General features: G+C 40.8%; 1 protein-coding gene across 1 annotated transcript; it reads left to right on the top strand.

Annotated features, from left to right (window-relative positions):
• The first annotated feature begins 13,578 nt into the window (after nt 1-13,578).
• HMGN3 (high mobility group nucleosomal binding domain 3) lies at nt 13,579-64,106 on the top strand. The gene is given in 7 exon segments (XM_081941325.1): nt 13,579-13,982; nt 52,201-52,251; nt 58,835-58,864; nt 60,465-60,512; nt 62,030-62,143; nt 62,253-62,310; nt 62,313-64,106. Coding segments are annotated over 7 exon segments (399 nt in total). The 5' UTR covers nt 13,579-13,967; the 3' UTR covers nt 62,396-64,106.
• Nucleotides 64,107-68,126: the final 4,020 nt, after the last annotated feature.

Below are 68,126 nucleotides of genomic sequence, written 5' to 3'. Positions count from 1 at the left end.
GGAGGCTCCGGTATAACGATTTTAACTAAATTAACATTTCAAATAATTCTCTGCCTCAGTGGAGAAACTCTGAAGTTCATCTGCCATTCTGTACTCCAGCTTGCATGCTGGAGAAGCAGGCATGTTTCTGCAATCATCAGCTCTTTGCATTGCTGAAAAAAAGTGTGAACAAAATGTGAGGTTTTTTGGAAACACATGGGCAAGCTGCCAAGGTATTAATGAAAGCTCATTCCAAGAAGAGTTGTCAGTCTTTTTATTGTACTGTGTTTCAGTCATCCACCTCCACAAAGGCTACAGCTCATTTTGTTCCAACTCTGCTCCCAAACCTTTGGCTGAAACATCTTAATGTTTTACCCTTACATCCTCTGTTTATTAACCCCAACTCTTAATGGTTTTGTTTGTGCAATATCCATATTTAATGTAGCAGGTTTTTTTTTTAAAAAATCTCATATTAAGCAAAAAGTAAACGTTAGGTCTATATAACTAAATGAATTAAAATATGGTTGGCTAATTTGTGGATCAATGTGTTGTACAAACACAGCCCTTATCAAGGAAAGAACTGTCAAATTCCAGCTGCATTTATACTGCTTAAATTTTCATAGAATGTGGAGAGGAATGGAACAAATAAACCATGTCAGAAGTAGGAAATGTATGCTAACTTTCCTTGTTTTATACCAGATAGTGATTTCCCCACAGTTGGTATTCTGCTTGGTTTTCAGCAGCAACTTACTTACAGTCTGTAATTTTTTTTTGCAAATTCAAATTTCTTACAATATTAAACAACTCTAGGATTAAATTTAATTATTTCTGGTTCATAAAGGGATACGTTCACAGGCCATCTCCATCCCTCCAAAAATAATTGCCATTGATCAATTAAATCCCCACATAAACGCAGCAAGGCTTAAATGAATGCTGCCAGCATTTCTTTAAAAATTTTTATTGAACAGAACACACACACAAAAAGAAATTATACATATTGGTATACATATGTGGTATGTGTGTGCATCTCTTGTTTGTTTATAGAGTTTTACACAATTGTTTCAACAGAGCATGACAACATTTCGTTGTAATTGTTCATTCAAAAGTCTACTATTGTTAATTCATAAGCAACAACTAATATCAGTTCATCGAGTAATTGGTATCATACATTTATCTTTCTAATACTGAAGAACAATATATTGACAACAAGAATGATGTAGAAATTGCATCTATTTCCATTTTCCAGCCACTAGTTTCCATGCAGGTATAGACATCTGAAATTAAAACCTGATCAAAATCGTTAATGTACATAATGATTTCCTGTGGTAAGTTCAACAAGAACAGACATGCCATAGTTTGCAAAATAAAACAGGTATACAGACAGACCATATATAAACACACAAACACACACACACACTGACAGTGTATTACATGCTCAAGACTATGAATTATATTGTAGGAAATGTCTTGTTTCTGATTTGATACTGTTGTTGCTGCTGGAAGTGATACCTCAGATTCCTTTCATGGGAATCTTTGTGAAATAAAATCTGTGACTCATGTCACAAATCAATATAATTATTTGGGAATCAAATTCTAATGTTTAGCAAAATAATATAGTGCCAACAAAAATATGCAAAAACATCAGTGATATTGTTTAATGATTTGGAGGAGTTAAGACTTGCAAGCCATCTGCTAATAGGAAATTAACTAACCATTTAACTGATCAATTACCAGCTGCAACTGCAGATCCAGGAGCATTTTGTATGTGTAATGATGAAACATCCTTTACAGCATGTAGGGTTTAAAAAAATTTTTTTTTTAAAAAAACAAATATTTATTTTAAAATAATGTCATACAACAAAGCTCTACGTCGCCACCATCATCAAGAAAAAGGACAGTGATTATACAACAAGAAATACAATTGTAGTGAATAAAACATAACAAGACATCTCAAACTAACAGGAAAAAGGCCTACGCAATAAGCTCAAATAACTACATAGTTAATTCAATAATTAAGGTGATATGTAAATATAGACCACTTAGCAGCCTGCTATCTCATGTCTAGACACAGTCTAGACTGCTTAGACTTTTCAAAAATAGGTAATACATTCATACTCCTAATCCATTTCTTAAAATCAAGAGAATAACTTTCTTTCCGATTACATAAAACTATCCTAATGTCCATCTCTTTTTTGGAGGGGTGTCCCGTAAACCCGCCAAAAATATTTTCTGATAAATTAATTCCATTAATTCATACCTTCTGCTAAGAGGTATATTTAATTTTTTTAACACTTCAAGCCACTGTTTTTCCAAAACAGGATACTCCAATTTGTCATTCCTCAATTCAAATATATAACTAAAAGTGACTTTTATTTCTCATTTTAATACTTCTTTTAAAGAAGCTAAAATTTCAGGAACCATGGAAGGTGATTTAGATTTACAGTAGATCAAGATTTAGGATACATGTCAAAGGTGTTAAATCCATGCTTCCCAACAGGTCCAGCAAGCAGAATAATCATAATAAATCGTATTGTAAAAAGTAAAAATAAACTATAGATGATATTATTACAGTATCATTAATCCAAAACGAATCCTTGTTTTGTGCAAGCTCTGTAAACATTTGGTCTGCTTCTCAATATAAAATTACGATATGACATGTTTAAAAATATCCTAGTTTATCTTTTTCATTTCACTGCTGTTACATAGTGGAATCTCAATTTATAGCACATGGATACAAAAAAATTGCGTTCAAGAGACTTAATTCTATGGTGAATCATGTCATTTACATAATTACATAATTCATTCAAGTGATGTAAAATTGCCACGATGCATTCTTCCCTCTCTTCAATAAGTCCCTTAAAATGAGGTTTCATTATGCTTATTTTCAGATAATTTTAGGTATCACATCATGTGTTCAAGCAGCAGATGCTGGTGAGCAAGAAATCAAGGCAAAACGTGAGAAGACAAAGCCCTGTGTATTGTACATTTAGACAAAATAATCGGAAATGCCCCGCTGCACTGAACTATTGTGAAAGACATCTTCCCACCCATGGTGTTGAAAGTAGTCATCTATAACTTCCAGCAAATCTCTATTCATGGAAAGAAAGATGAGACATCAACTTGCTGTTCCACTCCAGTAAAATCTCTTGGCATAGCTATGTGCAAATTGCTTATACTGTATTTAAATATTTCTACCATACAACAGGCACCACTATATCAAGGAATGGTGCAGCAAGGGTCCAAATGGTGTCAGAAACATTTGTAGTTTGGTATAAATAAATATATTTTACATTTATTTTGGACAATAGAACATGTTTTGTCCTCCTTTTCATTGTAAAAAAGTTGGTCACCTTAATATTTACAGCAGGCAAGATAGTCAGGAACACAGGAACATCCTGTGATAGGCCTCTGCACAGCCTGTTTTGGGCTGGCAGAGTGCTGGGGGGGGATATTTCCAGACTGGACTGTCGGGCTGGATTTAAGCACCCCATGGACCAGATCCAGCCTGCGGGCCTTGAGTTTGACACCTCAGGTATAGGGTCTCCTGTCTTGAGCAGCGGGTTGGACTAGATGACCTCCAAAGTCCCTTCCAACTTTATTATTGTTAAATCAGACAGCATACTGAGCGCACAGAAGAAACAAGGTGGGGGGAAAGGAAAGTCCCCCTTTATACCCACAGCAACCAATCATAGCCTAGATTGCCTCATGCAGGAGCCCGCACTCTCCAATCGGTCAACTACAACGGTGTATTCTGGCCCACTGTACACTTTGCTAGCTACTACATTTAATTATCCTACTAAATTTAATATCCGAATACACTAACTCTAAACTTCTCCCTTTTTACGAGGTAACTGTTTGAATTTTCTTCAAACTATTACAAATAATTGTGATTTAGCTTCCCTGGATTTGAGTGCTAATTGACTGGCCAAATAAACATTCAGGCATGGAGCTTCCTATGTTTTAATCACACTAACTTTATAATTTAATAACTTGTCTGGATCCAATTCAAACGTTTTATATGTACCTGGACTTCTTTAAAATCTCTATTCATACTAGGACTCTGTTTTCTCAACTCAACTTATGGCGTAATATGATACTAAGCAAAGAAATGTCCTCTGTCTGCCTAAACCACTTATCAAAGTCAATATACTGAAGTGAGATTTGTACCTTCTAGAAATCTTTCTACCAATATACATAGGGAGTCCATGGGTGAGTTTTTAGAAATTTCATTTTATAATTTGGATCTGCTTTTTTTTCTCTCTGAGAAAAGTAATTTTCTCCCTTTTGTTTTGAGTGGGAATTGCTTCTCAACCTAAGGCGACAGTGAAAGGACTTCAAGCGTACAGATTTCCACAAAAGAAGATTTGCTCTGTTTACAGAATAAAGATCAGGCTATTGTCCTCTTAGCCTTCTGCCTCCTCTGTGAGTGTCAACCTAGAAGTCTCCATGTATTTTAATTACAGTACAGAAACCTTGAAAAAGGCGCCCCACTGTCAAAACTCAAGCAGAATGCAGAAATAAAAGTCTGGAACCAAAGATAAGCTTAGTAATATTAAAGCTCTAAAGAGATGATGAAGTACCAGTGAACTATCATCTTTCCCTCCCTCTTAATACGGAGGTGGTATTCAGCTGGTTCTCTCTGGTTCAGGCGATAGTGGTGGCTGTGGAAGGTAGTGGTGGCTGTGGAAGGCTCCGCCGCCCCCCGCCCCCAAAGTAATGCGCAACCTTTTGCACATGCAAACCGGTAGGGAAGGTAAGTGAATCCCACCACTGCTCTAATAGTACTGAAGTGTAAAGAAGGCAGTTTTGGGTTTCATAGAAAACTAAGGCCCCCCCTGCTTCTTGGAAAAATCAACAAGACACAAGGAAGATTAGCTTGGCCTCAGATAATAATTGAACTTCTTCCTCTAGAGCAGAAATGGAGAACTAAGGCCCCTTTATGACTTGTGGACTTCAACTCCCAGAATTCCTGAGCCAGCCATACTGACTCAAGAATTCTGGGAGTTGGTTCCGGTTCCGGCGGCGGCGGCGACGGGCAGCTCTTTGCCCGCTCCGGCTCCCCGGTGGGCTTCCCCACTCCTTGGGGGGCACAGGACACCCCGCAGAGGGGTCCTGCCGGAGGGGCGGCATCGCGGAGGTCTCCTGCAGCGGCGGCAGCCGGCGGGGGCTCTCTCGCGCGCCCAAGGCACCGGGGAGCAAGCTCGGAGGGCGCATCGCGTTTCCACGCCTCGCGCCTCGCTACAAGCCGACTGGAGAATGCTACAATTGAAGGAAGCAGCTGCGGTGCGGTGAGGTTGCCTCTCTCTTCATCCCTTACTTTGCATGAAGATTTGATTCAGCTTTTAAAACTTTAAAACAACTTTCGGAGCATTTTGGAGGTGCGGCTGGAGGGAGGGGGGTTTCCCCCCCCCCCCTTGGACAAGCGGCAAGAAACAATTTTGCTCTCAGCCCCCGGGGAAGGAGGAGGGGGGAGAGCCAACGAATGAAGCCTCACTTAGGCTGAGATGATTTTCTTTTCAATTTAATTTTACATATTACAATGATTTGAGGACTTTTGGAACTTTCTAAAACTTTGTTACGCCTCTGTGCCCAAAACTGGCAGGGCAAGATGGCACACTTCCGTTGTCTTTATGAACTCTGAAACCTGACTCCACCTTTAAAATTCAGGCTTCCGGTCTTTGTCTCCGTGTCTCCCAGAGGAACCTCTTGTGGATTGGTATTTTTTTAACCTTCTAGGGGAAATTTTCTATCTATTGCCAGACTTATTGGAGAGATTCTCTTCTGCCTGGTTATTCTGCTCCCGGATTCACCTGGCTACCCTTCTTTTCTAATTGCTTACTTCATATTTGGACTGAACTTTTAACGTTATAAAGGATGGCATCTAAAAGACCCCCTCCTGGAAAACCTGGCTTTGCCACTTCTGCTCCAACATCCGCAACATCCAGTCCAGCCACACAGTCAAAGATAACAGAACTGATGCACCATAAGACTACAGAGATGGACTTTCAACAAATGCTTCAACAAATTCTACAGGGCCAGGAGGAAATCAAGAAACAGTTAAGGGAAATGAAAGATGAAATTAAAGAAAATCAAGCCCAAATATATAAGAACTCACAAAGACTGAATCTTGTGGAAGGGGGGGTGGAGGAGGTGAGGGGGGGGGTGGAAGCCGTGCAGAAAGGGAACAAAGATCTTGACATCCAACAGATGAAATTAGAATTTGAGAGAATGTCCTATTATCTTAGATTTCAAAATGTTATAGAAGAAGATGGGGAAAATATAAGGGACATCATGACAAACATTCTGGCTGACTATACACACAAAGAAAAACAACAGATGGGGTGGGATATAGATCTGGTTTATAGAGTGAACTCAGCTTATGCTAGAACACACAATTTACCCAGGGAGGTTCACATTAAATTCCTTAGAAAAACCACAAGAGATGAAATTCTGGGTGTACAAAGGGGGCAAGCATTGACATATCATGATATGGAGATAACCATTCTGAAGCAGATCCCTAAGAAGATTAGAGAAAAAAGAAAAAATTATTCGCAATTAGCGAATAAATTATACCAGAAAGGGGTGTGGTTTAGATGGTTGATGCCTGAAGGTATGCTGATATTCTGGGAGGAGACAAGAATCAGAATTAATTCACCCATAGAGGCGCAGGCCTTTATGGAAAAAAATAAAACACTCCTAGAGAAACCACCAGACACTACAACGGACACGCAGGACACGGGAGGGGCCAGAGCTCTGCCAGTGGAGGGAGATGGGGCAATAGCAAGAAGACTCAGATCACAGAAATAAATATGAAAATCATATTATTATAAATTGACCGAAAGTGAAAATGGAATTATATTTGGATTTTATATTGTAATGTTTAATTTGATTGAATTTAATAATAGAACTAATATGCTGATTATAATCAATTATATACTAATGCATTATATATAAATGTACGCTATGGGTATGGAGGGAGGGGGGCCTCACACACTTTGCAACTGCCAAAATTTGTATACCTGTCCATTTACCCTTTTCCCTATAAATTTTGAAAAACCAATAAAATTTTATTACAAAAAAAAAAAAAAAAAAATAAAAGAATTCTGGGAGTTGAAGTCCACAGGTCATAAAAGGGCCATAGTTCCCTTCCCCTGCTCTAGAGAAACTGCTTTCTATTTCTTGCTAGAAAGTACTGTCCTTCTAATATCAGTTGCTAAAGGAAAGCACTTAGTGGGCCTTTGCCACCTGAAGAGAAACCAAAGGACTACTAGGAGCTTCTATCTCCTATCCTTCAGAAGAGTATAGAAGCCAATATTTCAACAGGTTGCCAAAAGGGCATTTTTCTAGGGTGGTCGATCTTGCACATTTGGCAATATTGTCACCAAAAGGAAATAAGCAGTTCTTATATTGCCTCTCTAAGAATAGTAGAAATGATCTTTACAAGTAGGTTGCTACGGAGGGATTTTAATTAATGTACACTTTTCTCTTTTGTGTTTAAACTTTGAGATGCTAGGAGGAAAATGAGTCATCAAAATCAAGAATTTAGAAAGAACGCTGGCAACAAAGCGATGGTATTTGGAAGCTCTAAAGAAATTATGAGTAATGGAAGCTCGAGAATGCTACAGTCATTTCACCCAGTTCAGATATAGACACTCCTGTTATTGAGGGGAAAGGGCCTAGATGTGCATATTTTTGCATGCATGTAGAAGTTAGAATAAAAATCCAGAAAAATATCTAGTAAATTAAAGTACAGTATCTTGATTGACACACTGATATTCCTTTCTTGTTAGCAAGAAACAAAAAGTTCAAAGCACATTTCAGGCATGGGTTTCAATCGATAACGATAAAGCGCTATACTTATCACTGACATCAATCCATATTGGAATCTGAATGAGGTTGGAAACTGACTACATTAGTCTAGACACGACTATGAGACACATTCTAAGGTTTAAATTATCCTAAAGTTTCCTGCAGTTTTTAAATCAGTGTTTCTCAACTTTATCAAGTTTTAAGATCTGTGGACTTCAGCTCCCAGAATTCCACAGAATACTGGTTAGGGAATTATGGAACCTGAAGCCCATGTATCTTAAAATTGTTAAGGTTGAGAGAAACTAGTCTAAATAAATGGTAATCTGGACGCCCCTACATAAGGATTGTAGTCAAAGAAGCATCGCTGAGAAAAGAAAAAAGGAAGTAACAAAGCCAAGATTTAGGGGTTTAGGATTGTCTTTGCTTTTTGTTTCTCTGTTACTTCTGGTACAGATTTTATGCAGCTTTCAACTAGAAATAATGAACAATCTTGCTGTGAATGTTTGGGTATTATAGTAAAGAGAGGAATCCAAGGCCAGATGTGGTTGTAGTCAGAGGTGGGTTGCTCCCGGTTCGACTCAATTTGGCTGAACCAGTAGTGGTATTTTTCCCTGGGTTGTGGAACCGGCAGCGACCCAGGCTTGCCACACACCTTAACCTGTTCCCTCACCGCCGCCATATTGTTTTCTAGTGACTGCGCATGCACAGTTCACTATAAATTGTTCTGCACATGCGCAAAGAACAATTTACATTGAACTGCACACGTGTGCACGGCACACATAAAAAGCGTGCGAAGCGAACCGGTAGTAAAACCAGCAGCAACCCAACCCTGGTTGTAGTGCTACAGAAAACATCCTAGTAATCAATGCCTTGATCAGAGCACCTCTTCTACTGCCATTTTTCAGCAAACAGTTTTTAAGGTGTGAGGCCTAGGATTCTGGACTAGACAGCTAGCAATATTAGCAGCCACTGTTCTGTTTATCCATGGACCCGTTTTTTTTTTTCATAATGTTCAAATAGACTGCAATGTTACAGCAAATTCCAAGTTTTATTATGTACTATGTAGAAAACACATTTCCTTTTCTTGGTTTTGAATATCTCTGTGTTTTGTGTCAGTGGACGGCCTCAAAATCTTATATTGTGAGAGTGGGAAAATATTTTTTTCTATCCACGTCACATATGGCTTACCTCTCTCTTGAGCGATATTGCTCTCTGTGCAATTTTCAAGGAAATGTTCCTTCTACTATTTTAAAAAGTCATTTTACTGTTTATTTTTGATTTCTGCTTTCTCCTTTTTAAGAGAGCTGTCGTTAATTCCACGATTGTTAACAGCCTTGGGTCAGGATTTTTGTCACAGCCATTTTAAAAGTTCACATTCACAATACTTATTGGAAAACTTCTATCCAATGTTTGTTCACCTCTAAAAAGAAGTCTTCAAGTAAATAACATAGGACATAACTTCACAGAAGATATGCCGTTTTGTCAACAAAGTTTATTCTTCAGTTTGCTTGACAATTTTATTTTATGATCTTGTGCTGGAACAGGACACTGAGTGAGGCTTAAGGATTTTTGAAATCCTTAAGATCAGCTGTAGAAACACAATACAATGTGAAGATATTGTCTGTAAAGATTTTAAAAAATCACTCTGGAATAAAATGTAAATGAATAATATTATATGCCTTCCTGGCTTTGGGTGTTCTTTTCTTATTACCATTTTATTCTTTAAAATAACATGAAATCCTATAACCAATGGAAGATATCTACATAATATATTTGTCTTTACTGTTATCTCTAAGCCACTCCTCTGGTTTAGAAATTCATCCATTCTTCTCCATTATTTCTTTATACCTCTGAGGAAACATGACTAAATAGAATGTGGGGGTAATATATGTCGGCAGTCACTTGGTTAAATTTTTAAAATGACTTTTATCAAATATCTCTCCTCCATTTATGAATACGTTCACTTAACTTTATAATATACCTATAGCCAGTCAATACTTGTCTGTGCCTACAGTAAATTGGTTCCTAACCCTGTTTTCAGGTTAAAGAATTTCTAGGCTAGACCCTTGAAACTCCACTCCAACCCATACCTTCTAAATCCCTCTCTGAGGGGAGATAATACAGTATATCACAGAAGTCAGTATCACTTAGGAGTGTACTCACTTTTGTTGCCAGCAGTTTAGACATTAATGGCTTTGTGTTTCCTTATTTTGAGAGGACAGCACATTTACACTGTTATACAAGCTGTATACTCACTACTTTACATTGTAGCCAAGTGTCATTTCTTCAGTGTTGTCACATGAAAAGATATACTTAAATATTTACAAAATGTGAGGGGGTGTACTCACTTCTGTGATACACTGTATTTGTAGCTCGACATATTACGAACATCTCAGAAACCACCAACTGATTATTACAACCATATGGCTTCATAATAGCACACAAACCAACTAAAGCCCTGCCAACTCAGACAAACAAGCTAACAGTAAACAACAGCCTAATCAAGGAACCACCAAGAACTCTCCCACCAACAGTGACAGGTTTACTATGGAAAGAGAGAGCAAACCTCACTCCCTTCTAGCACTGATGATGTTGCCTAGTTGAGCAATGAAACATCTGCAAGAACACAACCAAGCTCAGGGAACACCAAGGATTCCACCACCTCATTTTTCCTAAGTCTCCTACTTTCCAAAACCTGGTGACCTCAAGATTTACTGCAACTACAACTTCTAGAAATCTCCAACATTGGCCATTTTGGGAACTGGACTGAACAATTTTGAATACTGCTAAGTCATTTTCCCATTTTCATTGGCTTCAAACTATTTTTGTTACTGCATTATAGCAGCTAAAATACCTGATACATCTCAAATGCTTATTCTGGCACAGGATGAATTCCTTGAATGATGCTGTTCCCAGGCTGCTAGAATGGTAAAGCCAAGTGTGGGTTTGCATGTCCAGCACTACTTCTCTTTTCAGAGCAATTCTGCAGAATACTGTTTCTCCTTTTTGATTTTCAGTGGGTAGGCTTTCAAAGTTTATTTTGGATCAGATGGTACTGAAAATACACAGAATATCTTGGTAAGAATCTATTTTTTTTCAAGGATGAGGCTGAGAAGGGATTAAGAAAATAAAATTAGAAAAATAGGCAGGACTGACTAGTCCCCAAAGAAGAATCATTTAATAAAACTTCCTGTCTCTTTATTTCACAATTTACACAGCTTGTGTCAAGCCAGGTCCTGCCTGCAGTTTCTCAGAAAATTCAATTAATTCCACTTGATTGGAGGGAGGGAAAATCAACAGCTGTGTATTTTAAAAGTGTCTTCCTTTAAATAGCAGTTTATATATTAGACTTTTCCCACCTGTTTGCTGTTCAAGTGTGATGAACATCAACTTTCATCTTCCTCCCAGGTATGCTATTGGTCTAGAAAAAGTCTGCTTGTCTCTAGTTCCCATCAGTACCAACCAGCATGGAATTTGTAGCCCGACATGTTTGGAGGCTATTTCACTGGGGATCTATTATATATATATATATAGAGAGAGAGAGATATTGAGGTTAACTGAAGTCAAAATTTGGAGACAAACTCCAAAGAGAGATGTTACCTCAATATTGTATTCTTGTCAAGTTACTATAGAATCTGCATTTACCAAAAAAGAAAAAGTAATTGTTGCTTGGTTGTCAACAACAAAAAAAAGGGAATGTTACTTGAGATCCTGAAGTTAATGGGATATTTTTAAACCAATATTAATAATTCATCTCCTCTTTTTCTCAATAGGTCATGTAGCATGCTGGGTGTTGTATAACAAAACATTCTAGTATATTTTTATTTATTTATTTTTAATTTATTTGGTTTGTCAAAAATTTACAAGATAACAGGTATGTATAAAATACATATTTATAATATTTATAAAATTATAGGTTTTATTTGTTATTGGTTGGTTGAACTAAAAAGAGATATAAACAGACCTGATCAGTCAGATGACCTCTCAAAAGGCATCCGAATTTAATGACTTACATTTAAACAGGATTATTTAATCTTGAACAAAATTATTTTGTTAGTGACAGCAAAGATAACTGGGTTGACCATAGTGCTTATAACTAAATGCTATCAACTGTAATAGGACAATACCTTTATTATGGAACAAAAATGGGGTTAAAATCACAAGATCCTTCAAGAGGAATGAACCGAATGTCAACTGGAACAAGCAGAGACACTGCAGCTTTTTGCAGCATCTCCAAAACTGTTAATTGAGACTATCATTTACTGCATCCCATGAAAAAGCATTCAACTCACAAAGTTTATGTGACAATAAATTTGTTACCCATTAAGGTACCTTTGGTACCAGAAGAATCCCATGAAAAGGCAGAGGAAATATTGGCAGCTCCATTGGAAGACAGGAGGAAGTTCTAGTTCCACTATTAATTTCTGTGGTGTTAACTGTTACAGAGCTAGGATAGGAATATATGCAAAGATGAAAAAACTATATCTTCCTTTTTAGGCCTGCAAAGTCTGTAATATAATGAGTTTAACTCCTCCATCAAGTGATGTATTGGAGATAAACTGTATTGATTAATCTCTTACAACACTAATAACTATTATTAGCACCAGATTTATAATAAGATGTTCAAATATTTGCCTATGTATATAATATAAAAGCAGAAACTTTAACATACAAAGCAGGAAAACATATACATGCAAATTGAAAATAGGACTATAATGGTGCCCTGTTTTGCTGCCTATTGTTCAAAATTATTCAAATTATGAAAATTATTCAAGAACTTACACCATTTTCTTGAATTTCTTGATAGCCACGTGGAAGTTGTTTGCCTCTTAAATTCTCAGCCTAGCTTACACCTTTGGGGTTTCCCACCCAAATGCCCACCTGATCCTGCTTAGCTTCAGAGTGCAGATAAGTCAGGTAGATACTGTTTGCTTATAAGCATCTACTTAGAAAAGTCATCTAATTTGTTTATTGGGTAAATCAATAAAAATGGTTCTGATTTATCATAATAATTTTATTTTGCCTAACATAAACAAAGTAATCTATTGCTGCCTATCCTCGAAGTATCTGAAATACATTGACAACAATGAAAACAGCAATTCCTCTTTGCAAACGATACGCAATTTAAAATAGTCATTTAGGACCCCACTATCTCACCTCTATACCAAAGGCACTGATTGTTCCTCTTAATAAAATAAGAGTTAGAAGGGACCTCGGAGTCTTCTTTTCACACACCCCTGCTCAAGCAGGAGACCCTATACCATTTTGGGCAAATGGTGGTCCAATCTTTTTTTAAGACAGAACCAATCCAATGCACGTTGAATGAGATGTCTGCAAGGAATAAATCCATCCTACCGATTTACTGAGAAAACACATTTCATAGAACACAGTACAGGTTATTCACCCTAGCAACATTTTAAAACCAATATTGGTTTATACAACTGAAAATTATATATATTTGTAGCGATCCAAATTTATGACGACACAATTTTGGCTTTGGAAATAAATGAACAAAACAGTCTAGGAAAACACGGAAGATTGCGACATCGTAGCCTACTCGGCCCTAGGTAGTCTTCGTCTCCGGTTGAAGGAAATACAACTTTACGCAAAGCCATCGGGAGGTTCGCAGCTACTCGGAGCGTAGGCGCTTTGATCGACCCGGCCACCTACCTACCTACCCGACGCGCCGCGGCTCTCCCGCTTCCAACCTCGTTCCTTTGGGCAGCATCCGAGAGCTGCCCGCTGGCCAATCACGGGATCCCGCCTCACCCCAGCGCGCCCTGCCTCTACACGGCAAGGACTTCCCCTCCTTCGGTTCTATTCCCAAATCGGGGGCTGGGAGGGGAGAAACCGAATTGGGGAGCCAATCGCGAGCGAAAGCTGCACCTCTCCGTGCCCACCCACCCGCCCGCTCGCCCGCCTTTCCTGCTCGCCCATCAAAGCGGTGGGCGCTGAGCGGCGTCGCCAGGCGGAGGCCGCCCTTGCTTCAGCTGTCGCCCGGGGAGGGGTCAAGCCAGCGGCAAGGCTGCCCTGCCAGCTCTGGTGATCGCGGCCGGCGGGCGGTTTCCCGAAGGCTGCCAAGAGCGATCCGGGGCTGCTGGTGCAGCGACGAGCACCACCCGTGCGGCTGCTGCTTCTTCTTTCGCTTGGGCTTTCAGCCGCCTGCAGAAGGGAACACCATGCCGAAGAGAAAGGTAACGACGGAGCCACGTTCCCCCTTCAAGGTCCACGCTCGGGGAAGGAGAGAAAAATAAGCAAAAAAAAAAAAAAAGACCCCCCCCCGCCAGCTTATTCGCCACCCGCTGACTGCTTTCCAAGTCACGGGCTTGATTTCACTTTGGGAGGCCGCGTCGAGGTCTGTCTCTCACCCCCCCCCCCTCCCTTAACCGCCTGTTGCAGTAATAGGGCGCCAGGTTCTCGCGTTTTGCAGTTTAACGCGGTCGCATTTCCATTCGTACTCTATGCAGTTGCAGCGGTGCGCACGGCTTCGGGCCGCGCGCTGAGAAAGATCCGTCACCCGGGTCGGTGTCAGTCTCCGCAGGCCCTTCTCGTTCCCAGGAACGTCAAGCGCGCTTGGCTCCCCCCCCCCTTGGCCCCCGCTTCCACACACCACACACACCCGGGGCAGGGCAGAGACTGCCGCTCGCCTTTCTTACGCCCCGGAGGGTTTGCAAAAAAACACAACTCCCCTCGAGGAGCTCTCGGGCGAAGTGCGTTGCCTGTGTGTGTGTGTGTGTGTGTTGCGCGCGTATTTACGAAAGGAACGCTCCGAGAGTTCGCTCTCCGCCCCCACCCCAGAACTCTTAGCTCGGGCTCGCGCGCGCCCTGGAGACGGTATGTGTGTTGGGGGGGGGGGGCTGCTAAGGTAACCCGAGAGCGCGAGGGGGCGGAAAGTAAAGGCAGAGGCGAGCCATATTTCACTACCCCGCTCGCTGCTTTCCGTGATGGCAGACCCATCTGTGCCAACTATCGGGTCTCTCAGGACCGGCGGCTGATTAGGCTGGGCCTTTGACCGTCTCAACTGAGGCGGCGGTGACGGTGGAATCTGATGCCAAGGCAGCGGGAAAGAGTTTCTAAAGAGCCTCGAGGGCGCCCGAGGAAGGCATTGTGGGGAGGAGTTTTGCACCTTTGAGACGCGAAGGAGCCGCTGCAACGGTTACTCCACACAGAGAGAGAGAGTTGCGTGAAGCCGTGGTGTCTTTCTTCCTCCTCACCGTTTCCTTTGCCTTTAACGACTGCTGGATTTTTCAGCGACTTCTGCATTCTTGTCTCTCCTCCCGGCTCCGAAGAATAGGGATTTCTACTCTCTTGGTCACATTGGACTGGGATAAAAATGCCTTTTTTTCTGGCTCTGGGTGTGTAAATTGAGAGGCAATCTGGATGTAAATTCTAACTAGCACTCGAAGTTGAAGTCGTCAGAGATTATTCAACCTCGTTATTAGATTCTGAAAAGAATCAGAGGTGTTTTGTGACAGGGTTAACTTAAATGACTCCCTCAAACGTGCTGGGAGCAGTTGAGAAATGTGGGGTGAAGTGTACAAGATTGTAATTAACTCCACTGGATGGATCAGTCACTCCTGGAAAGTCCAACCTACCCCATGGAGGAGTTGTTGCCAGAAAAAAAACTGAGTAGGAAATTGTGTGTATGCTAGCAGAGTTCCTGGAGAAAAGACAGGATATGCATCTAAAAAGATAGGAACCAGGGACTGTAACTGAATTCAGTTCAAATTTAGAGGAGCTTCCATAATCCCTTGTGCTGCAGCTGAGATTATAAATTCCTAAAGGTAAAGATTAGATGGGTTTTGTAATCAGGGATATAAAATTTAGTGTCTTCCAAAGCTTTGGGATTTTAATTCCCATCAGTCCCAGCCAACATGGCCAAAGACAAACCATATGCAAGACCTTGACTTGCTTAACTGTTCTTGGTATCCTCTGTGAAATGTACTGTAGTGCGCTGACTATAACGGAGTCTTCAGAGAAAGAATAAAAATAAATTTATACAGCTACTTATTTATGGATTTTTTAGGTCTTTTAAGAAACTGGGGTGTCTAAAAATACCTAACTTGTACTATTAATTATTTTATCTACATAATGCTTTTCCTTTAATTTTATGTTTACATATTCTCCACTACAGTAATTAATACAACACAAAAATGTTGTCAGGCTAATGCCACTGAAGAAACAGCAAAAGTATTTCATTTCTGCATGATTCTTATGGGAATATATTTGTGTACCATACTGGGTATAAAAGTGAAATAAGTGTCATTTTGACTAGCAATCCAGTATTTTAAGCTTCCCTTAAATAAATAACTACTTTTAAAAATGTAAGCTTTTTATTGAACTTTAAACAGTTGTAGAAGGAATTTTATCTTTTGTCTGAAAATAATGTAGAGTTTCCACATAATTGCCATTGATTTTCTCTTTGGGGAATGAGTTACAATTTTGATTTGTTACTGGTTGTAAGTTCAAGTTAGTTGAAATATTTAATTATTTTAAGGCCTCCAATCATGTGATGTGTATCTCTCCAAAATTAAATGGAGACTTACTTTTGGGTAGATCTGAGTAAAGATTTGGCTTTCGCTATGATATACTTGCATTGGATTTAATGGATTTTTTTTTGTATTATGATTCTTGTCTTTAATTATTATTGTTAATTTATTTTTAATCCCTGATAATCTTGTTTGCTGCTCTCCTGTGCCAGAATCTCATTCATTCTGCATATGTGTATAATGCCTCAGATATCATAGATGAGATATCATACCATAGAAAAATAGAAACAGGTCATTGTTAGAACACATTGGATATGAATAGCTCAAGGATTGATGGATGGGTTTATTGGATTAGAATTCTTAGAAGAAATCTTGATTCATTATATTCGGAATTAAGATTTAGACTTGGAACACAAATACCGGTCTTCCTCCTGGAACAGCGGGAAGGGGGATGGCAACCTTATTGATACTCTTGGATTTTTCATTTGTGTTGAACTCATTAATCACCCAAAAAAATGATGTACTTGGAGAAGCTAGGGACTAAATATACCACTTTATGATGATGATATTGGAAGACATGACTGAGAGAGACATACTTGATTCCTTGGAATTTTTGAAAAATTTCACTTGTTTCATGTGTCTCTATGTAAGTTAAGTCACTGGACAGAATCAGTGGGGTATTGATGACACTAAGATGTACTTCTTACTGGATGTTTGAGAACTTGTGCAGATTTCCAAATTTATAGGATGTGGAAAAATAAATTTAAGCTGAACTTCAACATGATCAATTTACTGCTGATTCTATAAGTTGGATTTCAGGATCTGAGGGACATGGGTAGTTAAGAAATATGAAGAAGGAAAGGAGAAAGAGAAAGAAAGAAAGAAAGAAAGAAGTTCAGTATCAATATTCTTTCTATTCTATTTCTAAGTTCAACTTCCATAGAACCTCAGAGGAAAGAACATTGCAGCTTGATTCTGATCTTTGTTGGTATAAACCAGGCATGTCCAAAGTCCGGCCCGGGAGCCAATTGCAGCCCATTTTCAAATTTCGAGTGGCCTGCAGCTTCTCCCACCAGAGTTATTTGTTTAGTCTTTAATAAAATAGTTCATTTGCATTTAATGTTAATGGTTCAAAGAATGTCAGACTGAATAGTCGGCCCCACACATTTTCATCTTACCAAATCTGGACCTCCTTGCAAACACCCCTGGTATAAACAATCACAGTATATGCGTAACTTTTTAAAGGCCTTTATGCTGTACCAAGATCTAGTCTGCAACTTACTTCCTGACTTGTGGTTCCTTTACTGTTGATAGTTGATCCTAAAAGGCAGAGGCTATCCACCACTTCAATGTCAATTGTACAGTGGTTGCTGTACATATCTATTGTCTTTAGTTATCCTTTTTATATTTAACCCTAGTCTCATTTTACCCCTTTGCTCCTTGACTTTTCATTATCAAAACTTGCAGATCATTTGCATTTTCAGCTAGCAGAGAAATATCATTAGCATAAGGCAGATTGTTGATGTTTCTTCCTCCAATTTTAAAATTACACTTATCTTTTTCCAATGTATACATTCTAAATATGCAAGGCTATATCACTTTTTTGTTAACCTGGAACCAATCTGTTTTATCTGTATTGTGGCTTCTACACTTCTGTATAGGGTTTCGTCTGAGGACAATGCATTGCTGTGAGATTCCTGTTTTTTGGAAATACACTGCTTCATATTTTCAATACATTTATATAATTTGGATTTCTCAATTATCCAGTGTGCATTTTTCTTCCCATGTAGGGAGTTTAGTATACATTGGATGATGTGCTGTTTTGCTAGAAGTGTGGTAATGTGTACATTTTGTTAAGCAATAGCACTTAGACTTATATACCGCTTCACAGTGCTTTGTAGCACTCTCTAAGTGGTTTACAGTCAGCATATTGCCCCCAACATCTGGGTTCTCAGTTTACTGATCTTGGAAGGATGGAAGGCTGAGTTAGCCTTGAGCCACTCATAATCAAACTCCTTAAGTGAGCAGTGAGCTAGACATTTTGTTAAATCTCTTTCTTTAGTAGTGCATTGGTATGTATATTGATCTTTTCCAGTCTGTTAGCCAGCGTGTATTTGCAGGCATAGTTTGGTGAGAAATTTTTATTCTCATAGGCGCTGCTTGGAGTGTCCAAGCATGAGTTAACTTCACTTGCTACCCAAGAACTGAGTTTAAATCTTTAGTGTAGCCACGCCTCCTGCTCCCTTTGGAGGTCAGTTTGAAAAAATTCAGTCCCCCTATAAGGATGTGTTTTAAGATTTCCAGTCCTTGAATAGCAAGCTGGATTTCTCCTAATAGCATTAGTGTAGCCTTTTTGTTGCTTTTTTCCACTGTGGTAGTTTTAGATAGACCTAGGTTTTTGTTTTTGTTTTACCAATGAACAGAGTTCCCTTCGTCTAATTGCTTCCTCACGTGTACACTAGGCTGCTGGGAGCATTACAGTTTTCCTTGTTTCCACGAGGCTCTGGCAGCACCGGGAGGCTTGTTAGCGGCTGCTGGCGAGCCTTGGGGTCAGGTAGGAAAGTCAGGTACCCCTGCAATCCATCAGAAAACTCTTCTTAGCTCCGGAGGCTCTGCTGGGCACTCCGGAACTCCGACGGCAGCCCGGTGTCACTCCAAAACGCACAATAGCCATTTTGGGAGGGAAAAAAAGTGCACGCTTTAAATCCAAGCCACTTTTTTCCTGTTCTTTTTTCTGCAGCCTGGTCCCTTAGCAGATCACCGCCGGGAGGAGTGCTAGTCAAGTGGCCTTGCTCTGGGTCACCAGGCAGGCCTCCCCCTCCCCTGAAGATCTTGACTGGCGGCCACAGGGAGTTTGGCTTTCTGGGCCATTCCTTGTCTCTATTAACAGCGCGGAACTGCAGTGCCCTGAGGGCTGAGAGTTCACCATGGCCAGCAAGAGTGTGGAGAAGGCCGCAAATCAGGCAGGGCCTACCAGCAGCAAGCGCAGCAGGCCCAATCCTGTGACCAAGGGTGCCAGTGCAGCATGTCCCACTAAAGGGAAGCAGCCTAGAACAAAGAGAGGATCCAAGGCAGAGGAGAGGCTGGCTGAGAGGCAATTTCAAAAGGCTCAGGGCAACCAAGGGCCTAAACAGGATCTCCCTCCACCTGCGGAGATTCCTGCTGACCCCCCCCACCATTCTAGATCCTCATCCAGATGAACCCCCATCTATGGTACAGGAGGATGAATTTGGGTTCTCCCCCAATCCCTCTACAGCCTCTCCCAGATCTTTAGCCTCATCCCTAGAGGAGGAGTATTTGAAGGAGGTTGGTTCCCTATTAGAGGAGGAAATCCCTCTTTCTGGACCTGTTGCCAGGGCTTTGGCCCAGGACCAGGATCACATCCATGAGCTGACCACAGCCATGAAGGAGGTGGTTGCAAGAGCCATATCTCAAGGGATTGCTGATGGTATACAGCAATTGGGCCTCTCCCTACCCCTCCCAAGCTGAACCAAAGCCAAAGCAAGAGTTCCTGATCCCCCGCAGCAGGCTGGCTGGGTCTTCCCTCTGGCCTCTTTGGCTGTCAGTGAAGCATCTGACATAGGGGAGGGCGGTCAAGAAACCCCAGATTTGTTGGAGGATGAGAATCTGACCCCCGATGTCCCTGCATTTTCTGGTTTATTCAAGCCCTCCATGTTCCGTGCTATTCTTACCAAGGCTAGGGCCTCTTCTGTCCAGATGGGGCTTCCCGCCCAATCAGATAAGAATTCGACTGATCAGGGCAATCAGAGGGAACTCAGGATCTAGGTGCAGGACTGTTCAAAGAGACCACTCTCCCCCAGGAGCTGGTTCCAGTTCCCCAGTTTTTCCTGGACACTATTCAGCGTCAATGAGCTCAGCCGGGTTCCATGGCAAATCCAAGTGGGGTGGATAAGAAGCTGTATTCTAAGGAGGCCGCCATGGAGGATATCCTAAAGCTTCCTCAGGTGGACGACCCCATAGTGTTCATAACCTCAAATTTGTCTCTCCCAGCCGACCTGCTGGAAGGACTTAAGGCTGAGGACAAGAGAGCGGAGAAAGCCTGTCACAAGACTCACGTGGCCATTGTGTGGGCCATAAAGGCTTCCTCTTCCTACTTTGGTAGGGCGGCACTATTTTGGCTGCGCAAATTGCTGTTCACTTTCCAGGCTAGCAACGTTAGGTCGCGCCAGGATGTCAACAAAATAATCACGGCGGTCGAGTATTCGGCCGACGCTTCGCTTAACACCACCAGATTCTCAGCCAATGCTCTTGCCTCCAATGTGACCTCGTGTCGCCTGCTGTGGCTTCGTCACTGGCAGGCGGACATGAAGGCGAAGTGGAAACTTGCTTCCGCTCCCTTCAAGGGAAGCAAGTTCTTTGGGGAAGCCCTGGACTCCTTTTTAATTGAGTCCAAGGATAAGTGCAAGGTCTTGCCGGCTGTTACAAAGAAGCCGGAATGGAAAGGGCAACAGTTCTTTTGTAGGCAACCCTTTCGTAATGCAGACGCGGGGGTTGCTCTAGACCTTACACCCAGTCGCAGGACCGCTCCCACAAGAGGTCCTCCTTCAGGGACAAGAATAGGCAGCAGGGGAATCGCAGGTCATTCCGAGGGGGATATCCCAACCGCTCCTTTCTTCGGACTAAGTGACCGGTAATGGTCCCCTCCCATTGGGGTCTGTCTACAGTTGTATGTCAACCAATGGGAGGATACAACGACAGACGCTTGGGTGCCGTTATGGGCTAACCTTAGAGTTTCTTTCGATACCTCCACTACGGTTCCTCCATTGTCCCCTTCCCAAATCGCCCCTCAAACGCCAGATGATGCAGGCAGAGATCAGGCATTTGCTAGACATAGCGTCCATAGAGCAGGTACCCCCAGGGCAGGAAGGCAGAGGGTTTTACTCAATCCTCTTCCTGGTTCCCAAGGCATTGGGGGGGGGGATGTTGAGGGCAATATTGGACCTCAAGAAGCTCAACATCTATCTAATGTTCAAGCGCTTCAAGATGCAATTGCTACAGACCATCTTGGGTTGCATCAGGCAGGGCGATCTCATGACATTGATCGACCTGAAGGAGGCATACTTGCACGTCCCCATTTACCCAGCGCACCGCCAGTTCTTGAGGTTCCAGTACGCATACCATCATTACCAGTACAAGGCCCTTTCCTTTGGCCTCTCATCGGCACCAAGGACATTCACAAAGCTCCTGGCTGCGGTTGCAGCGCATCTTCAGTCTCGTCCTGTTCGTCTCGTTTGTTACCTGGATGACATCCTCCTATTGTCATCATCTGTTCCACAGGCACATTGGGACCTCAGCCTCACCATTCGCACCCTCGAGCAGCATGGCTTCTCCGTAAATCTGGAGAAGAGTCACCTGACTCTGACCTCCAGAATTCAGCATCTGGGCACGGTGATTGACTCCACCATTTGCAAGGTTTTCCTCACACAACAGCAAGTGGAGAGCATAACCTCCCTTGTGCGACGCATCAAGACGTCCAGGTCAGTTTCCATCGTAACCCTACCCCAGTTGCTGGGGAAATTAGTCTTGTGCATAGAGGCAGTTCCCTGGGCTCGAATGCATGCATGAGAGCTCCAGTGGTTCTTACTCCCGGTTCAGTGGCGCAAGGCCAGCAACTCCAAGAGGATGGTCAACATTCCTCCAAGAGTCATCCGATCGCTCAGATGGTGGCAGTCGCCGGCTCTGCATCAAGGTCTCCTCTTCAAGGATCCAGAGCGCCTGGTTGTAACAACGGATGCCAGCCTGTATGGCTGGGGCGTCCACTTTCAGACTCAGGTGATGCAGGGCAGATGGTCACCAGCGGAGCTCGCCCACAATATAAATTGGCTGGAGCTCAGGGTGGACTGCATTTCTCATTGCGATCACTTCGGCTCGCAGAATCTCTGAATTGGCGGCCCTGTCGATCAGGGAGGAACTTTGTGTAGTGCATCTGGACAGGGTCATTCTTTGGCTTGACCCCTCTTTCATCCCTAAAGTCAACATCTTGTTCCACCGGTCACAGGAGGTGATTCTCCCTGATTTCTACCTGCATCCCTGACATCCCAGAGAGTGGGTCTGGCACAAACTCGACGTACGACGGGCAATATGCATATATAAGAAGAGGACAGCCACCTTTCGCAAGTCCAAATCCTTCTTTATTTCCTTCCAGCCCACCTCAATGGGCAGGAAGGTTTCTTCTTCGACTATTGGGCGTTGGCTGCGCACCTGCATTAAGCTGGCCTATGAACATCAGGCCCGGCCAGTTCCCCCTCGCATCACCGCTCATTCCACGAGGAGCACCGCGACCTTAGCCGCATGGGCAACCCAGGCGCTCATCGAAGAGATATGCAGGGCAGCGACTTGGACCTCGCCATCCCCATTTGTTCGTAACTATAAATTGGACTCCTTTGCAGCAGCGGAGGCCTCTTTTGGAAGGAGGGTCCTGCAGCGAGTCTTAGTGGCTCCGGAACAACGGAATGTTTCTGTTTCCCACCCTGGGACTATATAGCTTGGGTATGGACACTTCAAGCAGCGCCAAGGAGAATGACCATTGGATTACCTGAACGGTCATTCTCTAGGCGCTGCGGGAGTGTCCAACCCTGCCCTGGAGTAATCTGGAGGAGCCGAATCACCTCTCCTGAAGAAATAGTTCACCTTCTTTGACATCCTTCTGGACTTCACCTCCTCGTTTTTCAAACTGACCTCCAAAGGAAGCAAGAGGCATGGCTACACTAAAGATTTAAACTCAGTCCTTGGGCAGCAAGCTGAAGTTAACCCATTCTTGGACACTCCTGCAGCGCCTAGAGAACGACCATTCAGGTAAGCCAACGGTCATTTACTTCTGTTACTTGCCATGTTTCTATACATTTTTATAGCCTTCTGACTTCGCAGAGCCTGGAGTGCTTTTCTAACCTCATTGTCAGTACAATATTCTTGTAAGTAATACTATTTTCTAAAATATTTTCAGTGTTGACATCTTCTATCTCCTTTGAATCAGTTACTGTCCCTCTGATGATGTCCTTTAGCATACCTGTTCAAGGTTGGAATTTCCTTCTGAATTTAGAGATGTTTTAGAAAGACTTTGCTTGTTTCTCTGTGTCTCTTCCTATTGTCAATGTCTTTAAAGATGTTGTAATATTACTTCTTGTTTCTTCTGACAGCTTTCTGAAATACTTGATTAAGTTCCTTCATGAGATGTTTGTCTTCTTGTCTTTAGTTTTACTTCTTTTCTTGGCAATTTTTATTCCAGAATGACAAGAGCTATCTCATATAAATTGGATGTATAAATATGTAAATTAATTAATACTGGAAAAGAGCAGTGTCAATTAAAAGAGATGTAATTATGAATAGGAGTGAAGTCTATGATGTTAAATTATGTTCTCAGGCAACATGTACAAAGTTTATGTCCTTCGGCATTTCTAGCTTTGTACATGAACTCTTTCTTAATTCTAAGCACAAGGGAAAGCCTGTGATTCTTAGGAGCTAAATAATATTAGCAGAGCTATAGAAGGCAAAATATAGGAGATTAGTTTCAGAAGTGCAGAGAGCATATATATCACAGATATCTAGGATGATACCATCTCCACATGATAAATGATTTGTTTTTTATAGTGTCTTCTTGTCAAAGATTTCTCTGCAGGCAAATTATATAAGAATATCTTAGTCTAGCATTCATACTGTGATATTAACTTTGCATATTCAAGATAAAGTTCCAAATAGATGTTGCGTTTTAGGAATATTATTATATGCTGGATTATATCTCTTCTCTGCTTTACTTACTAGGCCCAAAGGCAAAGGTCAAATGCTTAAAGTTATATCTTTGTTTTTTCAGACATCTGTCAGCAAGTATCTTGCCCTCTCCTGAATCCTTTTTATCCTCATGCGTATTTGTGTATTTAAATCTCTACAGGATTCTAAATCCCAGAAAATCAAGAGAATGTCCAGATAAGGCTCTGTGTTGCACATATTCATTGTTCAAATATAGAGGGTGAGGTGAAGTTTCAGATAGTATTGAATTAGCATTGTTAGAAGAAAATCAAGGCCTTCCTTCAGTCATTCTTCCTTCTCTAATTCAAAATCACAAATTGAAATAGGTCTTAGAAAAAGACCAAAGTGCAATGGAAAATACCAGTGTAATAGGATGAACATTCCTCCCTGTCGGACCCCAAACGGAGAGTTCTTTAAATTCTAACTTGAGTTCATCAAATTAAAAAAGGCCCTTTCCCCCAAAGATATTTTGAGTCATCAAATACTAAATCACAGCCCAGTAGCGTGCTTGACTGCAAAGGCATTCCTTCTCATAATTCTAGCTAAGTGCATTTCCTTAGAATTCATAGTTGTTGTGCTTTTGTACATTTTTGAGGAATAAAGATAAGATTTTTCTTTATAAGATAGTCCTTGACTTACATCCATTAGTTTAGTGATCATTCAGTTATAATGGTACTAAAAAGATACAACTGGTACTTCCACTTTCGACCCCATGGTCATGTGACCAAAATCCAGGTGCTTGGCAACCAGGATGTATTTATGACAGTTGCAGCATCCCAGAGTCATGTGATCACTATTTGCAACGTTCCCAGCTGGCTTTCAACAATCAAAGTCAATAGGCAAAGCCAGATTCACTTAACAACTGCAGTGATTCACTTATATTTGCCTTGCTTAGCAATGGAGATTCTGGTCCCAATTGTGGTAGTAAGTTTAGGACTACCTGTAAAGGGCTTTTATGAGATAATTAAACTGTGGCTGCCCTCAACCACTGATTTTAATGTATTGTGTTCTTGAAATAAACTGATTAAGGAACTCCCTGCATTCTTTATTCTCAACTCAAAAATCAACCTGGTAAGATTTCTTTTTAATAGTACTGTATGGTGTGTTTTTTTCTGTCGCCATCCCCTAAGTTCGTGATTATATATAATTATAATGCCTGAAAAACACTCCCTCTGTGAATGAATAGATATGCAGACAATATACTTACATATGACAATCTAAACCAGAAGTTTTCAGTTCTACTGGAATTTGAGTTTATATTCAAATATGAGTAATCACTAATGGACTAGAAAAGGCAGTGCAAAGCATTTGTGCCAATAAGGACCCATTTATTATAAAACTGAAATAAACTTCCAGTCAAACTTCCACATATATATGCTTAGTTGTTGTACTGCCATGCAATAAACCATATAAAACAAAGGACATATTGAATGAGCATTTCAGTGTGATATTTATGCCCCGGTATCTTGTATTTGTTTTTTTACATTTTAAATCCTTGCAGAACTTAATACTGAAACTGAAGCAACCATTAACTAAGAGATTAGCCCTACAATTGATCTTTGTATGACTATTATTTTTTCATCAGCCAGTCAGAAAAAAAGGGATTTTACTATGTGACAAATGATTGTGTGTACATGAAAGAAATAATAATATTTTTTTAACTTTACCTCTTAGCATATTTGCTAACTGAAAACAGTATAGTTTAAGCCTACACTGTCTTATCTTAGTCATTTGTTAAACAACTCAACAACAACCCCTGGATTGTTTTACTTGCTTATTTAATAAACTCAAGGGTTGTTTTTTTACCCCAAAACCTGGTTTGTATATTAAGACAAATCATGAATTTGCAAATTAAAACTGAATTTTGGTGACTTCATCTTCCTTGTCAGCTAAGAAGAGGAGACAATAAATAACCACTCTATGCTAAATTGTGGTTCAGGGTTATAAATGGAGATTCACAATTCACAATTTTGTGTTATTCACAAAATTAAAAAAAACAAAATCCTACTTTTCTTTGGATAAAACTGGTTTCAGATGCTCCCTGATTTGTTAAATTCTGCACTACCAATCTTCTAACTACTAATGATGCCATTTTAGAGGGTTTATTTTTAATCCACAGGTTTTTGTAGGAAAACTAAAAACTTTCCTATTTTATATTTAAATAGGAAGGCAAGGGTTTCACAAATAAAACATGCAAATGTTCTTGTTTTTACAGTTCTTACTCTGAAGATCAGGCCTTGAATTTAAACCATGTTTAGTGTTTAAGGGTGAGCAGAGCCAATTGTGCTGCAAGGCAGGGAATACCCTGCATACTAGAGAAACTTCATGGCCCCTCTGCCTTCTCGTGGTTTTGCTGTTAACAATTATGTGTCCTACTTTGGATTTCTGTTAATAGAAAGTCAAGGTGTCAGTTGCCATCTTCAATGCAATCATATTTCATAACACTTCTCTAACCATTTCGGGCAGAAGTAAGTCTTACATTAGATGTAGTCCCAAGAAGAATATGTGTAGAATATTACAACTTTAGGCTGTTAAGTTCTCATTAACAATTGTAAATGCTTTACTATGATTGGATATTAATTTGTGTGTAATAAAAGTGTTGGCTCTGGAAGTAATACAGAAAACATGTCATTTAATGCCTTTTAGTATGGCTATTGGAGAAGCATATGACATTCAAAATAGCTCCAAGCAAAATGTTTGGCTGAATCTTAAGGTTTTTGTAATGTCCCTATATTTGGCTTAAATCTCCCTGCATAAAATAAGTAAAATTCATTTTGATTTATTGAAAGGATCTGATGTAATACATTTATCATACTTCTTATATGCTCTTGTTTAGATTTAGATATCTACCTGTCTCAAATTGAAATATTAATCCTGGATCTATGAGTATGCCCTTAAATTGAAAGCAGTCGCTTTCCACAGAATCTCATGAACAAAATAACTATTTCCTATTTCTTACTTCAGTTAGTTACTGCAGTTGCAAGATAATCATGAAAGGATCAGAGCAAACGTGTATTTCATACCAAATACCCAATGAAAGGCAAATTGGGAGAAGAGAAAGTGCCATGAGATCAATAATAATTTCAAATGGGGAATAGGAGGAAAAGGACAATTTGTGGAGAAATCTGATACCAATTCAGGAGTAGGTAACATAGTGACCACATCGCTCAGATCACATTTGGGAAAACTCAGGGAAAGTCTTTAACCGTGAATGTTTGTAAGCAGAAATATTTCACTCCTAGATGAAGTAAGGAAAAGTTGCTTTTAAAAAAACTTCTAAATGGTAGCAAATTTTAATCTTAAATTATGATAGCAATTTTTTCCTCAATAAATGATATCATGAGATATTCAAAAGTTCTGTCATATGTTCTATTTAATGGTGAAGTCCAAGAATTAGGAATTTGTGGAATCTTCCAAGGGACCTCAATTTCAATAACTGAATTTAGAATGGATACAATTGAAATATAGAAAAACAGTCTTGCTGGATTAAACTATTCCATCAAACTATTGTTCTGTTTCTAATTGGATGCTTCCAATAAACCAACAGGAAAAATATGGAGGCAATAACTTTCTATTGTTGAATTATATTTCTCCAATTCTATACATCACATTGTCAGAATTATTATTCATGGAGCACAATTGTTGCCTTTGGGCTAAGAATTAAATATTTCCAGAAAAATTAGAGAATGGTAGCATTATGTGCTATATTTTCTCTTCTGCCGTGTTTATCTTGTTATTAGAAAAATACTGATATTTGCTAGACATGAGAATGAACCTAAAGTTAATACAGCATGAAGAAACAAAGGAATATCATAAACCTGTATGCAGTCTTTAGCTGGTCTCCATCTTTTCTGCTGCTCTATTTGACCAGAATACACAGTTCTTCCAAACAATAAATCCCTTTCCCTCTAATTAGAATGTTCTCATTCTGAAATAAATGAAAATAAAGCAAATGCATTGAGAAGGGAGGAGGAGTTTAAAATAAAAAGGTGGTACTGCAATTTGTTATTGCTGACATTTGTATGCTGCTGAATCTTGTTACTCTGGGTGGCTTACAATATATGAAAACAATGTACAGAAAGAGTTAGAAAAAATTACAAAACAATTAATACTGATTTACTTAATGCTATTTTAGTTGATAAGTACACCTTCCCTTATTTCTTTTGCTTTTATTCTCTGTTTATTCCTCTTTTAATTTTTCTGCTTTTCTTCTTTCTGTTCTTGAAATCAAACAATTATCTTCTTTTCATCTCTTAACATGACATGGTTCCTCAGAAACTCTTCTGGTGACCATCAAAAACCTTTCTGGTGACAGTGGTAGAAAAGGAACCCTTTATGGGAGCTGGATGACAGTAGCTCACTGAGCTGTTTGATCTTCTGTTTGCCCTCAAAGGTAAAATAGTTCTTCACATGCCACAGCAAGCTATATTTTAAAAAAGGGATTTTCATTTTCTTTGCACACAAGGGAAATGTTAGCAAAGGTTGCCTGCTATCACAAATGTAAAGGTGTCCTTCATTTTATTTGAGAAACTTTGGATCTAGTTTTAACTTCCATTAATGGAAAGACAATATTTTTTTTCTACACTATAGCTTCATAGACTACCTTCTGTACTATTCTGGAGGCTCCCCATATATTTTGGGGGTGGGGGGAGAGAGATTTGGGAAGCTTTACAGGGAAAAAGCAGAATTATCTTTCTCAAAGAGTCAAAGTCTTATGTTTGCTTTATTATATTCTTTCACAGAACATTCTTGCTTCAGAAATATTTGAGTGGATCCAAAGAATCTGAACATAATTTTTTTTGAATAACAATTTTATTAAAAGTTTTGATTCTAATAATAAAACATAGTACAGACAAAAAAGAAAAAATAGGGGGGACTATTAAAAAAGCATCTTCATCCACAAGTATAAACAATTTTACTATCTTTTCACCTCCCCATAATTAACAAATATAAAACTTTTCATCACTTAACTCCTAACTATAGACAAATCCAGTGAGTAATGCATTCTTCAATCTAGGTGTCAGCAAAAAATCCAAACAGAGCCCTAAAATGATAACATTAATTAATATATATAAAACTCAACATTCCAGATCACAGCTCTTAACAGTGGGCAAATCCACATTTAAAAGGCATTAGATATCCTAGGATATCTCAATATTCTAGTGTAAACAAAAGATTAAAGTTTAACGACAGAACGGGGAGGATTTATCTTTTAAAGAAAACAAGCTTGCAGATATCCCTTCCTTTAAGTAGAAAGACAACTACATACAAAGCCAATTTAAATGCTATCAGATTACAATACTTAAAATAACTGCAGGGAGAAAAGCTTAAACATTATGGTACCTGTAATCAAACCCACTGCAAATCATTTTCCTATTCCAGATCAGTGATGGGTTCCTACCAGTTCAGTTGAACCGGTAGTGGTTTGGTGGCCTGGGTCACTGGAACCGGCAGCAACGCAGACCTGCCATGCCCTTGAACCGGTTCCCTGGGTGGTGCCAGCAGCGCCGCCATCTTGTTTTTCAGTTATGTGCAGGCACAGAACAATTTTAATTGCACTGTGCATGCGCATGCATCAAACACGCGCATGAATGAACCGGCAGTAATGCCTGCCAGAAACCACCCCTGTTCCAGATGTCAACAAATCCAAAGTTGTCAACAAACCCAAATAACATGTTTCATTCAAGTAAATATTCCATCTCTCAACTCTTAACTATGAGCAAATCAAAATTTAAGAGGCATAAAAAAAATCTAATTTATATTAGTGTCCTAATATAAATAAAAGAGCAAAATTTTAACATACCAGAACATAATTTCTCCTTTAAAGAAAATGAGCTCACAAAATTCCCTGTTTTAAGTGAAAAGACACTTATGTACAAGACCCGTTTAAACACTATCACGTCCGAATACATAAACTGGAGGGGGTTTATGTATTAAAATTAAATTTTCCTTTTTAATTTTTAATGCCTCATCCAGGGTTTTTTTTTTTTTTGGTCTTATATTCCCAAGAAGTTGACCTTAGTGTGCCATTCATCCCTGGAAATTTCCCAACATGTATTTAAAGTGTCTATACATTCTTGAAGATTTCTGTGGCATTATATACTGATACACTATTTTATAAAAAATTCTCTTTTGAGATCCTAACAATTCAATAATGACACTAGTCCATAAAATAATATACAAGTAGTAACAAAAGACACATTATAATGTGAAACAAAAGTTCATATAAGAGATTGCATTATTCTTGTAATAATTTACATCACAAACCAGCAGGCAATATTTTTTCAGAGACAGAACATAGTTTTGTATTTGAGTTTCCCCCACCTGGACAGGTACCTGTACTAAGTCAGAAAAGGCTTTTCTATCTATTGAAATGGCTTAAAATTCATAGAAAGGAGCCCTGCATTAAATTACATTTATTTGTATGCACATTTGTTTGATACAGTAATAATTCATCCTTTGTGTGATTGATTAACAATTTGTTTAATTGTGTTGCAATCCTGATTTAATGAGTTGCAACCTTAATTGAAACATATTACTTTCCTGATGCAATCTACCTTAGTAACATCAATGCATTTTTAAAAAATAAAGTCTTATTTTCATCATTTAGAATTTATTTCCTTAAGTTTTCACTTCCAATTCTATTGGATTGGGATTTGTATAATGCCCAAGACAAGAATAAAATAATCATATAGCAGCAATCACTCTGACTGATGATTAAATAGAATTAAAAGCTACCACTAGAGGGTTGTCCTCATTCCAACAGTCTACTTGATTCGCTATGAACAGTACTTTTCTCTATCTTGATTCATTCTCATTATTGTCGAAACTGCAGCTCTCAGAATTTCCAGCCAACGTGTGGTTAGATGAAAAGTTTAGGAGTTGCAGTTGCAACCATGTTTTGAGATTGTTAGGTCATGAGAATAGGCTTGGAAGGAATTTGGACCTTGTGGTCTCTGGATATTAAGTAGATACCATGACTATTGCTGTTCAGAGATTAGTCCCAAGTGCATACATTTTTTGGAGGTGTGTGTGAAATAGTTCGGATTTGATTTGCAAAAAAAAAAAAAGATTGGGGTGATTCAATAGCATAAATATAGCATATCTATAACCCTATACTCTCTGTTTTTCCTCGGATTGTGTTGTAGGTGCAATGAAATTGTTTGATGAAGCAGTCCTGAAGCTTGAAATCTGGCCACAGTTTTGCAAATCTTCAGTTCACTCCAGACCATTGCTTTAATTACTCTGATATTTATTGGCATAGAAATTAGCGCTGTGCAGCTGTGCCCATTCCTGGTAAAAGACACATTTGGTTAAGGAATGGCAGACAATGATAGCCACATTCCTATTTCTGCATTACCTTGAAGCATTTTTCTGCTTTTAGTATAAAGCACTGCACAGAAATATCATCATCCTTCCTGATCTTGTCTAAAGTTGTCATTGCTTTCCTTCCTAGGGTAAATCTTTTCTTTATTTCTCCTGCAAACAATCCATCTTTACTTGTGAACCCAAGAAAATAATGAAGCTTAATTTATTCTCCATAGTGAGGGGAGGAGTATCCAGGATAGGATGGGTTAACTTCATCCTCATTGATTGTACTGAGTCCAATAAGTGCTTTAGACCACGCCCTAGTCACCAAGTAATACCCAGTTATCGACTCAGTCCCCAACTGGATGGCTGTGTCATTCTGATTTCCTTGAAAAATTGCAGAAAAGAAAAACTGAATTAAAGTGCAAATTGCTATTCCTCTGAAAAATTGCAGAAAAGAAAAACTGAATTAAAGTGCAAATTGCTATTCCTCTGAGGTGTGAGTACTTCGGCGGCCAGCAAAAACCCCAGCGGGGGTAGCGCCTATCGCCACTACCTGCAAAGATGACGAACAGATTTGGTTACTAGGAATAATCCTGCAGCCACTCTCAGCCTTTTAAAGCCCGTAAGAAGGAGAAAGAAGCCTCACGAGGTGCCGCTCCTTTAAACAAGCGACAAGAGAAAAAAAACCCGAAACAGCACCGGAGCGCTCCACCGCTCCCCTCAAGGGTTGAGCGACGAACCGCAGCATTGGAACGTTGCGGAGCACCCGCGCTTATCCTAAGACACCGGAGGGAGCCAGAGAACGAGCACTGAGGGCAGGGTGGAGAAAGAGAGATATTTCCACTTGCAGAAAAGGCACATGGCAGCCCAAGGGCACAAGCCACTGTTCAAGCACGGCAGAGGAACGGAACATTGAATTTTGGTGCAAACCGCCATTTTGAACACGTGATCCCAGATGGCGGCTGCCTTGAACACAGGACACCAGCAAGAGCCAGGTCCTCGGGCTTACAGCCAGCCCATCAGAGGAATGGAGGAGCTCTCACCAGTTCCAGCTAGCGAAGGTACTGCTAAGGCAGGGGGTGGCAAGGCATAAAGGAAGACCAGGTACCTTGTCCTCAAGGCACCTAAGGAGCCGAGCGCTAGTCCCAAACTTACTAAACTGGGCTCCAAATATGAGAAGCAGAGGCATAAAGCGAATATGCCACAAGGCCAACAGCAGAAAGGCCCCGCAGGTGCTGGGATCGGATGAGAGGCTACTGGGGCATTCGTCCCCCAGCAGAGCTATGGAAGAAGATCCCTCCCTTCAAGTGAGGATTCCCTTCGACACCTCAGGGATCTGGGGCGCTCCGCATGGTTGGCAATCCCCTCCACACACCATAGGCCCTCCACCACAATCTCTTTCTTCCACACCTACGGGTACGGGAACCGGAGCACCCATCCCAAGAGTACCTAATTTCCAATATGATGATGAGGGTGTTTCAGCAGTGCATGGCCGCTGCTTTCCAACAGCCCCAGATGCAGTCTCACATGGTCCCCTTACCCATGGTTCCTGAGAGGCTGGAGGCCCAGGGGGCAGACCCCGCTGACTTCCCATTGTCCTCCCAGGAGGACAGCGATGCGGAATCCGAGGAAGGGGAGCTCAGAGAGGATAGACTTTCCGAGGACAAGGGCCTGCCTCCCTTGAAACCCTCCTACTCTGGACTGTTTCAGTCCTCCCTATACAAGTCCTTGCTATTTAAGGCAAAGATGGCGGCTAAGCTTGGCAACAGACCTTTAGAACCGCCAGCGCAACCTCAAGAGTTCTCGGCTGAGACCATATTCGAGGAGCAGACCATGGAGGCCGACACGGTGTCCACACCCAAGTCCTTCCTTGACCTGATAAGAAGGCAGTGGGCATCTCCCACTTCGGGGCCGATGCCAACCTCCACAGACAAAGCCTTTTTTAACATGGACAACAACATGGCGCAGGATCCTACCATAAGTGCACCTGTCACAGCGCTGCATACACCCATGAACTTGCCTGGAGAACCAGAGGACGCTCTGAAACCAGAGGACAAGAAAGCAGACCTCACCTTGCAGAGGAGCCATCGGGCAATGGCCTGGGCAGTCTTCAATCGGTCTTCACTACTGTGGCTACAGGATCTCCAGCAGCGGATCCCGATAGCGGATGTCAGGGCTCACCAAGACATCAACAAACTGGTGGCAGCCATCCAGTTCTCTTCGGACGCCACCCTAGCAGCAGCCAGATTTGTATCTAGGGCGATCACCTCCTCTGTAGCATCCCACAGGTTGCTTTGGCTTCGGCAGTGGCAGGCGAATGTACATCACAAGTGTCAGCACCCTTCATGAGGGGGGGCTCTTTGGCGCGGCTCTGGATCCCTTCCTGATAGAGAACAAGAACAAGCGGAAGGTGCTTCCCACCGTGCAGAGAAGGAACGGCTCCAGAGTGACTCCCAGACGAACCACCGGCCGTGGTCAGGAGTATGGGTCTTCCTTCCGGGGTCAGGACTCATTTAGGGGGTCAGATTTTGGGTATTCAGGGTTTCGCCAGTCCCAGGGAGGCTTTCCCCCCAGGCAGAGATACCCCCTAGAGAGGCAGCAGAGGGGCAGGCAGCAGAAGCGGCCCTTTCAAAGGGGTGGAGGAGGAGGAGGCAAGCGCTCCTTCCGTAAGAACTAACTCTAGGCCCAGTTCTCCTCCCATTGGGGGACGCTTGGCGTATTTCGACGACCGCTGGGACCTATCTACCTCTGATGCATGGGTTCAGTCCACCATCCGTTCTGCTCTCTCTCGAGTTCCTCTCCAGCCCCCCGAGTTTCTTCCGGACATGTCCTATTTCAAATAACCCGATCTGGAGGCAACTGATGCAGGAAGCCATTCAACACCTATTGGACACCAGGGCTATCCAGCCGGTGCCTCTAGACCAGGGGTGGCGAACACGCGGCTCGCGAGCCGCATGCGGCTCCCGGCCAAAATAAATGAGGCTCTTTGCTTCTTATCATTATTTAGTATACTGTGGCTCGGATCGCGCGCTCCCTTTTGGAAGCTGGGGAGGTCCTTTACAGGCAGCTAGAACGGGCCGCCTGCAAAGGACTTCCCCAGACTTGCTTTGAGGAGCACGGGGCGACTGAGGCTAGTTGTGAAGCCCCAAAGCCCCCACCGCCACCGGAAGAACTGCTGCCACCTCCTCCTCATCCTCCTCTAACAGGCAGCACTGCCGGATTTGCCACCCGGCGCTGCGGCTGAGATGAAGCCGCCAAAGCTCCAGCCGGCATCTCCGCGCGTGGCAGCGGCGCCTCCCCTCCGCTCGGAGCAGCTGAGCTCAGTCAGCGCTGGGTTACCCCTGCCCCCTCCTCCTCCTCCGCCGTGCTTTTGAGGAGCCATGAGGCTGCAGGAGCCAGTAGGAAGGCGGGGGGGGAGCAGGGGAAAAAAAGCCTCATGGCTCCTCAAAAGCACGGAGGAGGGGGAGGGGGCAGAGGTAACCCAGCGCTGAGCTCAGGAGCAAATCTGGTGATTCTGTTGGAGGAGGAGGAGGTAGCAGCAGTTATTCTGGTGGCAACTCGTACTCGTCGGCATCTTCAGCAGAAGCCCTGCCCACAATGAAGAAAGCAAAGATGGAGCAGATCCACGCAGATGATGTCGCTGCAACATGACTGGAGGAGGAATTCTGGGAGTTGAAGTCCACAAGTGTTAAAGCTGTCAGGTTTGAAGACCCCTGGGGGTTTTTTTCCCTAAAGGGTTAGGGGTGCAAGAGTCTTGTAACTTGACAGCTTTAAGAGTTGCGTGCTTCAAATGCCAGAGTTTCTGAGCCAACATTTTGGTTGCTAAGCAGGAGCGTTGTTAAGTGATACTGATATTATATAACACTTTGAATTAAGCGGGTACCTTGAAGAAACATAACTTTGAGTTTCAAATAATACTGATTTTGTTGTTGTCTTAGGTGACATCTGTGAAAAAAATTGGGGTGCTCAGGCATGAAAATGTGCCGCTCAAACACTATACTTTTCTGCTCACATCGAAAAAAAATTAGAGGGAACATTGCTTCCGGGTCTGTTTTGGCAGGTCACTGCGTGGTGTGGCTCTCTGACTCTCACAGTTTAAAATTTTGGCTCTTTTTGTCGAACTTGTTCGCCACCCCTGCTCTAGACCATCAGGGTCACAGTTATTATTCCATTCTGTTTGTGATCCCCAAGGCCTCGGGTGGCTGGAGAGTGATTCTGGTCCTGAAGAGGCTAAAGCGGTTCATTCGCTACCGAAGATTCAAAATGCACTCGCTGCACTCTATTCTAGAAGGGATTAGATAGGGCAGTGGTGGGCAACCTTTTTTTTCAACTGAGCCAAATCTCGCCAAAACCACAATTGAAATTTATTTTGAGAGCCACATTTTTAAAACTGAAAATACATAGGATGGTACACTGTTTTTAGTTTCAATAAACTCTGGCATTTGAAGCACGCAAGTCTTAAAGCTGTCAAGTTACAAGATCCTTGCATCCCTAACCCTTTAGAAAAAAAACCCAGGGTCTTCAAACCTGACAGCTTGAAGACTTGTGGACTTCAATTCCCAGAATTCTGAGAATTGAAGTCCACCAAGGGCATCAATCATATTAGCCCAGGGATCTGCAAAATTGGCTCTTAAGACTGGTGGACTTCAACTCCCAGAATTCTGAGAGTTGAAGTCCACCAAGGGCATCAATCATATTAGCCCAGGCAGGGATCTGCAAAATTGGCTCTTAAGACTGGTGGACTTCAACTCCCAGAATTCTGAGAATTGAAGTCCACCAGTCTTAAAACAGCCACCTTTGCAGACCTCTGTGTTAGCCCAAAGCCTGACGCTGGGCGGGCCTTGCTCCCCCATTGGTGGAGCCCCAAGAAGCGAGGAGGGAGAAAAAGAGACGGAGGCCAATGAGCTTCTCCCCCCCCGCAAAAATCTTATCAGGGAGCCGGCAGGCAGTAGCAAATTAGCTGATCACGCGGCGTGATCGGCTAATTTGTTACTGCCCGCCCGGCTCCCCGGTTAGATTTTTGCTGGGAGGAGGCGGGGGAAGCTCCTTAGCCTCTGTTTCTTTTTCTGCCTCCTCGCTTCTCGTCCCCGCCCGACTTCAGGATCCTCCCTAATTATTGTGGGTTGAAAAGAAAAAAGGGAAAGGGGCGCTTGTTTTGAAGTGCCTGAGAGGAGGGAGGGGAGCGGGCGCCCGGCACACAGAAGAACCGGATTAAAGTGTGTAAAGAGCCGCATGTGGCTCGCGAGCCGCGGCTTGCCGACCACTGAGATAGGGGGATTTCCTCAGTTCTATAGACCTCATGGAGGCCTACACCTATAACCCCAGATCACCGTAAATATCTCGTTCTGCTACCTAGGGCACCACCTCCAATATCGGGCCTTACCATTCTGGCTGTCTTCTGCCCCACGAGTTTTCACAAAGGTAATGGCGGCATTGGCGGCATATCTAAGGTTACAGCCTATTCGTATCCAATGTTATCTAGATGACCTGCTGTTACAATCATCATCCTTTGAAGGTGCCCTACGTGTTTTAGACATGTCAGCCCTAAGAGAGCATGGGTTCTCGGTCAATCTGGCCAAAAGCCATCTGCACCCCTCTACTAGGCTGATTCATTTAGGGGCCCTGATAGACAAGTGTTGGGTACGGTGTCCCTGTCAGCCGATAGGCAACGCAATCTCAAGGAGCTGGCTTCCCAGGTATACAGGGAGTGTCTCTAGCTACGTTGTCCAGGTTGCTAGGCATGATGGTGTCAGCCATTGGCATTGTCCCTTGGGCATGCCTTCACACCAGAGACCTCCAATGGTTCCTTTTGCCATTCCAGCAAAGGCTCATGAGCTGCTCCCTGACCAAGGTCCTCCTTCCAGCAGAGGTATCCTGATCCCTGATATGGTGGATGTCCCCAGTGTTAATGAAAGGGGAAGTCTTCAGAACACCGGACCGGGTGACAGTCACTACGGACGCCAGTCTATTTGGATCGGGGGCCCACTTGGAGTCCAAGATGGCGCAGGGACAATGGAGCCGGGTGGAATTGGCTCACAACATAAACTGGTTGGAACTCAGGGTGGTCCACCTAGCCCTCAGACAATTTCGCAGCTCGGTCAAGGGGTGTTACATCCTGATACTCACAGACAATATAACTACCAAGGCGCACATAAACAGACAGGGGGGGGGGGGACCAGGTCAAAGTCCCTCATGCTGGAGGCAAGAGACAGAGGCTTTGGGCCGAAAGACACCTGATCTCTATAACCCCAGAGCATATAGCGGGGGTGGACAACATCAGGGCTGACTGGCTCAGCTGGACCAAGGTGGACAATTCAGAGTGGAAGTTGCAACCAGCAATCTTCGAAGCAGTGGCGGAACGCTTCGGCTGCCCGGAGGTCGACCTATTTGCCACCCCCCTCAATGCTCAGCTCCCAAGGTTTTACTCCAGGTACCCAGCTCTCGGAGTGGAGGGAGTGGATGCCCTCCGACGTCCGTGACCTCCTGTATTTCTTTCCACCATTGCCGCTGATTCCCAGGGTTATCCAGAAGATCTTGCGGGAGGGGGCGGAGGTGGTCCTGATTGCCCCACATTGGCCCCGATAGCCTTGGTTTACTGACCTCAGGTCTCTCTCAGTGGACAGGCCCTGGAGGATTCCACAAAAGAGGATCTCCCTCAGGCAGGGGTCTCTGGAACACCCAGATCCCCAATGGCTGCAGCTAACCGCCTGGCGCTTAAGCGGAGCATCCAGAGGGGGGACAATTTTTCTGCCGGGGTCATACAGACGATCCAGGCGGCCCGCAAGCCTTCCACGGAGTGTACCTACAATGCTACGTGGTGCGCCTTTTGCACATGGTGCGCCACCAGGAATTATGAACCGGTCCAGACCTCGGTGTCACAAGTACTGGACTTCCTCCAGGCGGGCCTGGACAGAGGGTTGGCTCCGAACACTCTCATTGGTGCTCCTGTGCGGTAGGTCTCAGACACTAACTCAGCACCCCAGGGTCAAGCGGTTTCTCAAAGGGGCCTCCAATCTTAGGCCGCCCACGGTACACAGTACCCTTCCTGGGACTTACACAGAGTGCTGGATGCTCTGACAGTGCCTCTCTTTGAACCACTACAAACAATCTCACTCAAATTCTTGACGCTCAAGGTGGCCTTCCTGGTGGAATTACTTCCGCTAGGCGGATATCTGAACTCCAGGCTCTGTCTGCCAGGGAAGATTTGTGTATATTCCACCAGGACAGAGTGGTCCTATGACTGGACCCCTCCTTCATACCCAAGGTGTGCTCTTGTTTCCACTGATCGCAGGAGTTAATATTGCCCAATTTCTGTCCAGACCCCTCTTATCCCTTGGAGAGAAAGTGGCATACCTTGGACGTGAGGAGGGCACTGATGATCTACCTTAAACGAACCCTGCCAACCAGAAAGTCAGAGGCCTTATTCGTTTCCTTCCAGCTGGGGTCCCTGGGAAACAAGGTAACCACTACCACGATAGGCAGGCGGTTGCAGACCTGTATTGCAACCACGTACCAGGCACGAGGGTTGCAAACTCCGGGGGCCATTACAGCACATTCCACATGGAGCGCGTCCACTTTAGCGGCCTGGGCATCGCAGGCCTCATTGACCGAGATCTGTAGGGCGGCCACATAGTCTTCTCCCTCACCATTCGTGAGGAACTACAAATTAGACTCCTTCACTTCGGCGGAGGCAGCCTTCGGATGTAGGGTACTGCAGACAGTACACAGAGAAGGGGAGGCATGTCACCAGGCATAGGGTTGAGCATAGGTTGGTCTCAAGGTATACTCTTAAGTGTTAACCCTCTCTAGGGACATGTGGGCTTTGGTACGTCCCATCCTGGATACTCCTGCCCTCAATATGGAGAAAGGGCGTTGGTACTTACCTGATACGCCTCTTATCATAGTGGGGGAGGAGTATCCAGCCCCTCCCTGAGTATGATGTTTTGGAAACGTTGGTTTTTTGTTGTACATCTGGAGTGTAAAGAAATACATGACTAAATAAAGGTTTTGAAAGTACATTTTCTAAGAGTGGATGACACATCGAGACTGATAGAGTTCTTCGTCGAAACTGGGTATTACCTGATGACTAGGGCGTGGTCTAAAGAGCTTATCGGACTCAGTCTAACCCATCCTATCCTGGATACTCCTCCCCCACTATGAGAAGAGGCGTACCAAGTAAGTACCAACGCCCTTTCTCTGTTAGCTGTGAATTAATTATACATACAGGCATTATTTTTAAATTCTTAATATTTAATATTAACGCAGGCTGTAGTGCTTGTTTAATTTCATTTCAATAAAGTCTTATTGTATGATGTTGACATTGCTGTCTTTGAAAGTAAAAAACAGGCATTATTTTTAAATTCTTAATATTTAATATCAACCAGACTGTAGTGCTTGTTTAATTTCATTTCTAGAAAGTCTTATTGTATGATGTTGAGATTGCCATCTTTGAAAGTAAAAAACAATGATTCTGCATCCAGCCTGTATTCTTAGAGCATAAATGCATTTGTATATTTTTGGTTTATAGTTTGTTAAATATTTAGTAATGACCTTATTCTGTACTGGAAAAATGACACAGCATACAAAGTTAGCATAAAGAAGTAAGTCGTGACCATTGGTTGTGCACTGCCTTTTGTAGGCCACGACAGCTGAGAGCTACTTGTCCTAGTCTCTATATTCTTCAGGCTTTTAACTTGGCTTTCTTAACAACAAAACAAAATAAAACAAAAGAATGCTCCAACCCACAGCAATACACTCTATGGATTTTTGAAACACAATTGGGAAAAGTTCATAATGATTAGTTCAAATTTTCTTTAATTGTTTACTGTTAGAATATACATAGAGAAAGAGATTTAGGATGGACAGAAAGGCTTTCTCATGTCATGCTCACTTAAACTGGAATTCATTGCTACCAGTTATGCTAGTGGAAGCCACTTTGGATTGTTTTGGAAGGGAACTTGACAGCAGATTCATGGAGTACAGGGCTATCAGTGTAATGTATATTGGTGCTGGCTTGATTATTATTACGCCCTGAATGCCTTAGGTACTAGTTGCTGGGAAACAACAGAGGAAGGTGACCATTTCTTTGTCCAGGATTCTGAACTTCCGAAATGAATCCAGTTGACTTTTGTTTAATAGTCAATCTGACAAGATGGGCCAATGGCCCGATTCTGGAGGACTAGTAGGTAGGTACTCTAGATAGGTAAGTAGATAGGTAGGTAAGTGATGGATGGATGGATGGATGGATAGATGATAGATAGATAGATAGATAGATAGATAGATAGATAGATAGATAGATAGATAGATAATATATGTGTGTGTGTATGCCATGTTTCCCCGAAAATAAGACAGGGTCTTATTTTCTTTTGACCTCCAAAATAAGTGATTGGCCTTATTTTAGGGAAAGTTTATTATTTTTGAGGTGCAAGAGACAGCGAGCGTGGTCACCTCTTGGCTGCTGCTGTATTGCAATATTTTGGGGGAGGGCTGGCTTTAGCGCATGCGCTCAAAAGCCCGATTGGGTTTATTATGCAGGGAGGTCTTAATTTCAGGGAAACGGGGTATGTGTGTATGTATATATATGTTAATACATAAGAATCTCCCCATATAACTATTTCTCTAGACCTAACAGTGTCTATATATTTGTTAGATATTTAACAAATAGATACTGTTAGATATATATAGAGAGATTTCAGAATGTGTGATTATCATGTCTTAATCTAATGCCATTCAGAATTGTTTGATTATAACTCTTACCATCCCAAATTAACACGGTTATACAATACTGCATTGGTCAGTTATGGTCAGAATTGCAGTTGTGTACATCTGGAGGTAATATCAGATGGGGGAAGGCCAACATAGATAAAAATGCTATGGTAGCATTATCTGTCTTATATGACTTACATGATATGGGCTGCATATTTCAGGACCGCTGTATGTGCTAAGTATAAAGCTTCTGTTTACTTTGTTTTCCATGATTACAAAATTGTATATCCTCAAAAACACACACTCGTCTTTGGTATTCATATTTGAAGAAAAATACATTTCAGGCAACAAAGAGAGCAATTAACTGGCTATGACCCTGTTACCTTTAGAAATATATTCAGTAGTATTCTGTTCTAGCATAGCCATTCTAACACTGTTTCGTCTGGTTTGAAAAATATCTAAATCTGTTTACTAAAACTGTATATTTTTCAATCTGCCAAGATCAGGTTGATGCATACAAATTTGGCTTAAGTGATTTTTTAAAAAAATATCCTTCAAATGGATTAAAACTAGTTAATAAAACATAATTAAAAATTATATAATCCCGATGATTTTATTCAGGTTTCAAATTTATTTTCTTGATTTTCCAGAGGTGGCTAATCTCTCTTGTATCATGCCAGACATGTGGATTGCCAAGTGCAAGGTCTTTATGAGTATGTCAATAACGTGTTATAAAATGAATGAGAACAATAAATATTTATTACTGCATAAAATAAGAGCTCTTGTCTGAAACCAGGCCTTTTCATGATTTGTGCCACAAAAGAAAATAGCATAAAACCTGGCAATGGAATAGAAATGGTGATTTTTGGCACAATAGAGGCAATATTTATTATTGTTCTTTAATTGGAACTGATCTTTATACCTATTATGGAGGCTTTCTGGGAATATTTTGCATCAGAATTGCTTTTCTGGAAAATTTTGGAATGTCTTAAATCAGTTCAGGATATGAGATAACATTTTAACTTAACATATTCAATAAATGTTATACCTAATCAATAAACTATTATTATAGTTCATTATGCAATCATATGTGTTCCGACTGCATTTGGCATTGTTATCCACCTATTGATTCTTTCCCAAAGACCTGGGATAGGCATAGGTGTTTGATGGTGTTAAAGGTATCATTGCAGGATGTAAGCTGTTCCAAGTAAAGTTGCTTTTACCGTTGACCGATTGCGATTCTGTCATGGCCAGAGGTATTCAAGTGGTGTCCAGTTGTTTTGGCATTGCATCCAAGGTGCCTATTACTATTGGCACTACCCTTGCTTATTATTATAGTTATGATTCATTGCACAGTCAGCTAAACTAAAATAAATATTTAATATATAGTTGTTTCCCAAATATAAACATTAAAATATGGTTCTGTATTGTTTTTGAACTGTTCTCATTTAGCTAATATTATATGAGTGTGCCCAATAAGTCATTATTACTGCATTTTTCAGAGTATAAGATGCACCGGAGTATAAGACACACCAAGGTTTTGAAGAGGCAAATTAAAAAAAAAGGTTTTGCACTCTGCAGAGCTCCCAAAAATGGCCTCCTTTTTTTTTTAAAAAAGGAATGAATAGCCTTTAGGAGGCTTGTAGAGTCTCCAGCATTAGGTTTTGCAAGCGGATCTGCCGGCGCAGCGAGACCACTCGGTTCACACCAAGTGCCTTTTACCTGCTGCCACCCACCAACTGGCCAGCAACCTTAAGCAGTGCCATATCCACTGCCATCACCTCTCCACCGGCAGTCGCACCATCCCTGCAGTGCCTGGAAGCATCGGACGATTGCCCTACTCCGGTCCTTTCCAAAATGGTGGATTGAGGTTTGGCGGATGAGGAAGAGCAGGTAAGGCCTTCTACTAAATGGAGTAGGCTGGTTCCTCCTCGCAAAGGGGTGTGGGGGCAGGAAAGGCACCAAAGGAAAAGATCCCCAGGGCCCAAAGGCTAGCTAGGGACTCAGCTCAGCAGGCTGGCTCCTCGGTTGAAGCTTCTGCGGATCCTCCCCAGCTACCCCTTCAGCGGGACCCCTCACCATCCTTTGTTGGAGAAGGGTCGCAGGATCTCTCCCCCGACATCACTGTGGGCTCTCCTGGGTCCCCGGGGCTCTCCTTGCCAGAGGAGCTGGCACCCTTTGATTATTCCATTCCAGTTGAGTTGGAACATGCCCCATCCAGATGCACGGATGGGCTGCTACAGCAGGGCCCCAGCCCGTGGAGGATCAGGGCCTGGCCTTGTCAGCAGAAATGTGTGAGGTAATTGTTCATGCAATTTCCCTTGGCATTGCTGAAGGGCTCCACCAGAAGGAACATCACTTGGCCAGGCCACCACAATCTCGTCGGCACAGGGCCCCGAGAGCAGCACTCTTCCCCAAGGGCCCCAGTCTCTTGGCACGTCCATAGCCATGGAGGAATCTATTTGAGAGGATGAGGCCACAGGTGGCCAGGACTTATCTGAGGATTAGGACCTCCCATGCAATAAGCCCATCTTTGCAGGGCTCTTCAAGCCCTCTCTCTTTAAGTCCATCCTACACAAGGCAAGGACTTCTACACCTATGGGCACAGCTCCACAGGGAGCGCAGGGGACCACTGGATCTCAGGATCCAAGTGAGGGCCTCTTTAAGGAAACCGCTCCAACTCAGGACCTGGTCCCGGCTCTGCAACTCTTTGTGGACGTGGTCCCGTGCCAGTGGGTGAAACCTGGATCACTGGCCAACCCTAGTGGGGGAGACAAAAATCTTTACCCGGTAGAAAACAACCTAGAGGAGATTTTAAAGCTTCCCCTGGTAGACGCCCCTGTAGTCTCCTTGATGTCCAGTTCAATACTTTCCCAGATCTCCTTGAGGGTCTTAAGGCGGAGGATAAGAAAGCAGAGAAGGCCTGTCACAAGACGCATCTGGCGACTAATCTGGGCCATTAAGGCTTCCACCTCCGCATCCTTTTTTTTACCAGAGTTTCACTACTATGGCAGTCAGGCTACCGGCCGAGGGGTCGAGGTGGCACTGGGATATTAATAAGATTAGAATAGCCGTTGAATATTTGGCATATGTGTCTCTTAATGCAGCCAAGTTTGCATAAAGAGCCCTGGCGTCTAGAGTAACCTCTCGCTGGCTTCTGTGGTTACGCCACTCGCAGGCGGATATGAAGTCTAAATGGAAACTGGCTTCAGCCCCCTTTAAAGGGGGTAATCTCTTTGGCGAATCTCTGGAGAAGTCCTGGTTGAAACAAAGGGCAAGCTTAAGGTTCTACTTTCTGCCCACAGGAGACCAGATTGGAAGAATTCCAACTTCTTCCGCAGGCAGCCCTTTCGGGCCCCTGACCTGCCAGCCAGTGCCCCTTCCTACCAGAGGCCCTACCCCCAGTAAAATGACCATTCCCTGGACAGACCTTCCTTTCGGGATTGGAGTAGGCAACAACTGACCAACCAAGGTCCTTTCGGGAAGGGTCCAACAACCGACCCTACCGAAGTGACCACCAACACATTCCTCTCATTGGTGGTCATCTTCAGCTGTATGTCAGTCAATGGGAGTTGATTATCAAGGATTTGTGGATTCTGAACACAGTCAGGCCCTGGAATTTCTCTCCTTTCCCCCACAGACCTTTGTCTGCTGCCTGGTTCCCACCTCCCACCTCAAAAAGAGAGCCATATGGGACCTGAAAAAGTTCAATCTGCATCTGGCCTACAAATGCTTCAAGATGCAATCCCTCTAGTCAATCTTGTATTGCATCAGATAGGGAGATCTATTAACATCAATAGACCTAAAAGGAGTGTAACTTCATGTCCCCATTCAGCAGTCACACAGAAGGTACCTGAGGTACCACTACAATGGCAGGCACTGCCAGTATAAAGCACTGCCGTTTGGTCTCTCATCAACACCCAGGACCTTCACAAAGCTTCTAGCCGCAGTGGCAACTCACCTCCACACTCATCCAATATGGCTCCAGTGTTACCCGGATGACATACTTATCCAGTCGTCATCCACCTCCCAAGCTCTCTGAGACCTCCAGATCAACATTCGCACCCTGCAACGCCACGGGTTCTCTGAGAACCAGGGGAAGAGCCACTTGACTCTAACTACCAGGATCCTCTACCTCGGTACAATCATCAACACAGAGAGTTGCCGAGTGTTCCTATCACAAGACTGCTTGCACAGCCTCAGGGCTCTAGTACAATGAGTCCGAACCTCCAAGTCAGTAGCTGTAGTGACTCTATCCCGGTTGTTAGGGAAAATGATATCATGCATAGCCGTGGTTCCCTGTGCTCGCCTACATGCAAGGGAGCTTCAGTGGTTCCTCTTACCTCTCCAGCGAGTCCGTGCCAGCAGTTCCAAGGGGCTAGTCAAAGTTCCTCCGAAGGTCATGCAGTCCCTCAAGTGGTGGCACTCCCAGGCTATCAAGAGAGGGTGCCTCTTCAAGGAGCCCAATTGTCTCATCATTATATCAGATGCCAGCCTGTACGACTGGGGCGCACACCTACAGTCAGAAATAACACAGGGTAGGTGGTCGCCGGAGAAACTCACAACATCAACTGGCTGGAGTTGAGAGCTGCCAGACGTGCCCTCCACCACTTCAGGAAGGACATTATGGGTCAGCAAGTATTGTTGCTCACAGACAACATTGCGACAAAAGCCCACATAAACCGCCAGGGCGGAACCCGCTCCAGGGCTCTCATGGTGGAGGTAGAGACTCTAGGAAAGTGGGCAGAACCTCACCTAGAATCCCTACAAACAGACCACATCTTGGGAGTGGACAATGTCAGGGCAGATTGGTTGAGCCAGACCACCATAGACAACTCAGAGTGGCGCCTGCATCCGACTCTTTTCCACCAACTGACCCAAAGATTTGGCCTCCCACTAGTCAACCCTTTCGCCAGTCTAGACAATGCTCAGCTCCCGAGGTTCTTCTCACGCTTCCAGTTTCCTCGGGCGGAGGGGAGTGATGCTTTACGATGCTGATGACCTCTGGGTCTGCTTTACGTCTTCCCATCTCTCCCTCTCATATCTCAAGTCATCAGGAAAATTCTAACAGGGAGGGCAGAAGTCCTACTGGTTGCACCTCACTGGCCCAGGAGGTCCTGGTATGCAGACCTTGTCAGTCTCTCTGTGACTAAGTCCTAGACAATATCTCAGGATCAGCTCTCCCTGAGCCAGGGGGCCATCATCCACACGCACTCCCAATGGCACCAGTTGGCCATCTGGCACTTGAGGAGGACCTCCTGAGGAGGGACAACTTTTCTGTCAAGGTCATCCGAACCATCCAAGCATCCAGGCGGCCTTCGACCATTAGGATATACGACGCGACTTGGATCATCTTTTCTACCTGGTGCCGGTCACATCACATTGAAGCTATCTCAGCGTCTATTCTGCAGCTCCTGGATTTCTTACAGGAGGGGCTGGACAAGGAATTGTCCCCCAACACCCTTTGGCGACAGGTAACAGCCCTATCTACCATCCTGTCAAGGGATTCCTCTCAGTCAGCACCTTAGGATGCGAAGCTTCCTAAAAGGCGCCTCTAACCTTCATCTGCCTGTCATCCATCGATACCTTACTGGGATCTCACAGTTGTCTTTCAGGCCCTGACTTCAGCTCCCTTCGAGCTGCTCCGCTCATCCAGTCTTCGACATCTGACCTCGAAAACTGCATTCCTCATTGCCATTACATTGGTCAGAAGAATTTCGGAGCTGGTGGCACAGGGAAGATCTATGCATTATTCATACTGATAGGGTCATCCTTCACTTGGACCGTGCCTTCCTTACAAAAATCAATTCTGGTTTCATAGGGCACAGGAGGTAATCCTCCCAAACTTTTGCCCTCACCCACAACATCCCAGGGAAAGGACTTGACATACATTAGATGTCTGCCATGCAGTCCGCAGATATACCAAAAGAACGGCGCCTTTTCAGCGATTAGTCATTTTTGTGTCGTTTCAGCCTGGGGCCATGGGTCAGAAAGTGTCATCTTCTACCATCGGTCATTGGTTGAGAGTTTGCATTAAGCTGGCCTACGAACAATGGGACAGAACGATTCCAGCTCATATAACTGCACACTCCACCAGGAGCACCACAACCATGGCAGCTTGGGCGACACAAGCGTCCATTGAAGAAATATGCAGGGCAGCAACGTGGTCGTCCCTGACACCATTCATCAAGCACTATAGACTTGACTCTTGCTGCAGCTGAAGTTTCGTTCGGGAGAAGAGTATTGCAAAAGATTCTCACTGATCGACAAACCCTGGACAGACTTTCTTCCCATCCTGGTGCCACATAGTTTGGGTATGTCCCATGCTTGAATTCTCCAAGCAGCGCACAGTTGGCTTACCTGAACGGTTGTTCTCTGGGCACTGCCGAAGAGTCCAACTCCGCCCAGGGGTCTCCAACGTAGTCCAGGGTTCGAGAAGCTGTTGGACGTCACACCATCCTTCATACGTCCTCAACAGGATTACACCTTCGTTTTTAAACAACTTCAATGAGGAGCAGGATGTGTGTCTAAAGAAAACTCAAATCAGTCCTTGGGCAGATAGACTAGAGTTAACCTGTGCTTGGACTCTCCTGCAGTGCCCAGAGAACGACCATTCAGGTAAGCCAATAGTCATTTTATCACAATGGAAATTTTTAAAGGTGAACCATTGCTTGGAACTTAGGTCAATAATTTGATTACCCCAACAAGGAGCAATATGCTCTGCTAGTCACCTCCAAACAACTGACTTCAGTTTGTTACTTCAGCTCTCTGTCCACTTTGAATTACCATTGCTATTGCAGGAATATAAAAATCCACAATGAGCCCTTGTACCATGAGAGTATTAGCTTTGTGATATCACCAGTCCCTTCCCAATGGGTCAATGCCATAGGCATAGAAGAGCAAGAAAAATGGAAATCATGGAAGAACTGACCTTCCAAGCAGCACCTTACCATCTTCAGGTTGCCTACTTTATAATGCCTTCCATTTCAGTAACTTTATCCCCAATCCTGACTATACAGTTCCTCTCCCATTGTTTCCCTACATCATCACCCAACTCTTTATCCCCTCCTTTATGGTCATAAAGGGCAATAGACAAACTGCCCAACACAGTAAAGATACACCTTCCATCCATTTCTCGCTCACACAAACTGTCCAGCCAGGATTCCTAAAACAGAATTATTAGAAGTTATTTCTGCAGTCTTAACAACAACAAAAAGTAACAAGAGAGTCAGCAGCAAGAAAGCTGCATGGGGATCTAGCACAAACTGGGAAGGGGGAGTTAGAGGAACCAAAAATAATGCATACAACCACCATAGTCTGCAATAATCTGCCAAACATAGAATGGTCCTCTTAAAGACCATTAATCAAGTGACTAATCTGCAACATATATTATTTGGATTTTATCACTTAGGGGTATACTCACTTTTGTTGCCAGCAGTTTAGGACATTAATGGCTGTGTGTTGCATTATTTTGAGGGGACAGCACATTTACACTGTTATACAAGCTGTATACTTACTACTTTACATTGTAGCCAAGTATCATTTCTTCAGTGTTGTCACATGAAAAGATATAAATATTTACAAAATGTGAGGGGGTGTACTCACTTCTGTGATATACTGTATATATATAAAGTACAATCTTTCTTAGGAGCAGGTTTTTGAAGCAGATATTATACCTTGGAATCTTCTGATCACATACAACCTAGTTACCTATACAGCCTTTACATGTTCTGCTTTTCTGCTTTGGAAAAAGTAATACTTCAAACCAAGTTGACAAAATAAACTTGTGCCAGACGATACCTTGCAAGCCATTTTAATTTTGCAATTATGAAAGGAATGAAAGGAACAAAGTAAAACTAAATGAAGACTTTTTTTTTGAACTGTAGGATACAAAAATCTTCACTTGGACATGCTGGTTGAAAAGGATTGAAGAGAATGAAAGGGTGGTCAGATAAATGACAATTATATTTTAAAAATAATTTTTCCACAGGTACAATTTCGCTTAGCTCTTGGCCTGATTTGGGAATATTTTCTCTTCAGTCAGCAGGAATGGTAATTGAAGCAGTTAATAAGGCAAGGCTTATCAATACATTTTGCCTCATCACCAGCCCATAGCAACATTGCATTTAAATTCAGGAGATACAACAAAAGAATAATTTACAATTAGATAAGATAGTCTTGGAGAATCCAATTTCACCCTTCACCTCCTTCAGTTCCCAGCCCTCAACTTTGACATTTGCACCAAACATTTGCAACAATGCAAGGCTTTAAATTGTTAATCCTTGCATAAAACAGTCTATCATGGAGTTGATATTCTCTTCCGCAGCTTCTTTTCCACTGGTTGAAGGAGTCCCTGAATAGATTTTGATCTGCAGATGTTGCTGCCTGCAAAAAAAAAAAAAAAAAACAGGAAGAACCTCAGATGGTACAGAGAATCCCCAAACTTAGCACACGTACTAGTTGGAGGCATGGGAAGAGACCATGCCCTCTTCTTTGCATTCCACGGTGACATTCTTTTATCCAATCTGAAATGCCTCCTGTGGTGAGAAGGCCTCCTCTTCTGTTGGGGTGGGTGTGGGGGAGGGATAGCAGATCTTAAGCCAGCCCAGTGTATTTTACTGCAAGCTTCTTAATTGATTCAGCATCTATTTTATAATTTGTATAAAGTTGTTTAACTTTACATTTTTAGGCTTCAGCAATGTGCTGATAGAGTTTAATTTAAAACATTCTGTTTCTTCCATTATTCTTATTAAGATTAATGAATTTAATACAGTTTAAACAAATGGTTTAAAACTGGATAATGAGAGAGGGGGGGGGCAGGCATAATTATACACAGCACATTCTTTATTAGAGGAAGGGTTTTTCTTGAAGAGTACATTCTTGCCTGTAGCTAAATGATTCATCCACTGAGACATAAAGCTGGAACCTCTGTTCTTTAACACATTTACTTTGAATAAAAGTGTAAAGCAGTGAGAATAGTGTTGAGTGTAAGATAGCACTCATGAGACCAACCCAATTATATGACCTTTTGTAAATTGTGATCACATGACCACAGGATGCTGCAAATGGTAAAGGCAGAATTTCTGAATGCCCCAAATGTCATGGGACCATGGTGTGTGGGTGGGTGTGTCTGTCTGGACTTGGGAACTTTTGGGAGTCCATTAGAAGTTCAAATAGTTGCTAATGGCCAGTCGTAAATCAAGGACTACCTGTAGATGAATTCATCAGATTTGATCCAACTGAGCCAATGCAGTGTTAGATTGGATTGCCATCAGATCATTTCCAGTTGACACCTTTTTTCTACCAGAAGACTTTCCTAGCAACTTGTAACAAATTAGGGGTGAGAAATCTTTTATTGGCTGTTGTGGGGAGAAAATGCGAGTTGCTTTAAATTTTGGGGAAAGTTCATCCTGCAGACCAATGATTGATATGTGATTTCAAGCAGCCAATGTGGGATTTAATATTTTTTTTTAAATGGAAATGGATATTAGTTTGTTGTTCAGTCACTACGTCGTGTCCAACTCTCTGCAACCCCATAGCATGACAGGCAAATACCTCTCTTACTTTGCCTTCCATTTATAACAAATTTAGTTGCTGCGGGAACTACTGGAGTAATACCTGCCACTAATTACTTTCAGGAATGTTGGAGACTGCTGGGACACAGCTTGTGTAGTGTCTCTGTCCTGGTCAGGACAATCCATGAGGTGTGGTGTATTATAGTACTGCAGTTATCCTCTAGTTGTTGAATTCTGGGAGTTGTAGTTCCAATATATTCTGTGGCATTATATGCTGAAGGCTGTTTTAATCTGTTTGTAGCAACTATAAAAAATCTGGAAAAGCCAACTAAGACATGAACTGTAGAAATCAATTATCTTTTTTCATTTTGTTCTTTATTTCTAGTCCATTAAAAATCTGTGTACATTATTACGTGTTTGGGTGATAAAGGCATTGTTCAGGAAGCCCTATAACTATGTTTTTCTGCCCCAAGAAGTATCTACAGCAATGCTCAGTGCTTCAAAATGACCAGGTAATTACAGGCTGCCCCTTTTATGCCAGTGCAATACAGGTAGTCCTCATTTAGCAACCTTAATTAGGATGGGCAATTTGGTGGTCACTAAGTGAATCTTCATGATTTTACAATCTTCTTTGCTTTACAGATCTGAAAAGATTACAAATACAAGGACTGGTCGCAAAGTTACTTTTCAGTTATTTGTGTAACTGTGGATAGTCACTAAATGTGGTAATTGCTAAATGAGGACTACTTATAAGTACTCTGTCCTGACATGTCACCCATTTGGAATCCAGTTACTATTGCTGAAGATGCCCTTTCCTGCTAAACTGGTACTGTGTTGAAATTATATTCTGAACTGTTGTGTAGATCATCCTGCACCATCTACATATGGGACAGAGCTCCAGATGAGGCTTTACTAGTTTCACATTTTTGCTGCTTTGAAATGGTTTTAATGCAATATCAGGCATTTTTATTTATTTATAAGAGTTTGGAAGTTTGAATTGTTGACCTAAACATCAGAAACTTCTCATAAAATATCCAAGCGAAGCAACATTATTCTACCAGTAAGAATCTAGATTTAAATAAACCTAGTTGCAGTTAGTCCTACTGAATTAAACTTAATTTTCTTTAAAGAAAAAATTAAGATTTTCTTTTCTTACTACAGATTTTAATTTGTAGTATTACTAATAAGATATGTTGTCTGTTTCCATTATTGAGCACTGGATGGAAGACAAATAGTTGCACTTCTATATTTTTGTATCTTCATCAAAACTAGATTATAGATTTTATTTTCATCCTCATTTGACCTGGAAACTAAACCTGAATATGACACATGTGTAACTGATTGGTTCTACTTAAAACCACCACTTAGTCTCTTTTTAAAGAAATATCTTTTAAAATAGAAAGTTTCTCATTCCTGGTGTATGTTTATATCTTCAAAACACTTCATCTTATAATAATCAAATGCTCAGGTGATCTCTAATTCATTAGAAATGAGGATGGAATTAAATCTCATTGTCTGTTTTATTGAAATAGTATAATCTATAAGATTTCCATTTGGTTCTATATTTCTGATTGTCTCTTTTAACTAAGGAGAATGCAATATACTTAATCGTATAATTTTCTTTCTAGTCTCCAGTGGGTGCTGAAGCCAAGGATGCAGCAAAAATAACAAAACAAGAGGCAAGTTTGATCGTTTCAATTCTCTCTTTTATTGATGGCAAGATAATAGACACAAAAACAATTACATTCCTCTCAGGCAGTAGTCAGTCTATCTAATAAAGTGTAGCGGTGCTTTTGTGACAGCTGGTTAATACTTCATATATTTTGTATATTTAAACAAATCCTCTTCCTTGAAATGTAACATTTAGATAAACAATGTCCTTGTTTACTAGGAAGTCCCACAGGATTCTGCAAGGGCAGGATAGGCTTCTTTTAGGATCAACAAATGTTGATCCATTGGTTGCAACAGAAATTGGCCAACCAGCTTGTTGTCCAAGCCTCATTGACAGTCTCCAGATTTTTAGCGTGGTGCAAAGGAGTGAGCAAATGACAAAACGTGCCCTATAGAAATTTCTGTGCAATGTTATGAGAGAAGTTTGAAATGTCAGATGCGGCATTGTAAGTTCACGTTTTGTCATTTTGGCATAATTCTGGTTAGGAATAGATGCCCATGGATAAACTTAATGTTCTGTCAGTTATAGTTGCTACAACACTTGTTCCCATATGGCCTTTCAAAGTTCTTCCACTATATTAATGGGTACATTGAGAGATAATTTCTTTCCCAGGTAGGAAGAACTTCTTCAATAATTTCCACATGCTGGGGCATACACCTTTGGCAGTACAAACCTCCACAAGTCATGTTGTCCCAGTGACTGAAATTCAGTAAGCTTACTCACATAAGAGTTAGAAGCTTGATTTAAACAAGAGGGAGGGATGGAGATTCTAAGAATGCTGAATGCATTGTTTCAAGTGAAAATTGCTGTAGTGATTACTGTAAGTGCAAACTACACTGAATTCTCTGGTTAGATTTTGAAGCAGAGTTACAAGTCCTTAATAGAGACTTATGAGCCCAATTTGAAAGTAATGGTATCAAGCAAGGTTTTGGTGCTCCTGACTTGCCCTTCTGACAATACTGAACTCAACAGATAACATCTCCCAACAGGAAGAGCCAAGGGAAAGCAAGCTATGTTTTGGTATATTTGCTTCTTTATAATCAATCAGAATCATCATGTGCAAATTAGCTCATAGCATTTTGGGAGTATTATGCTCTCAAATCCCAAAATATAGATATTTGTGCTATTATATAACTTTAGAGCAGTTTTCTCCAACTTGTGCAGGGACCTATAGAATGCAGAGAGTTCAAAGGACTTCATACACATTGATTTAGTCATTCTTACCATCTCTAAAGCAGGTTGGTATCATTATCCCACTTTTGAAATGGTTTGGTGGGATGTCAAAGAATATTCCGTTGTGTAAGAAATGATGGAATATAATTTTTCTTTTGTTAAGTCCATGGGAATTGAATGAAGTGGGCAATCATAGTCTCATATACCATGACTGAATGCCCTCATGCCCATGTGTATCATGAGATGTGAGAACAAAAAACCCCCTCCTTTATATTTTCCTATACAGATTATTTGCATACAAGTACAACTGTCAGTGTGGACAGGATCAAATGCTAACTTCTTAAAAATCATTTGAATGTTCATAAGTTGTTTTAATATTTGCATGGAATATACAAGTTCCAAAGACTTATTGTAAGCTGCTGCTATTTATAAACTCCCTTTTGAAATTATAACTTCTTTATTTTAAAAGCAGAAGGAATGTGCAAATAAGCCTGTAAGAGATAGAATGCTCTTATCTCCAAGGACATGTCTGCTCTGCAAAAGAACTCATTCCCATCTGGTACAAAGTTAGTTCACTCCATTGGTGAACTGAAGCAGCTGAAATGAGGAATCTGCTTTGCAGACTTAGAATTGTCCCTCATATTGGAATCTTTTGGAAATAGCTTGAAGTAGGTTTTTTCCTGCTTGTCACACTTTTTTTTAAAGAATCCCCTTCCCTCCCTCCCCACCAAGAATACATCTACTGCATTTGTTTGCATGGTTTCCAATTATAAATGCAATTGATTTTAAGGGAAATAAGACAGAAGCTCCATTTGGTAAAAATAGCAGCAGCAGTAGCAGTAATATTAGAAGACAGTCTTGAAATAAGTATTTCTATTACAGTACAATCGTATTTACTTTGCAGCAGGGCCAATATAAGCTAAGATTAGCCTTGCCCCTAGGAGGAAGGTGTGTTAGATATATACCACATTGAGTTATTTGTAGAAGTAATAAAGGTGGGGTATAAATAATCAAATAAATAAAAAAAGACAAGTAGGGTTGTTGGGTACAATACTGTTGAGGCGACACTGACCTAGAACCTTCTAAAACAGAATTTTCTGCACTAATATCTGTTGGAATGTCACTTTATATACTCACGTAAGTAACTTTTCTGTGGAAAAATACAAAGGCTTGTATGTGCTATCAACATAGTATGTAACACAACGGCGTATTTTGATCATCTATGTGATGTTCCCCTTTTTTCCTGAAATACTCGTATTGCATGTTATGCTTTGGCAGTTAAGAAAGTTCATTTTTGGAAAGAACGTATTGATAAGATGTGTAGAGGGAATAAGGCAGCGATGGCGAACCTTTTTTGGCCATAAAGGGGGAAGCCCAGGAAGGTCGTGTGTGGGCATGCCGCACCCATAATGCAACACATGACTCCCCCCAGTGCACATGTGCGCATGAGAGGCACCCCCCATTTTTTGCATGCTTTTTTCACCCTCCCCAGGCTCCAGAGGCTTTATAGGAGCCTGGGGAGGGTGAAAACAGCCTCCCCCGCCCCCGGAGGCTTCCCTGAAGCAAACTGGAAGTCACTTCCGGAGGGCTTAAACCGACCCTGCGAGCAAACCGGAAGTCACTTCCGGTTTGCTCATAGGGTCCTTTTTAGTCCTCCGGAGGCTTCAGGGAAGCCTCCTGAAGCCTCCAGAGGGCTTAAACTGACCCTACGAGCAAACTGTAAGTCCGTTCCAGAACTTCTGGTTTGCCCATTAGGGCCAGTTTTTTGCGCTCCGGAGGCTTCAGGGAAGCTCCGGAAGCTTCCGTAGGGCCTCGGGGGATGGGGCAGGGGAGGCTCTTTTTGCCCTCCCCAGGCTCCTATAAATGCTTTAAAAAAGGCTGAACTCAGCTGGCCAGCGCACACATGCATGCTGGCCAGCTGACAGGGCAACACCTCATGTGCCCTGACAAATGGCTCCGCGTGCCACCCGTAGCACGTGTGCCATAGATTCGCCATCTCGGGAATAGGGAATAGCCCTGAAGGATAGGGGGAAGAACTGCTACCAAGACAGTAGTTAGATAAGCAGGGCTTGAGCCAGGCCTTCAAAATAAGTTGAGAAAATATTTCACATAAAGTTCTTCCAGGTTCATATGACGATAAATGGAAGTACATTCAGACTTGTAAGACTTTTGTTACTGAAGCTGTTAAAATAAAAATAATCCTGACCTATATGGCATTGTTTTCTAAGTCTCATACGCTTTGTGTGTGATACCAAGGAACTTCATCAGAATATACATATCTTCTTCACCATGAAGAATACTTCTAATTATAGGAAATCCATTCAAGTGGCTGAACATCAAACAAGCCTAATTAATATTTGCTTAGGTATTGTTTTTCTTTTTAATCAGATTTTTTATAACCATACATTCTGAGAACAAATCAGTATAGCTCCTGTTTGTTTCACTGGGGCTCTTTTCTAGGTTGTACTTTCCCTTAGTTCCATAGAAGTAGATTTTATGACAGATTTACCATATTTTTGAATTAATGTTCCATTAAAGAACATTTGATTTATGTTGCCTTTAGTAATAAAGTGATAATGGGCATATTTGACCAGGATATACTAAGAAAATGTTTCCAGATCAGCTGAAATGAATGCATGTTTTTATTTTATTTTTAAAACATCAACAATTTGAAAGCACATTTTAATTTACCAAAGCAACTTTCCTGAATAATTAACTATGAATTGCCTCTCTTCTTAATCAAGCTAGTGTTCTGTAGGGATTATTTTTTTAAAAAAATCTTGTTACTTGTAGGAAACTAGAAATGTAAAAATTTGTGATGCTAACTGGATTAAGCTGAATTGTTCATGTGCATATATTTTGAAATATGTCCAGAAGGATGTAAGGTTTTATTTTATTTTTGGAATGTCTGTGAGTTAGCCACAACCAGATTTTTTTTTTAATTTGCTGCAGTTAAATAATAATCCTTTTTCTGATAAAGGATCTTCACTGTAAACACACACATATACAAATATATACATATACATACATAGACACATGCATACATACAAACATAGGCTCTCCATTTAACTATAATAGTTACTTTCATTACAGTGGAGAAACTCGCAAACAATTTTTCCTTGCACGGTAGTTTTAAATGCACATTTAGAAAAAAAAGTACATTTTCAAAGCAATTTTACATTTGCATGACTTTAGGAACTGGGGAATTAATACAGCATCAGTCTACTGGTAGAACAGCTGTCACATCTGGTGGCCTCATAGTCCCAAAAAGGGAAAGAATAACAAATACAGTTTTTGAGACATTGTACTGGAATAGCTGCCAAAGTGGCAACATATTGGACATTTAATTGATTACCTTCTTTTGTAAAATGTTTGTTTATACTGTTACTTCAACTTTAAACTAGTTTCCAAAATGACAAAGGAAAAAATGGGCTAGTCTAATGTGCATGAAAAGCAGAGGCCTCCTTGCTAGGAGCACTATATATTGAATGGGTTTGTTAGAATAGAAGTCCCCTCCATCACACTGTAGACCCTGGATATTCTCTCCTGCAGGTTAGGGGCAATCATTTCCAAGGCAGTGGTCTATTTTACAGTTAATGAATGAAAATGAAAATTAGTAATTATGTTTAGGGAAAATTATTAAATAGATACTTGCAATGATGTACTTAGGATAATTGTACTAAAATCACATCCTATTCTAGAAAGAACGGATCTATACAGCAAGACATTTAATCTAATTTTAGAAATAAGAAGCATAATTCAGACTGTTAATAGTAAGATCTGTAACATCCTATCCCAGTTTGATGACTACAATTCTCAAAATTCCCCACAAATCTGAAAGGCAGCCAACTAGGTAATATCATTTTTAATATAGCAAGGAAGTTTAAAACCAATGACTGGCAGAACTGAATTTGAAGTTTCAGTCTGCATTTTTAGTCCTACTCTTTGAATGCTAGTTAGAAGGCTTTGGGGTGACAAATTGAGAAAAAGAGTATTTGAAATCCTGGGGAATGGTGTCTCCAGTGATCTTTTTCAATATTAACAAGCAAATTATTCCACGTGTGAATATTTCAGTACTTCAAATAAGTTGGAACAACAAAGCCAAAGTTCCAAATTCTTATATCATAAAATATATCCGAAAGTATATCATAAAATATATTCTGAAATGTGGCCAGTGGCTTCTGCAGCAATATGTTGTTTCTAATATTAGCGCATTCAGGAATCAGAAGCATAGCACAAGACTATGGATCTTATGATTTTGGTGTTTTCATTTTGGTGTTTCATGTAAGCCCTATCAGTGGCACAGGTCTTGCCTGTTGCACTAACAAGCTGTCTTCTAGGCAGTGCAACAGGACATGGTAACACCTTCCCCAGTTGGCTATGAGCATGTATAGCAATGTTATAAAAGTATTATTATATCAATAGTACATATCCATATTTTTGTTAAAATGGAAGAAAAAAGAATCAAGTGATTCAGATTTATAATATGGTATTTAACCTTTATTTTTGGAGCTCAGTATCCTAAAGCAAATCTTTAAAATCCTCCTGTCTCATTTTTCATTTGATGAGAATTTTGATTTCCCAAGATTTTCAATGTAAGTTGACATGTAATACCAGCATTCAGTTAGAACTTTTCAAGTTTATAGGCTGTACTCCTAGGAAAATAATAAATCAAACCAAAATTATTAATGACTATTGTCACAAGTACCAAATATTAATAACCAGTGCTGTTTAGACGAGGGGTCCCCAACCTCCGGACCATGGGCCATTACCAGATTGTGGCCAGTTCAAAAGTGAGCCACGTGAGCAGTGGGCTGGCTGGCTTAGACTATGATGTAAGGAAATTCTATTTCAGCTATTTGTATCTGTGTCTGTGTGTCTATCTGGATTCATCCTTCCACTATCTAATGCCTTGTAGATACATAGAGCTACAACTGTGCTGCCGGGGGTTGATCTCATCTGGAGTGTTCCAGGTTGGGAAGGAAAAGTTGGTTTATGCCAGATATTTACCTGTATATTAATTTGTATTGAGAAATATGTCATTTTTAATTTTAGAAAGCTCCAGGAATCACAAAGCAAATATTATTTGGCTACCAAAATAATGATTGAAAGTACGATTGATTTGCATTGTACTTTTGAGTATATGTCAAATCTTTAGCCCTAATCCTACCACAAAATATTTCCATTCCAATGTAGAGAAAAAAAGAAAGACAATATATCCAAGTATAACAATTAAATTATCCTACTTAAGGACGTCACATTTCTAAAATAATTCCACAAATTGTAAATACTTTAGCATACGTTCTGCTATTTTTGATTTATATTTTATTTTATTGGCAAATGAATGATAGCTCCCCAGTAATCCCCTTTTACCTAGTACCATGAATCTACAAAGAGATTTTATTTCTGTTTTATAGCCAACAAGACGATCTGCAAGATTATCAGCTGTAAGTATTTATAAGAGTTATTTCTGTAAGTATGAAGCCCCAATATATCTTAATCCAATCCATACAAGTTAACATTGGTTATGCCATATGAAGATATGTAAGATAATCATATCTTAATTTTTAACTACCCACAAGAGAGCATAATGTACATTAATTCTTATCTGAAATAACCAAGGATTGCTGCATTTTTCACTTCCATGAACATTGGGAAGCCCCAAAGCAGCTTAGTACAATTGAAGTTTATTTTGAAGCTGAGAACACTGGACATCTAGGACACTGTTATAACATTTACTGCCTCTATAACTATACATGCCGAGCAGACCTGATTGGACAAATACAAACTCTCCTGCACATTTAATCAATATTGTTTCTTGAGATTTGCAAAAAGTTGCATTTCTTACTAAAATCTTTGCCTCTTTCTTCCTAAGCTCCAAATTAATTTTCTTCCTTTGTTTTGATGGAATATATCACTCCCCAAAGGCTAGAACAGAGGTCCCTTACCCTTTTGGCTCTGGGGAAACACTTGGTTGTTTGTGTAGTTATGATGGCCAGCTCAGTCCAATGGCTGCAGGATAAGAAAACACAATCTAACTGTCTCAAAGGTCTGGCTAACCACAGCATTTTATGAAAAATCCATTCATAATAAACTCCTTTTGTCTTGTTTCTTTTCTTCTTTTTCTTCCTTCCTGCTCCCTACTTTGCCTTTTGGCCTTAAATGGCAGCATCAACCAAACCAATTTTTACTTTTCTCTCCCATCCCTTTTAATAAAAATAAAAGTAATTATTTGCAATTATAGTACTGCTGGCTCCCAGCCCTCATGCTCAAGCTTTCCCACTCCCACCTCAGTTGATACAGAGCCAGTAAGCAAGCAGCCAGTTCATGAAGCAAAGCTTTTCTGGGCGCTTGCGCCAGTCTGGACTTTGGAAATGATTGGGAAAATAGTCCTAAAGAAAGAAAACACGCAGGCTAGCTCAATTTTCAAAGAAGTTTAAAGGAAGAAAAAAGTTTAAATCTTCTTACTGTCAGAAAGAGACACGCAAACGTATATATTCATGTTTCTAAACCACCCAGCTCCTTCAAGAAGGACTCTTGTGAGTACCATGAGGAGTTCTTGTGGCCATAATGTGGCCATATGCATAACACTGGAACATTAATATTTCCACAGATCATCTGACTGGAGACAAATTTCATGATATATGGAAGACATTGCTGGTCCTATTAAATCTGGGTCACATTACATTTGATTTATTAAGTCCAGGCTTATTCATAATCAATTCACAGCAAAGATGACTAATCTGATAAATATTTGTTGATTATTTTCTTCATTTTCTTTACAGGAAATAGTATTTTTAACCAAGAAAGAAAAAGTGATATATCTAGTTCAGATTACCAAGAAGAGTTTCTTGCAAAATATTTATAATTTATAGGAAAAGAAACATGTGTTTCTGAGGAAGGTATAGGAACTAATTTTTACAAAGGCGAACTGTGTTTATGGACATCAGCTCTTTCCTTATCACAATAAGAAGGAAAGGAGAAGGAGTAACTCAGTGTTTGTTACTACCTGTGCTAATGGTTGCATTCTCTGAATATATTTTCTAGAAACCTGCTCCACCAAAACCTGAGTCTAAGCCGAGGAAAAGCGCTAAGGTAAAACACTCATGGTTTTTACCATGTGCAGTAAATATTTTCATATTTTCCTAACCATCCTTTTTGGTCTGTTCTAGTTTTAGTCTTTCTGTAAAGAACTAAAGTGTGCATAGGGGACACCCCTCATTTAATTTTCATAGTAAGGTTCTCTGAGATAGTTTGGGGAGAGAAAAAGAGACTGGCTTAAATTCACTCAGTGAACATTGCATTCATACAGGCTAGAAATTAGATTTCTCCAGTCACCTGGTCGTTGTTTCAGATTTTTCTCCACCAACATTTAAAACACAATTATTATTAACACTAGAAATAATAATAGCGAATTGTAGGTTTTTATGCCAGAAATTATTGCCATGTAAGGAACCATTATCAGCATAGGCTGTAAAGGTGGTCTTCACTTAATAAGAGTAATTAATAGCGAATTTCTGTCACAAAGCGATGCAGTCATAAAGCATGATGTCAGGTGACAACAATGCTTAGTGGTGGAAATTCTGGCATTTCCAGTTGCCTTTATTAAGAAACCCCATGATTTTGTTAAGCACAATATTAAGTGATCACCATTTCCACTCTTTACCTTGGAAAGAAAAAAATACAGCTAATCCACTTTCCATATAGTTGTCCAGACCATGTCCAATATATGTTCTACAGCTTCCTCAGTTATGATTTTATAAAATAGAATACATTTATTGCTCCACTTTCCACAATAATTAGTCGTCTTTGAGTACAGATACAAGTGGTCCTCATTTAACTACCACTTGTTCGATGACTATTCAAACTGATGATGATGTTGAACAAATGGTACTATGACTGGTCCTTGTACTTACAACGGTTGCAGTGTGACAGTGAATGCAAGCTGGGGGCACTCACAATCAGAACACATTTACAATGTCAGAACATCCCATGGTCACATAATCACCATTTGCGATCTTCTTTGCTGGTTTCCTAAACCAGTCAATGGGGAAGCCAGAGGAGGGTGGAAATGGTGATCACTTAATATTGTGCTTAACAAAAGCACGGGGTTTCTTTTTCGAGTTTCACCTGTATGTTTAGCTGGAACACTATCTCCATAGCAGTCCGTTCAATCCAAATACAATGCAAAAGGAAGCAATTTTAGGAGAAAGCTCCAATAATGGTTAAGAGGAGACTTCTAACCCACCAATCTAGTACAGATTAAGGAGGTCTTCCAATAAAGTAAATATTTTATTAAATGTAATTAACCAGTTGGTTAGAATAGCCTTTTTGGTGTAAGAGTGCTCAATGGATTCCTTGCATTTTTATAAACAAGTCTCCATTTTTAACTCAGTAAAATATGTATCACAGGTGTGCATCAAAGTAGGATAGGTGTTCACCAAAATTTAATCATCTCTGTAACTTTGATTATTGCTCTGCATAACTTCAGAAACACATACTACTGTCTTCTCAAAGAAATGGAGTTAAAAGCAAGTATCTTGTATTATTTCTGGAGACTTTTACCTAGGTGCTTTCTAATAAATCATTTTGTATATTTGATCTGTTATCAGAAGGAACCTGGAACAAAGGCTAATAAAGGTTCTAAAGGGAAGAAGAATGAAAAACAGGAAGCTTCAAAGGAAGGTACTACACCATCTGAAAATGGTGAAAGTAAAGCTGAAGAGGTACTTTATATATCCTGCTGATTCAGTCAGTGTTTTACAATTCAGTTTCTGAGCTGATGTAAGCATGTTCATAATACTTTTTTTTGTTGCCCCCGTAATGTTATTACAGATTCTCATCTCTCGCTCAACTGTTAGTGTTTCAACATCCAGAGGTGTCCCACCCAGCACATGTCAGTAAAGGGGCAGATTGAAACAGTGAAAGTTAAGGGTACAGTAGAGCGTTCTGCATATGCAGTGAATAGGAGCAGATAGTAGTGTGGTGCTTTTCATTGTGAACAATGGAAGCTAGCAGGTAAGGTTTCTATGGCTTTTACAAACCAGGAACCTGTAAATGTAAGAATATTTATAGTTGTCCTGTCTATAATACAATAGTTGTTAAATAACCTGTTTCGTCTGCTTCAAACCTTTGTAGCAAAAGGAAAGATGGCGAGTGCTGAAAAGTTGTTTAGAGAAGATGAAGTAGGGTTAGTCTTTCTTTATAAAAGGCAGACTGGCATAACGTTTTCCCTTTTTCCTTTTACAGGCACAGAAGTGAATCAGTAGATGACAGGTGCATATGAACTGACATGAACATTTGAGGATGTTTTTATGTACCTCTTGACAACTTTTAAAAGATATTTTTATCAAGGATTTTGTAAATGCTAATTTTTTAGGACTTACAATGAGTTGATAAACTATATATGAACACTTCTTCCTTCTGTATCAGTACTTCTAGAAATTCCCAACATTGTCAAGTTAAGGGGGGGAAAAGCATCATTAACGCAACTTTTGGAAAACAAAAGTATTTATAAAATTGAACAAGCATTCCATATATTTGCTTTTCAGAGGTGTAAGTCTTGGTGCATATAGTGATGTTTTTACTATGGGTGTTAGAGATCTTTTGCCATTTTCCCCCTAAAGCAATAATCTGTGGTGCTTTTGTAATTAAGAATTAAGTGTTTTTAATGAAACATGTATACATTTGGCTACCTGCTGCCCATTATGGGATCCTTTTCATTTTAAAAAAATAACAAAGTCTCAGTGCTAACAAATGTGGTTCATCAGTATCTTTCTAAATCAGAGGTATGCCTTGTAATGCTTGTCAGAAAAATATTAAGCACACTTGTTTAGAAATTTGGTTACAACTGTTATTTCAGAATCAAGATTATAGCTCATAGAAAACACCGGGGCTTACAACATAATACTAAAAATTGATTGACTTTATGGTTAGGAACAGATAAGAATAATATTCACAATTCATGTATTTTAAGCAAACTAGCAGAGTTTTAAGAGGCAGCCACTCCTTTTGCAGAGCTATTTGCCAAATATACCAGAACACCCAAAGCCTGGATGCAAAACTAGAGTCTTTAAGGAGCTCTGGTGAGCTATCTTACACCCTGGATGGTTCACACATCTTGAAGGCCTTACACTTTGTATAGACAAATGTAAATTGCCCATGGATTATGTAACAAATTATTTTTTTCAGCACTGTTTTATGCTACAGTATTGTAAGTGGAAATTAGTTTATGCTTTCTTGAAAGAACAGTTATTTCACATTTGTATCTCCTCCTCTTAACTGTCTACCAATTCATATACATATATATATGACTATGAAAACTGCAGTTCGTCTCAGCTTAACCTTTAGTATTTTCTGTTGCTTTTTTGCATTTATTTAATTTTTTATATCAAAATAGAGATTTAAAACACTGGGATGGTCTTCTGAAGCAATGATGTAAAAATACATTTGAAGGAGTCTAATTGTAATGATGTTAAAATAGGGAATTTTTTTCTAACTCATATTAACACTGCTTTAGCCTCTTGTAAGCATCTTGTCATTTCTCTCTTCTTTTGGGCTGAAATTTGAGTACTTTTATTTTCTGAGGGTTTGGAAATTTTTTCTTCATAACACTTTTATTGCTGCACTTGTGGCCATAATGTTTGGAGTTATATGCATGTTTCAATCAATAAAGTAATTATCATCCAATCCAAATGTCTTTATTTAATATTTAGCAAAAATGATACTAACAATAATGATTAGCTACTTTTACAAATCTTACTTTGTTTTAATAGAGATTCAGTTCCTCTACTATGCTTTTGTTGTTGGAGAAAAATATGATACAATGTAATAAAAGGATTTCATGTGTTGATATACATGATAAATACAATATACATCAAAAGCTTGAAGATGTGTTTATATGAAAATGATTTTTCCCTAGTCCTTATCATTTTGAAAAGATTTAAAGCATTGAATGGGTTTTGAATAATATGCAGCTTTCATATCATTTCATACAGTAAAACATAATAACACAATTTGTGATTGTTTTCTAAAGTAAAGCCCTACTGATTTTCTTCTTTAGCTTTTATCACAATAAAACCTAATAATAGGTTTATAATATAAAAACACTAATGAATTTCTTTGCAGCATCTCTTTGATGTAGGATGCTCTTATTTTCCATCTTGCAGTTAGGTAATTAAGACACAAGAGATTCATTGCCCAATCTTTAAAGCTTTTCTACTAATAGAAGAAAAAGAATGAGTAGTACTTGCATTATCCTAGAACTGGGGGGGGGGGGGAAGAAAACTCAAAGAAAATTGTTCATAGGAAACTTAGAAATTAAATCAAATGCTCCTGTCATAGTATTAGAATGTATCACATGTCCATTATTTCTCCCCATATCTTAATATATTTTAAAAACTCTTTTACTAATTTTCCATTGTTTGAAAAAGTGTATTTTACACACATTTCAAATTATACAAAATGCTATTTTAGTTTGCTTGATGTATCTGAAAAATATATTACATTGGGTCATACATTTTATGTAATGCAGGCACAATTGTAGGTAAAGTCTGTAAAGCTGGATTATTTATTGATCAAAAATAGCATTCCATATATGAAATGTTAAATGTTCTTCAAAAGCCCTTTTTAAAAGTATATTCGAATCCTATTTAGTGTAGATTTATTTTCCATAGCAGTTAACAACCTACATTTAAGAAATGGCAGATGACAGGAGATAAGGCATATGTTGGTTAAATGTCTCAATTTACTTAGAACATATACAGTAGTACTATGATGGAACTATCTATCCTTTGCTAAGAAAACACAAATTAGCATCTACTTCGATATTTTTACTCACATGGTGATGGAGGAGATATGGGGTACATATGTAATGGCAAGCATTGCTCCTTCGAAATATCATTTCCCATCAATGTGTACTCCGATATAGGGCAAACAACTAAGAAGAAACCTCACTTGCATACAGATACTAAAATCAAGGTTCTAGATTTTATAAGCCTAAAGCCTGCAATGGAACACAAACTCAGCAAAGGTAAGGCGGAGATGGTGAATGGAATAGAACTATCACCTTTACATTTGCTCTTCCTCTTCAATTTTTGATTCTTTGCACCATTGAAACATACCGTATTTTTCAGAGTATAAGATGCACCCTTTTCCTCAAAAAAAAAAAGGCTGAAAATCTGGGTGCGTCTTATACATCGAATATAGCATTTTTCTTTCCTCCCAAAGCCCCGACCCCTTTACAAAAATGGCCGTGCATACCCTTATGGAGGCTTTCAGAGTACTCTTGGGGGCTGGGGAGGGCAGAAATGAGCAAAAAATGGGCCATTTTTGCCCCCCCCAGCCCCCAGCAGCACTCTATAAGCCTCCATAAGGCTATGCATGCAATTTGACAAGAAAGGGGCCTGTTTTTGTAGAAAACAGGCCATTTTTTTGCTTGTTTTTGGCCCTACCATCGCCCCAGGAGCACTCTGCAAGCCCCCCCAGCTATTCATGCCTTTTATTTGAAAACAAAAATGGGCCTGTTTTCGTGAAAAATGGGCCGTTTGGGGGGGTGGTTGCAGAGTGCAAAAACTTTTTTTTTCTTTCAGAAAGCTCTTTAGTTAGAATGATTGATTAGAATTACATTGATCAAGTGCTGTGACAGCAAAAACAAGTCTTAGGTTCTGTAGGTTGTCAGTTATTTCCTTCTCCAACACATGGATAAATACACCTGGAAACATCTACCTACCTACCTACTCCCTCCCTCCCTACTGTATTTCTCTATCCCTCTACCTACCTACCTACCTACCTCACTCTACCTACCTACCCCCTCTCTCTCCCTCACTACCGTATTTCCCCCCCCTCTACCTACCTACTTTCTCTCTTTCCCTACCTACCTACTGTATTTCTCCCTCCCTCTATCTACCTACCTAGTTTTTTAAAAAAATTGCCTCTTCAAAACCTTGGTGCGCCTTATACTCCGGTGGGTCTTATACTCCGAAAAATACGGTACATCAGAATTGTTGGCAATATCCTTTTTCAAATGATTAAGAGCATAATGTATAGATGTCTAGGTAGAATATTTGGTTCATAGTGAAGAATATTTTTTCTCATAGCACTTGACATTTCTATAGTTTGAAATAATTACAAAAAGGTAAATTTAAAAGTAAAATTAGGTGAGAAATATAAGTGATTGCATAATTACTTTGTACAATAGTTATTAGAAAACCCAGTTCTAAGAAGCAAAGATCCAAACAGCAATTAATGTAGGTGGGCCTCACTGATGAGAAAGTCAAAGGGAGAAAATGTATACACCTTATTTTTATAAGATCGAGACCGAGAAAAGATCAGAAAAAGTTGCAAATTAAGAAAATAGGAAATAGAAAACACTACAATTAGTGAGATTAAAAGGAACTGAATGAACTTTGAAGATTAAGGGAAGCTTCATCTATAAACCAAAATTACAAAGATCACCACAAAACCTCACAATTAAGAGAAACAGTGTTAGAACTAGTAGAAATCAGTGTTCATAAAAATAGACCTGGAATAATTTTCTCCCTGATACTAAGTACTAATGCATTCCCTGATACTAGGAACCCTTGAAGGTTTTTTTTTCTGGAAAAGAGACATTACTTGCATAGCAGGGAACATCTGACAAGAAACAGGGTAGAAATGGTAGACAAGTATTTTCTGTTGATGGCAACTCAATAGCATTGTTTGCCTCAGATTAATTTCTCTGGACAAAAAATTCCATTTGTGGCATATCACAGTCAAAATTATCTAAAATTACTGTAGCTTTCAGATCTTGGATAGCAGGGATACCTGGATCATTTACTGTTAGTACACATTTTTTGTAGCAGAAAATATTCTAGTAACTTTAGTCCTGAGTTACATATATAGGGTTTAAAATACCTGTATTTTGAATTAAAACTGAAATTGATTGGTAGCTAGAGAATTTTTAGCAGTATTAAAGATACTATAAATATAATTATCCGTCTCATTTTGAGATTTAAAAACACGTTAATGTGAAATGTATGCTGTAAGAAACTTGGCATCACTGTAAATAAGAATTATTAAATACCCATGGCTTTAATAATCCATAAAAGAATTTTACAAAATATGAGAGGTAGGCATTATTGGAATTTCTCATTTGAAGGTGAAGAGACTAATCCTGAATTTGCCAAAGTATGCATCCATTTTACAGTATTTTACTGTACGGAGGACGAGGAAAACAGGAGCACTCCACTGTCCTACTCTGCTTCCAAAATCCCTTGCTGTGGCATTAAGGGAACAGGAAGACACCAGACTCCACTTTATCATGTCTTTCTAATAAGGGAGCAGGTGCTGTTTATCTGCTTCAGCTTTGCATCTCTGCTTTTCTGCCTGAAATAAGTCTCTAGCCAGACGCATTAATGCTTTCACCCTGGGAACCACTACAGAATGGAAGTTTGAGTGTAACTGCTATGTCAATAGGGATGTCCATCATTATCTTTTGCTTTCTTTGCAATCCAGATACATCAAGCAAATATAACTTCAACTCCTCCTTATGCTCGATGCCAACTATTATTTTGCTCACCATCAAGATTTGTTTAGATAAACTTAAATAATTGCTTTCAAGGTAAATAGTTAATATCTTTCAATAAGCATGGGAAAGACTAAAGATTGCAAAAGCTGGTCTTGTTCATAAGATTATGCTTTACTTCCTGGCAAGATTACTAGTCAACCTTC

Source organism: Natrix helvetica (genome assembly GCF_964273705.1).
Source record: "Natrix helvetica genome assembly, chromosome: 2".
In the NCBI taxonomy this organism is placed as follows: Eukaryota; Metazoa; Chordata; class Lepidosauria; order Squamata; family Natricidae; genus Natrix; species Natrix helvetica.
This window is presented reverse-complemented; position numbering and strand designations above follow the sequence as displayed.